This window comes from Castanea sativa, chromosome 5 (genome assembly GCF_040712315.1).
Source record: "Castanea sativa cultivar Marrone di Chiusa Pesio chromosome 5, ASM4071231v1".
Classification (NCBI taxonomy): Eukaryota; Viridiplantae; Streptophyta; class Magnoliopsida; order Fagales; family Fagaceae; genus Castanea; species Castanea sativa.
In genome coordinates, this window is record NC_134017.1 from 31,737,952 (window position 1) to 31,801,397 (window position 63,446).

The 63,446-nt window shown below is 38.7% G+C and overlaps 2 protein-coding genes across 2 annotated transcripts; one reads left to right on the plus strand and one right to left on the minus strand.

Annotated features, from left to right (window-relative positions):
* Window positions 1-4,087: 4,087 nt before the first annotated feature.
* LOC142636211 (Golgi SNAP receptor complex member 1-1) lies at window positions 4,088-17,941 on the minus strand. The gene is made up of 5 exons (XM_075810342.1): window positions 17,696-17,941; window positions 14,251-14,490; window positions 12,453-12,620; window positions 4,877-4,990; window positions 4,088-4,406 (listed from the first exon to the last, which is right to left on the minus strand). Exons 1-5 carry the CDS (start codon window positions 17,732-17,734, stop codon window positions 4,293-4,295), a joined length of 675 nt encoding a protein of 224 aa, XP_075666457.1. The 5' UTR covers window positions 17,735-17,941; the 3' UTR covers window positions 4,088-4,292.
* An 11,099-nt stretch (window positions 17,942-29,040) lies between these two features.
* Window positions 29,041-29,526, plus strand: LOC142635070 (uncharacterized). Its single transcript, XM_075809284.1, has one exon. It carries the CDS (start codon window positions 29,041-29,043, stop codon window positions 29,524-29,526), a length of 486 nt encoding a protein of 161 aa, XP_075665399.1.
* Window positions 29,527-63,446: the final 33,920 nt, after the last annotated feature.

The following is a 63,446-nucleotide window of genomic DNA, read 5'->3' on the forward strand; positions in this document are numbered from 1 at the left end:
TAAACTCTGGAACTGCATCTTCCTTAGCCTTTGAAAGAAGGGCGCCTAACTCGTCGTTCTTCTTCTAGAGGAGCTCAAGACAAGCGTCCTTCTCTTTGACGTCTGTCTTCAACTCCTCGTCATTGCTTTTCAGCTTCTTTGCATCCTTCTTAGCCTTGGCAGCCACTTCAGCCCACCTCTTAGACTCGTCCTTCCCCTTTTAGACCGTCCTCTCCAACAGAATCCTTGTCTTGTCTAATTCAGTTGCCTGCCTGGACGCGGCAATAAACTTCGACATTGCCTACACAAATTAAAATTTCATTATAATATGCATGTATCCGTAGCTGACAAGACAAGGCATACATATATGAAGAAGGCATACATATATGAAGAAGGCATACCTTAAAAAGGTCATGAATGGCAGAACGTTCAAAATCCTTAAAAGACATGTCATAGTATGCCGTTACATCCTCGTCCGTCACAACCTTCTCAAACCTTTCCCAAGCCAAGTCCTCATTGGAAAGAAGGTTTTGAGGCACTTGTTGAGAAGGCTAAGACAACGAAGAAGGGGCAACTTTGGACAAAATTTGCACGGACGAGGGATCCTTAGGTTCAGAGTCAACATCCAAAATTTGGATGGAATGACCTTGGGGGACGAGGAAAGGATTGGGTTGATCATTCTGGGTTTGGGCGTCCTTAGCCTTGGACAACTTACGGTTAGCCCTTTTATCCTTGTGTCTTCTTGGAAGATTCTCCAAGTCAACTCCAAGAGACAAGCTCTTCCTTTTATCACTAGTGGATGGACGAGGCTGGGATTCTACCCCTTGTCCAGCTGCGTCGTCCACCACTTCCTTATCCTTGTTCTCCTTCATCATCGCCATTCCTGAAAAGAAAGACGTTAGCCCCCCCCCCCAAAAAAAAAAAAAACTTACGTCTACGAACGATGAGTTCGTGGGCAATAGCTTCAGCAGACGGCTCTGGACCTAACCCCCAAGTGGCAAGACATTGAAGGCTCACCAAGGAATGGAATGTCCTATCAGTGTATAGACATGCTTTCTAAACTCGTTCAAGATAAAACCTGTTCAAATAAGGCTGTCTAGCACCTATAAAAAAAAAAAAGAGGAGAGTGATTAGATGACTACAATCAAAGGCAACAAAAAGTAAAGGGACAGCCACAGACGTACCTTCAAGACGAAGGTTCCCTAATTCTCCTGTGTAGGGAGGGAATGGATTCCTGTCAACCTCAATAGGGCGTCCAGCCCAAAAGTCAGAGATGAAAAAGAACTCCGTCTTCCATTTCCTATCTGAGGTGACTAAGGACTTTATCAACCTATAATCTCTCCATCTGGCTGTGAACTGATAAAAACCAAGGGATTGGTTAATCTCGGAGGGCTTGTAGGAAGAGGAACTCATCCACAATAAGAGGACGATCCCCCTCAAACACCTCCCTCCATAAAACTTGCATAGCGACAATAAGCCTCCATGCATTGGGGTTGAACTGACATATACCTAAACCTAATCTAGAAAGCAACTCCCTGGCAAAGGCATTATGGGGCAACCTCAAACCCCCCAAGAGGTAAGCCTCATAAATGCCAACACCAAAATGGGGTTGACAACACCACTCGTCACGCACAGGTATCCTGGGATTCAAGTCCTCAGGAATTTGGTACCAAGTCTTAAGAACGCCTAATTTTCTCTCGTATGTCTTAGAGGCAACCCCGACAGCACAACTATAAACTACCTCTTCCTCGTCTTGAGCAGAAGACGAGGGAGCACTTGTACCAGCCCTAGACTCGGACTCAGCCCTCGTCCTAAGACTTTCTTGAAGTACCTCTATGGGAACCCCAGGGACACCAGACGTATACTCGTCTGTAGTATTTCCCTCGCTACTGCTATTGCAATCACTACTGCTATCACTAGACCCACTAAAACTACTAGGGTCATGATACTCGTCTATGGCTTTGTCAACACTATTACTAGACGAAGAAAGGGCTACCTCAGACAGTCTTTAAGAAAGCTTAAAACCTAAAGACGAGTGTAAAGAAGATACTTGGCTCTAGACAATGGAAAACTAGGGACACTGGAAAACTTCTAGACGAGGCGCTAAGACGAGAATGTCAAAGAAGAAAATTTGAGAAAATGCAGAGGGTACGAGAGGAATTCCACTATTTATAGGTGTTGAAAAATGGTGTCTCGAATTAAGTGACCAACCAGAACACACCACGTGGCATTTCCCTCGAAAAATTAAAAAAAGTGACAAATTGCCAAAGAAGTTACAACATGTGGTGTACATAACAACTAACATAAAGACACGCGTCCAAGAGATGACATCATTTTATGTACTTCCTAGATGACCCATAGATAAGGGGGCAACTGATGGGGTGCAAACTCCAATATCGTCCATGGAGGTCGTCCAGGGCAAAACCAAGAAAGCAAAGGTTAAAAGAACCTCGTCCATAAAAAGCTCGTCCATGCAGGAAGCTGCTTGGACGAAGCTTTGCGTGGTCAAGTTTTACAAAACCACACCGTGCCGTCCAAGGGAACCATTAACCTCGGGAACCATTAACCTCGTCTTGGGAAGGTCGTCCATAAACTAGTCCAGGGTACCTCCGGACGAGGACCCCTGGATAAGCCCTTGACACTAGAAAATTCCTGAGTGTGTACAAAAACTCCGTATCACACGTATAACTTCCAGTGACCGTTATGTGAGAAAAATGTAATTTCTAAACAGTTGAGGAAGTTATCCCTGAACCCTCGCACCTCCTCAAATCCAAGGGAGATTACAAGTCTAATAACTATCCTTAGGATACTATATAAATGCTTATTCAGACCAAACAAAGGTACGTTTTGACATATCCTAATAAGTTGGAACTCTAAAATTTGAGAGAAAAATACTAACTTTGGCATCGGAGGGTTCTTGGCCGGCGACCTCGGTCACATTTGATTGCTTTTTTTCCTTTTTCAAGCCATCAAGACAGCCAGTAGTCCTTTCAAGTCCGAAGCATCCAGCCTACTAATTTTCTTCGCATCATCAATTTTATTATTTATTCCTAAAAACATTAATTAAAAAAATCCAAAAATTAAAAACAAAAACCTATTCAGTAAACCCACCCTCCCCGTAAAATCTTTAAAAAAAAAAAAACCATTCCCAATCTTTGCTAGTTAGAACCCATTAAGCACTATGAGATAGTAACATATTTAAGAATTCAATTCCATAAAAGGCTTCACCTTTGCTATCCCTTCACCAACGGCTTTCTTGTAGATAATGTCAGTGGAGTGGAACTCATTGCCAAACTCATCATCACAGGCAAGTTTCTAGACAATTTCATGAGTGGGAGCTTCACCATGGATCCTATGGTAGTTGTCGTTTATGGAGGAGTTATATAACTCAATCTCAATCTCGATCTACTTCTCACCCTTCTTCTCTCAATTTTCGAGCTAGGGTGTGATTTTGGGGGTGGGTTTTCTTCTTTTTTTTTTCTTTTTTTTTTTTTTTTACGTTGAGGGTGGGTTTACCGAATAGGTTTTTGTTTTTAATTTCTAAATTTTGTTAATTAATGTTTTCAGGAAATAAATAATAAATTAAAAATTAAATTTTTAATTAAGGGCAAAATGACGTAATTTTGGTAATTTAAAAACAGGAGTTGATGACAAGATATCAAAAGTCTAAATTGAAGTGTTTTGAAACTTAGAGAACTTCAATGACAGATGACAAACTTAGAGAACTGAAATGAAAGATAATAAAACTTAGAAGGCGAGTTTTGAAATTTAGCCCAAAAAAAAAAAAAAAAAATTTATAACAATACAATATTACAATTATTATCATTAAATTTTAGGTGGCTTCAGTTTGAGAGTACTGTTACATTATACGTGCTCAACCCATAGTCCATTTATCTTTTTTTAATAAATTGATAGCTAGGAGTGGGATGATTTGAACTTTGATGTTTCTATTAAAAATACCAAGATACTCATGATCTCCATTAGATCATGGTAATATGACGACAATCTCAATTTAAAATGAGCTATTATATTACAAACTTTCGATAGCATTTGCCAATATACCAAGTATAGTAACAGCAACATCAATTTTATTTTAGCTCCAAACTCGTAATGCAAGTGATTGTAGCCTGTGTAAGCTGCAAGGTTTGAACTTTACTATTCATTGCATTCTGTAACTGAGAGAATATAATGCACTATCCACAAAAAGAATGTCACCGTCAAAAACATAATACGGCCTCTTTACCCCGATGAAAAGCATCAAAATAAGTATACAACATTTTCACAAACGTCAGCCTGAAAAACAATATACATCCTCACTTGGTCAACCAGTAGATAAAAATGACAAACGTGCACACGGATGCAACGAGTGAAAGTATAATTGTATCCATAGACTTTTTCCTCTTTATTGCTGAGAGAATGGTATTAACCTGCACAATCAAGTCAACGTAGTATGTCAATCAACCAATCGAGTTCAAACAATTCAATTTTTTTCCATTGTTCTTTGTTCTATGTGATGTTGATCCGAAGCTGATGGAGAAGTTGAACATCCCATGGAAATGAAATTATCCCAAAATGTAACTCATTGTCCTTCAAAAGTATAATCCAGTTATATTTTAGATTTGTGAAATAAGTTTTTTATTTACTTCCGCTGCACATGATAAAAGCTTCCAGTCTCCAAGTCATTTATTAAGATTTAAGATCCATAGTGGAGGTTTTATTTTTTTGCAATTACCCAATCCTATGCATATTAACTTATTATTCATGGTTCATTGCACTACCTAAAGCACAACAATTAAATTTCATGAGCCACCTAGACCTCCTAGATGAGTTTTATGATTTTATTTCATGAATAGAAAATAATGGAGTATCAATAACCACATCAGGAAAATCTTTATACCGTTGGGAGGCGGCTGCTAACATTGCTGAGCTTTGAATTGATGCCACCAAAAGTTGAGCGTTGGAGGACTAGTGCACCTAGTGTTGCTTGAGCATGTGAAATCACAGAATCCATCTGCAACATGATAAGAAGAGCAGGTAAAGTCCTTTTCTTTTCTTCTCTCTTCTTTTTTTTTGGGGGGGGGGGAAGTTCCATTTTTGTAAAAATTAACAGATCTTGATATCTGTTAATTATCATAAATAAAAAAGATTCTATAGAGAAAGCTTCCTAAACATGTTGAATACATAATACACATAGAAGAAAAACATGAAAATGGATAGACAATCATCTGAGCATAGAAAACTGCTATAGATATTACCAAGTACTCCCGTTTCTGTTTTCTAGAAATGGCAAGGGTTCCATCTTTTCTTTCCAAATAGAAATCCAAATCAATTCGTCACCAGCAGGGTCTTCACCTCACTTCTGCCAAATGGGGTGGGTTTTTCCCAACCTAATGAAGGGACAGGTTGGAAAATTAGTGACCTGAGGACAAGGTGGGTTTTCCCAAATTGATGAAGGGACCAGTTATATTTACATAAATACCCTTAGGGTTTTGTTTTCCCTCCTATGTATATAGGTAAACACGGTTAGATTTTCTTGTAGGAAACACATCAGTCAGAGTCACATTTACAATGTCACTAATAATTTCATAACTACTTGAGTGCAGTGTAATGTTTACAGAAGTGACCTCCACTCAACTCAGAAAGGACTGGAAAACATTGAATCCTACCAACTTGGTTTTTATAAATATTTCTTCACCATCCAACTGTAAATACGGTCATATCCACTATTTAATAACAGGCTATCATGACATATTCCGCTGCCTCAACCTACTTTGTATATTTGCACTCCATTTTTTCCAGCAGAAAATATTTTCATTGGGAACCAGAAGACATCTTCTCGGAAATGAATTGTTTGGTTTTGACTCTAAGAATGATTACAAGAACATTTCTGTCATTTAGCTCACTATTTAGTCTATTTTATGTACGTGGTGGTAGCACCTGAGGTGGTTTGGCTTTGATGGTGGCACCATCACAGTATGATAAGAACACAATGCGGGTTGGTGTTCTTGAGGAGATTAAAGTGGAATCTTGATATGGAAAGATGGAAATTGAGGTTTTGAGGACCTTGGGGTTTCAGGTATGGCTTGGGATTGAGATGGAATTGGAGCTTGATGTAAGATTGTGGTAGGTTAAAGACTAGGGTTAGAGATTAGGACCCTTAGAGTTTCAAGTAGGACATGTATTTGTGTAATATGGGTGAATGGTGAGGTAATCCTTAAGAGAAAGGAACTCGGATGTGATGATTATGCAATTAGGGTTTTGGAAAGCAAGTAGGAGGTTGATGGAGGATGGATTCTAAGAATGGATGCATGAATAAGATGAGTGAATGTAACTTCTTCGCGAGAGTTACCTTCTCCATTTGAGACTACTTTGACAAAGACTCTATCTCCAAGCAAGACTAGTCACAAGTTTAAGCACACAAAAAAGTATTCTTCATTCCATGATCCAAGCAAGAGTTACAAGCACCTAATACACATAATTTGCCTTATTTTTATTGGCCTACATGGCTCATTATCATTGGCTTACTAATTTAACATGTGCTCATAAGAATTTACACATGATTAATGTGATAAATGTGCTTCTCAACCCTAGTAACTAACTAACCTAATCATGTGCAACTCTTGTAATCACATCCATCTGGGCTCTTGCCTGCCAAATCATGGGCATAAGAGAGAGCTGCCAACAGCAGTTCTGTATCATTCTGCCTAGGGAGTGCTAATCAGCAATCTATTCAGTGAGGGAGGTAGTGATTGGCTCCCTTGGAGCATCAATCGGGACTTCCCCTAATTTTATGGTATTATCTTCTTCTTTTTTTATTTCTTGTGCGTTCCTAACACAGTAATGGTGGTGGTCGTGGTGGCACTGGCAATAATGGTTGTAGCAGCAACATTTGTGGCAGTGGAGACTGCACAAAAGAATACAAGGGGTGAGGACACAAAGGAATGTTCCACCTCTCTTGGGTTATTTTCTGCTGACGAAGGTTTTCCACCACATCAAACACCAAAAAAGGTGAAAAGCATTCTCTGTAAACAACCATTGAATCAAACAGAGGCTTAACTGAAATTCTATATTAGTCCTCCACCAGCTTCATATAGCTAGTACAATAATTCAACTGAAACTTGACATCTACAGTAGTTGTTCCATTATAATAAAATTTCCTACCATCACACTAGGTGGGCCACCAAATCTCTCCTTATCTCTATTTACAACAGAGAATGAGAAAAATGTAAATACACTCCTAAAACTTTGAGCCTTTAACCTTTTCTAATCACACCCTCTTTAAGTTTTAAATTGTTTTAACCTTGCCACCCATGCTTCAATATTTGTTTACACCCCTTCCGTCCACTATACCATTTATAATTGCTAACAGAATTTTGGCACGTCATTCTTAATGTTTCAATGAGTATATGACACAACTAGACAAAATTGTTTTATACATTTATCTTTTGTATCAAGAATAATTCAATATATGATTTTATTCTTAAATAGTTATTTTAGATACAGAAGATAATTCCATGTGTAGAATTTTTTTTTTTTTTCAATCACATGTCATGTTCATTGATATATAAGCTACCAAAACACTTTCTCTAGCAATTGGCTAAAGGCATATGAAACAAAGGGCAACATTAAATCATTTATAAAGTATAGGGAATATGATTTAAGCAATTGGAAATTGAGCGGTGTCATTAGAAATGAGTTGGAAGGGAATCCTTACATTGTACCCTATAAATAATGGAAGAAAGTCAGTACACTTTCTCAAATCTTTGATACTTTTGCCCTCTACAAAGATGAGTGACCCACGGAAACCATGGTTAATTTCCACCCATCTCAAATTATCTAAACCTAATCCCTGTAAAAAATAGTAAAAGCTCAACCTGTATCTATGAAATCCAATGAACAATTTGATCTTGATTCCAAGTGTCCATATCCTAAGGTCTCTACCACATTCCTTTTTAAAATTCTCTTTTGAGTTCATACTAGAGATTAAAAATTAGGTAATGCAGATTAATTTGACCCAAACAATAATCAATCCATTTATGCATCATTGATAAGTTCCCTTCACTATTTAAACTTAATGCCAATGTAACTAACCCCCCCCCCCCCCCACCCCCTTTTGCTTAGGTACAAAAAAAATATCCGAGATTATTAGTCTTCTAGTGGACTCTAATGATTGTTGTTTTCCTTGGAAAAGCATTTGGAAGCAAAGGATCCTTTCTCAAGTGGCTTTCTTTGTCTAGACTACTACTTTGGAGTAATGCTTGACGATTGAAAATTTACGAAAAATGAAGGTTTGGATATTAGATTGATGTTATACGTGCAAGTGTAATGGTGAATCAATTGGCCATTTTTTCCTTCATTGTCCAGTTGCTATGGATTTGTTGTATATGGTTTTGGGTTTATTTGGAGTAAGTTGGGGTTATGCCTAAGTCAGTTGTGGGGCTCCTTGCTTCCTGGCAAGGCCGATTTGGTCATCATCGAAATAGTCATATATGGATAATTGTTCCCCATTGTTTAACGTGGTGTCTTTGGAGGGAAAGAAACAATAAGTGTTTTAAAGATTCTGAGAGATCCATTCCTGACCTCAAGTTATTTTTCTTTATAACTTTTTTGGATTGGTTTATCTACCTTGCGAAACCAATCATTCTCTTCTATCTTTGATTTTCTTGATTCTTGTAATTTCTATATTTGACCCACGTACACTCCCTATGTACTAGGGTGAAATGTTACAACCTACAATACCAAGAAGAAACACACATCAAGAGAGCAAGAGAGACGGCTATCATCCATCTTACAAACTATATATTTCATCAAGATTTATATGAAAATGAATCAAATTTAAAATCTTCATTGGGCTTCAATAAGTCTAAGCTTACAAGGTTCACCAAATCAAGATCACTGCTCTAGTAAAAAATTGTCAAGTAGATGTCACTTACAAGAACTAATGTATAATATAGGCAAGAATGAAACCAAGTACACTATTTGAATCCACCCAAGGTTATCACCCATATATGTGTGTGTGGGTGTGCACGCAAGCATGTATGTGTGGATGGATGTGAAAATTAATCAAATTTAAAATCTTCATTGACTTCAATAAGTCTAAGGTTGCAAGGTCCTCCAGATCAAGATCAATGTTGTAAAATTTATCTAGAAAATGCTAAAGAATGTATATAGGAATGAAATTAAGAAACTATTTGAATCCACCCAAGGAAAAGAGCTAAAAACCCTTATAGGTACCGAAAGAGTATGAGAAAATACTATGATAATGTACTCATGCAGTACCCATCATAGCAGGTAATTAGAACCACATAGCACAGGCAATCCAAATTCATTGTAAAACCCATGTCAGTGTTAGGTCCCTAGTAATTGGCCATAATTTCTTTCCAAGGAAGTTGGTTTATTCCTTCCAAAGATACTAACCATTAATAGGGGGAGAGAAGAGGAGAGGGTTCTTTTGTGCGAATAAGTGTCTGTTGGGGTGAAGGGGGGGAGGGGGCATTTTAGGCAAATTGGAGGGGATACTGTGTCCCTCAAAGCCTCTTTCTTCAATTCCCTCAAATTAGAGCAATTTGAAGAGAAGAATAATTGTTGAACAAATTTTCTTATGCACTTCCCTTTTAACCCTTAAAATTTATTATCTTTTTAACAATTTATAAAGAAACTCTTATCAATTATCTCACTTTATTATCACTAATCTTATTATAATCCCCTCCCCTGATCCTCTCCTCACCTTCCAAACTCCCACACAGTCTTTGTAGAGCCTACATAACATCCACTCCAAATGTTAGTGATGACTCTTTAACAATTGATACTGTAATTTATTCTTCCCCTTATCATGAGGACACCAACACCACCATTGCAGGTGTGGATATGTTGTACAGTGCCACGACATACCAGAATCCGGCAGACAGTTAATTAGTCTCATGTCACACAAAATAAGCAGTAAGTGATAAACAGAGCTTGTGAAATAGGTCATTTCCCCAAAAAAGAAAAAGAAATAGTGTATCATATTGAGTTTGAACTGTTGTACCCTTCTCTTTAGTCATCCTTCAGCACATTAAATGAAGTGCAAGGTTTACATGTTGAAATGAAGACCGAAAACCATATGATTCACCCCCTCCCCCCCCTTCAAGATAAAAGCACATCACATAGAAACACACATTTATTTTACATTTTCAGATAAATTCACTTAGTCTTGTAGCTCACAGTTAGCACCTCCTGGTGTTTTCAATAGACATCCAGGGTTCAAATCCCCCACCCCCCGGCTATTGAATTATTAAAATAATAATAATAATAATAATAATAATAATAATAATAATAATAATATACAAAAGAAAAAAAGATGACTTCTCATACCCTTTATGTACCACTATAAAAGAGAGAGAGAGAGAGAGAGAGAGGTTTGAATATTGATGATTGCAAATCTCAGAAGCATGGAAACTTAAAAAGGGCAGAAGTACTCATGTCTGACACATCAGACATGGATATGGCTCAGACACAACCAGACACATGTTTGATACATGTCCATAAATTAAACGATAAAATAAGTTAGATAATTTGCAACACAATACGATACAGCCAGGACACAGCTAAGGTCAAAATAAAATCTTCTCGATAATAAATGGGGTTCTAAATGAAAATTTTATTGATGTTATTTTATGGATTTTTTTTTTATGAACTTATTCTATGGATTTTTATTTATAGTGTATTGAAGATATTTAATAAAACTAAACATAAATATAGTCACTTTTGAATATGTGCTTATTTTCTAACCATTATTGCTTGAATATTGGTTTAATATATATATATATAAACTTTTTTGGTGCTTACTGTTATATTTGAATTTTTTTTTTAAATTAATACATTATCATTAGGGATTCTTTTTTTCTTTTCGATGTTACTTTTTGATGTCTATGAATGTTAAACATTGAAGCTATACTATATTTTGTTGCTTTTAAATTCTTTTATCCTAGCTAAATTTTTTTGATAATTTGATAGTTGAGGGAGGGAGGATTTGAACCTGGATGTCTCCATTAAAAACACCAGGAGGAGCCAACCAATTGAGGTACAAGACTCTTGGCGTTTTTATGCTAGCTAATTATTTATAACAAACCTAAAATTAACATATACCTAATAACATATATGAATTAATTAGTGTATCACTCCTGTATTGCCACATCCATATCATATCATATACATTTCCCATGTTCATATTGAAGCATCCGAAGTACAAACACAAAGAAATACAAAATTAATTCAAAAGTAAAGTAGCAGGCATATTAATTCAAGGACTCATCCGCGCATACATAAGGTGCAACAAGAAGGTCTAAATAAACAGAAGAATATGAGGGAACCATCAGCCACCTTGCCAGACCTCTTCTGATGTCAAGAGCAGTTTAAAAAGTGCACTTTGACCGGAGCAAAGCTAATTTAATGAAGCACATCTCAGGAATGCTTTTCTAGTGTTTTTTTTTTTAAAAAGCACAAAGCATGCCTAGGCTCTTTTTTTTCTTCTTTTTTTTTTTTCCTTTTTTTGGCTAAAAAACGTGTCATTAAATTTATCCGTTCAATATTGGAATAAATCACATGGACCATCAATTTATTGAACAAATACTATTCTTTCTTTTTTTGAAGGAATACAAATACTATTCTTATGGCATTGTGCTACACGGACAATTTTTTATTTACATATCAATCGACAGATTCGACACAAACAAGGATAATTTATTATTTTTGTGCTTTTTGGTCTTTTCCTTTCAGATATACTTTGATTTAACCATATGTTTCATTACAATCATAGCTATTACATTTATATATTTTTATAAAGTACATAAGAATTACGTAAAATGTTATGTTTAACTTTATATGAATAGGTAATTATCATATTGTCCATTGATTGTTGTTTTCAAATTTACTACATAAAAATTTTTAGAAGTTAAAATAATTTTTGTAAAGTTACATGACATCTTCTAAAATCACATAATTCCAGAACTCCACCAAATTAGAAAAGAATTACCACTTAATGCAGCCATCGAATCATACATAGAAAAAAAGAATATCATTTTTAACTCCAAAGGTGATCATTCATTCCTTTAACATGCAGATGTTGCCTAAGAATGTCATTTGTAAAATCAGACCTTACAAACTTCGTGTAGTTGCACATTTACTTGAGCTAATAGGCAACATATAGGCCTATTTTAAGGTTATCAGCCTTTTTTTTATTATATATGTTATGAATCTTGCAATTAGAAAGTATTACACGTTATATTTGAAAAATGTGTGCTTCAATCAGCCACTCTGTTTTACACCTTGCACCTAGGCTCCAAAAGGTCTGCATGCTTGATGCTTTAACCAACAATGGTCAAGAGAAAAAGAAGAGGTACCATTGTACTAAACATACTTGTCCTGTAATTCGACACAGAGACACAAACACACAAGAAGAAGAAGAAGAAAAGGTACTATTGTACTCAACATACCTGTCCTGTACTTCGACTAACAGATGCATTCTCTTTTAGGAGGGCTTGCTCTGCAGAACCAACACCCTCTTCTAAGTCTAATCTTGTCCGATCAAATTCTCTAAAATCCTCAAGGAGTGAAGCATGTTCTTGCTTAGCTCTGAGGCTGGAGCGGAGACGATAAAACTCCTGCACTTCAATCATGTCTAACAAGAAATTGGTGTCTAATAGTTTCAATCTTAGTAACCAATACAACTTATAGAAATAATAATTTTTTGATTAGTCAACTTACAGAAATAAGAATGCAAAACTAACGAAGACCATTACACCAAAAATAAAACGAAAAGAATGATGATATAGAATAGCAGCATCAGAATCATTGCATTTTTAAAGATGTCCGTGGCTCAGTTAAAGTAATCTTTCATTAGATAATTATTTGAATGGTCTTGTATCTTGGGTCCTTCTGAAAGTCACTCCAATATAGATTTCATCGAGTCCCTTCTCATTTTGTTTGTAATTCTATTTTTTGTAATTCTTTAGGCTATCTTTTGTATACATAATGTGTATAAGATATTTCCTTTTTATTACTTATCCTCAAAAAAATCTGATACAAAAATCTTCTATTAAAAAAACTTCAGGATAAAATTTAAGAAGGTGCAAATGGTCATCCATATTCCATAGTTGAAAACTCAAAACAAAGAATTTTTTAGTTCTTCTCTTTCTTCTTTCATTCCTGAAATTGTTGTATGCAACTAATGTTAGAACAAATGAAGAGGATAGGATGATATGAGTGGCTCCTAAAACAAACGAATTCACAGTAGGTCATATTACAATGTGTTGAGGATAGTAGGCAAGGATAGTCTTTTCCCTAGCAGGGTCTGGCAAGTGAAAGATTATGAGTTTATGACAATTGACATTTTATGGAAGAGAAATATAACCATAGTAGATTAGTGTTGTTTGTGTAAAAACACAGGTAAGACTAAATTATATACTCCTACTTTCTAGTAATAGATCATTGGTTTTTTTTGTTTACTCTCTTTTTGGTGTCATGTAAGTAATGCCTTATCTGTAATAAATTTATCAGCTTGCTAGAGAGGTTGATTTAAGAAACACAAGAATGCTATGATCTGGAATGCTGTGCCATTGCCTCTTATGTGGTGTATTTGGCTTGAATGAAATTCTCCAACATTTGAAAGGTGAGAAATTGAAGTTCAAGACATCAAGTTTCTGTTTCTTAGAATGCTATCAAAGGATAGCTGCAACAAATTATTTTCCTTTTTTTCTATGTTGAATTATGTAAAGTTGTAAAGTTTAGATGTTAGCATATTTCTGTTTATCCTAAATACGTCTGATGTATTGCATTGGGTCACCCTTTTGTGCTCTTTTAATACATATTTATTGCTTTTTATATTAAATAAATGCCTAAGCAAATCCTCTTTTATTGTTAATTTTGGTGAGGAGGGAAGCTTTAAAGCCCTCTATTTACTCCCTGAGCTGATTCAAAAGAAAGCACTTAAAAGATAAAATAGAAAGAAAGATAATAACAGATCTTTGTTATTTGCATTGATTCTACTAAAAACATGGTCTTAACTTTTCAACCAAAAAAAAAAAAAAAGAAAGAGAAAAGAAAAGGGGGGAGAGGAGCAAGAGAGCTCATGAGACATGGGCAGCGTAGGCCTAACATGCTTGTATGCCTCTTTGAAGCAAGGCAACAAATTTTCAACACCCATTACTCAAGAGCAGAAGTCCCATACTATGAAGTGTGATTCAAATTCATTATGCACAATGCTGCTAAACATTAATTAAGAAGCCACAATACCTGAGTGAGATCTTGAAGAATCTCTTGATGCCTAGTCAAGGTATGAGAAACCATTTCTGATCCCCCTGATGACACCCAAGCTTGCATCTGTGAATTTACTTGCTGGAGCTGTTTTAACAGGCGGTCTATCCCTGATTCAAGATCATTCTCTGAAGTATCATTTTTCGTAGTGACCTTCGTAGAAACCACTCTACGGTATGAGTTCATCTGCTCATCCAATTGAGCTTCAAGTTTCCGAGCCTGCCATCATAGATATATATAAATTATTTATCAAAGGAAAGATATTTTCTAGCTAGCAAGAATTAAGTAAGAAAAGAAATTGTATGCAAAAAAAATCCATTAAGAATGCCCTTTTTAAGACATGCAAAGATATTAAATGCCATAAACTGTTAGAATGATGTGGTCAGACTATCTGACACCAAATCTAAAATACTAAATTACTATTTTTCAGGTATAAAATGATATAAGAGCTAAATCATTACACAAACACTCAGCCAAAGAGGTTCAGAGACATGAAATTCCACCAACAAATTCAAAATCTATACATTGATCTACCTTATTTTCTAAGATTTGGGACATAGTTAAAATTATTGTAAAATTAGAATTAGCGAACCAATCTAGGTTAATGAAAGGGCATCTTTTCGCAGGCCTTTCATATGTTTGATAAGTTGATACCAAAAAAATGCCCATCCCTCCATGGAGAAAAAATTCCAAGCTTCCAGGAAACTTGTGACAAAAAATAAAGGAATGGAAACGATCCTGAAGAAGGTTCATCATGATGGATATGCAACAAGTGTGCCTTCTTAGTAAAAACATTGTTCATGAATCAGTTACTCACACTTTATGGCTCAATTTTCTTACAAGAGTGAAGAGTTTGGCCAATCTACCCACCAACCACCCTCTTTCTAAACATTTGGCTGGAATGCAGCCATGTTGTCTTGATGCTCTTTGCTGAAGAGCACCTAAGGCCAAAGAAAAGAACGCCCATTTAGTCCATTTTGTCTAGCATGTAGCTATTACAAGACTAGTCTTTTATTTCACTAACTCTGAGTCATGTTTTATTTATTATTATGTAAGGTCATGTGACTAGCATGTGATTTTTTATGAAATTAGATGGTTAGAAATTAATTGTTATGTGTAAAATGAATGGTTAGGATTTTGGGGTTACTAAAGGCTAGGATTCTAGGGTAAATAACATTTTACTTGTTATATGTAAAATAAATAGCATTTGAGTTTTTTCCCCCCCTAATAAGTTGTATTAATGAAAAGAATCTACATCAATTATATTGGAAGTATTCACGAAGTATCCCTAAAAAGTAGAAAGAAAGATATTTACAAACAAAAAGAAAGAAAATCAATGAATTCTACAACTAAATTCATCTCGCTAGTACCCAGCACACAGCTCAGCACATGAAACCATTCAAGTGATGATCTTATGAAAAAGACTTCAGCCAAACAACAAAAGCTTATACATTTTGAAAAGTTCAATGATTCCTCTCTCCACAATGTCCATAAAAGGCACATATGGAGTTAAATTCCAAACAAAGGAAGTGTTTACCAGAAAAATTCCTCCTTCCACATAATAGATCATGCTCTTGGTAAAACCCCCAATGAATCCCAAGTACAGAGAAAATGGAAGACCATTTCATACGCTATGTCACAATGCAAAAACAAATGGTCCATGGTCTCAACACTTCCTACACATGCAACACCAAGTCACCAATATACCATAGTAATTACCCTCCTCATGGCCAATGAGCTCTAGCTCAACTAGAGGCTCCTCCCCTTGTAAATCCTAGGTAGAGGATGAGCAAGTGAGGTCATGGGTTCAAGACCCACCAGGTGCGTGTGTAATTTACCAATAAAAAAAAATAATTACCATCCTCATGAAATTATGACATGTTAAAATCTTCCCCAAGTGGTTGTCTACACAAAGAATGCAACTCTTTTTAGAGCCTTAGTGCACCAAACACTATTCCAAGGCCAAGTCACATCATTAGGGCCTCTCAATGCCTTCATAGAGGGGAAACTAAACTTAACATTGCAATTTGACTTCCATCTCATGCAATTAGAGCCCTTTCTAATGCTCCATGATCATGGCCTCCAGTTTGGCTTTCTAAATCAGAGTTAACTGAGGCCTCTTTATCAGCGGCAGTTGAGTACAGCTTTGGGTATATCCATTTCAAAGTTTGGTGACTTATCATGCCAAAATCTCACATGATTAACATCCTCCCACTTCATATTTCACATAGCCTCTTTTGAGCTGTCGTAGTAGTCTTTTCTTATCTTTATGAAATTTTAGATCTGAATATTCCTTGAGCTCTGTGAGCCTAAAATGTAAAAATTAACATTTTATTGTTCCAAGTTCAATTGATTATCTTCACTTTACTATAATCTTGTTTTGGGCTGTGTTCTTTTTAATAAAAAAAATTTATGTTACTAATCAAAAAAAAAAAATCTAGCATTTCGTTTCTGCCAAATACACCAACACAGAGAATGTGGCACAAACCTCCTGAGGCCGACTTACCTGGCCAGCAATTGAACATCTCAATAACCTTATGCAGCATAACCCAATGAATAGCAAACAAACCAAAAACCATGGACCACAGACTCCCCACACCTTTTGCGCAGCACATATAATTGGTCTATTCTGAAGATTGTCTCTAGTGAGGATCCTATCTAAGGAAGCAGACCAAGAAAAAAAAAATGCTACTAAGGGCAAGCATGGCATGTGTAAGCAAAGCTATGAATATGTATATGTAGATCACTTGTTACTCTATTGCATATGAATGATATTGGCTGTATGGTGTTAGGGTGAGGCGTTTTGGCCTTGATGGGATGGAGCGTTGGACAGTGGAAATGTGGATATTTGGGGAATTATATATGTGGAGAGGAGAGAGCGTAATGTAATAATCGCCCTCCCTCAGAAGTCTGATCTGATCTGCTCTGATCGGATCGGATCGGATCAGATGGCTGTTCTGTTCTACTTCTAAGTGGCCATTCTACTTCTTTTTTTGCTAGAATTCTAACAACACTTGCTGTGTATAGTTAGTGTGTGTGTATACTGGATGTTTCTCAATTAATTACTGGCACTGCTTCCACAAAACAAATGCATTTCCTAAGTTGTGTGATAAAGATTGCTTTTAAATCCATACACCAATTATTCCCAACTCTACCTCTACTCTACTACACCAAAATATATATATATATATATATATATATATATATATATATATATATATATATGCGCATGCATCAATCTCAGCAAATTATTATTATTATTATTATTATTATTAATAACATACAGATTTCTTTTCAAAAACAACACAAATCCGTTTATCAACCAAAATGATCTATATCTAACAACGGATTTCTCATCCCGATTCCCAGACTTTTCTCCGCAAACAAACAGAAATCAAAGGAGGGGAAGAATAAGAACAAGAACCTGTTTTCGAAGGGCGTCCCATGAGCTCGGCACTTCCATCGTTCTTCAAACAATCTGGAACTTCCTTGTTCAGAGAGATTTCGATTTGGAATTGCTTTCTTGTTTGTTTGGCGACGAGGACAGATAGTCTACTTTCCTCAACGGCAATTTGGCCAACTCGTTTTGGGCCTATTTTTTTTGTTATTTATTATTCTGGCTTTTTACCAAATTGCGATTGCGTGCTCTTTAATACATTTCAGGGAGAGCGCGTGATTGGATGCGATTCTTATCTTTTCAGCTTGCCAACACACGCTTCTTTGTTGTTGTACTTTTCTATGCTCCAAGGTGCGTTTGGTCGAAGGATTGGAGGACGTAAAATATTTTACTTTCTCTTCTTTTTATTTGGTTGGTTTATTTGGTTGGTTGGGAGTAAAAAAGTAAAGGATGAAAATTTTGAGTTTGTGCAAATTTACTTGTATACTCTTATTAAAAATGATGCCCCACCTAAAAAAAATGACAAAAAAAAAATTCAATCACCCAAATTTATTAAAAAATAAAAATCACATCTAAACACCAAAAAAAAAAAGCACACAAAAGAAAACAAAATAAAAAATAAAAAGAGAAAAGCAATGTTGGACAAAACCTGCCCCCAAGAGAAAAAAAAAAAAGTTGACGTCCAAGAAAAAAGAAAAGAAGGAAGAAGCCAACGTCCAAACTTAACCAAAAAAAAAAAAAGCAACGTATTGGACTAAGCTCATGTGCAAATGTAAATGAGCATTTTTGTCATATATCTATCAAACTCTCTCCTCCTCCCACTTAGTTTTCTCCCCATTTTAGAGAAAAAACTTTTTGGTGAGCTTGGAGAAAAAAAACACGGATCCCACCATTATTTTCCTCTCTCCCTCTCTCAACCAAACACTCTCCAAAAAGATTTTTCTCCTCATTTTCTCTCTTTTTTTTCCATCCTCCCTAAAGTCCACTCTACCAACACACATCCTTAATGTGTGATGTGTCCAACTAGTTTTGGTGTAGCTATCCAACACAACCAAGAACGAGAACCCAACCCACTCGAAGGACTTGCCCCGACCGAAGCCGAAACCGAACTAGCCTTCAAAACCCAATTCCAACTGGTTGAGTCTCGGTTTCTCCCCTTCAAAATATGATCAAACCAACCCAACCAATTACCTAAACAAGTGGCAACTAAATCTCGCTAGATCCTGCAAAATCTCAACCAAATTAGGTGAAAACTCACTCAAAACTAACTTGACTCGTTGGTGTTGGTGATCGGCGGCAGGTCTCTCCGCCTGCCACCTTGTGTGGGCGAGTAGGGTTCAGGTTGAATACCAAAACCAAACCAACCTGGCCTATGGACACTCCTAAGTTTTGGGATATAATGTACAATAAAATTGTGAATCCACAACTAATAGCTTCTTCTGTGTTAAGCATTAAGATTTATTTCTTTTACAACACTGAATCATTTTCATTTTGAGAGTTTGTCTCCAAACTCCACAAGTAAAATCATTTCCATTCAAACCAAAACATTTTACATGGTAATATTTTCAAAGTTTGGTTTGACATAAAATTTTTAATTGAAATTAAACACTAAAATTGATGCCTCCTAGCCACCATCAATGGCTCCAGCCACCAAATCGACTGTCTAGTCCACCATTTCAACTGCCCAATCCTCCAAATTAGTGACCTTAACCATTAGATGGGGGGAGAGCCATTCTATGTGTTTTGTGAAATATTTTACCAATTTTTGTTGGTTACTAATTTTTACAAATGGAAAATATTTCAAGTTGACTGTGTTCTACAATGAAACAAACACAGTAAAATACTGAAAATATTTTCAAAACATTTTATAACGGAACAAATGGAGCATAACTTTATTATTTGGCAAATAAAATATATTTATATAAAATAAATAAATAATAAACAAACAAACATAGTAACTAGTAAGACATATGGTTGAACACATAATTATTGGTGAGCAACAACCTACTCAACCTTAACCAGCCCGATTCAACCTAAAAATTTAATATAGATCAAAATTTATTATATTAAAAATGTAATATAATCATAATTTTTTTAGTTTTAGATAGCTCTAATAATAATAAAATAAAATAAAAAGAGTTTTAAATGTTTCCATAGCGTTATAGAAAATATAATGACAGTGAATGCAAAAAACAACCTTAATATATATGGGGGATCAAAACTCAAACACTATAGCTAGCTACAATGACTAAGTAACTGACTTGCACAATTTATTTATTAGAAAAACAAGGTAAAATTTTCACAATGGGAGATCTAAACAACTAATTAAGAACAAATGAAGGATGATAAGATTATCCTTTGAAATACAAACTGCTCTCTTGAGATACAAAGAGTGGCATAGAAAGCTAAAAAATCATATCTCTCTTCAACTTGAGCAATTCTTTCCCTCTCTCTCTCTCTCTCTTCCCTAGACTTTTCTCGTAATATTTCTCAATCACCTCTCTATTACACCCTCCTCCCCTTTTATAGGCATTTTTCATTCTCTCAACTCCCCAGCTAACCTGCTTCTAGCTGGATTTTTGAGATACTTGTCACATCACCTCTCTGTAAAATTTCCACAATGGGAGATATAAACAACTAATTAAGAAGAAAGGAAGGATGATAAGACTATCCTTTGATATATAGACTGCTCTCCTAAGATACAAAGAGCGGCATAGAAAGCTAAAAAATATTATCTCTCTTCCACTTGAGCAATTATGTCTCTCTCTCTCTCTCTCTCTTCCCTAGACTTTTCTCTTAATATTTCTCAACCATCTCTTTGTTGCACCTTCCTCCCCTTTAATAAGAATTTTTCCTTCTTTTATCTCCCCAGCTGACCTGCTTCCAAATGGATTTTAGGGATACTTGTCACATCACTCCTCTGTTCTGCCCTCTTTCATCATGAAATAGGACTTTTGGGAGTGTTCGCACTGTTCAAACTGACTTATATGCCTTTAATGTGGAAGATATTAGGTAGAGAACCTCTCATTAATGTAGAGGTTACTGCCTTTGTGATTCTTATCCTTTCAAGGTATTTCCCAAGACAAATCTGATAGAGGTGGCATCTCGGATCAAAAAAGGAACGGTTGCCCACGATTCCTTTCGTATCCACTGAAGGATCAGCCATGCTTGTTACCTCAAATAAGAGTTTCAGTATTGATGGCTAACTCAGATCTCCACAGGATCTATTCTAGGGAGTTACCCTTTATTCTTCAGGTGCTCTTGCTCCTACCCACATTGATTGGCCGAGCCCATCTTTTAAAGTCAAAAGAAACAGGATAACAATACAAATTGTTAGGTCAACCCAACAGCGATGGATTGACATCCTAGATGCTAGATCAGTTGAAACAAAGAGGGCAGGGATTTACTATGAACTTGGTTTGCAGCAGCTCTTGCAAACTAAGCATGTGTCAATCTATGATATTGACACTTGTCCAAGATGATTTTAATGAAACTTCTGTTAACTCACTTAACCCTAACGTCTCTCTCTTTTCTCATACGCTCTCTCTATCACAGGTGGCAAACCAAATAAACCCACAACAAAATCTCTCTCTCTCTCTCTCTCTCTCTCTCTCTCTCTCTCTCTCTCTCTCTCGGTATTTCAAACTTCAAAACTAATGGGGTATGATAAAATACACCAACTCTAATATCGTCCATGATGGTCGTCCAAGACAAGGACGGGAAAGCGAATGTTGTAAAAAGCTCGTCCGTGCAGGAAGATACTTGCCTACAGAAGATGCAGCCCACGTAGGAAGGTCGTCCATGTAAGGATGACCGTCCGTGAGAAGGTCGTCCATAGAAGAACAACCTTCCATGGGAGCAAGGTATGCTTGCCAGGAAGACTCCTGGACAAGCCCCTAACACTTAGGAAATTCCCAAGCAAGAACTTGCCTACATGCTAGTGTTCCAAGACATAAGTAAAATCCAAGTTCAGTACTACAACTCCTTATCGTATGCATAACTTCCAGTGACAGTTATATGAAAAAAAAATGTAACTCCTAAACGGTTGTGGAAGTTATCCTCAAACCCTTAAAACTCCTCAAATATAAGGGAAGTTACAAGCCTAATAACCGTTCCTAGGGTGCACTATATAAACGTTCATTCAAACCAGACAAAGGTACGTTTTTACAATTCTTGAAAAGTTGGAGCTCCAGAATTTAAAGGAGAAAACTAACTTTGGCATCAAAAGGTTCTTGGCCAGCAACCTCGGTCACCTTTGATCAACCATTTTTTCTGTTTCAAGCCATCAAGGTGGTCACTAGTACTTTGAAATTCGAAGCATCCAACCTACTGATTTTCTTCGCATCATCTGAAACAAAAATCAATCTCTCACTTTCTAGCCTCAAAGCCCCCATCGGCACCGCCACATGCTCTGGCCGCCAAATCTTCTCTCTCTATCGCAAACCAAAGACACCCAAAGAGAAATCCCTCAGACATCAATAAGCTTCTCAGATTACCCACCTTTAAACCCATCAAAAAACCACCACCACCACCACATGCTCCGGTCGTCAAATCCACTTGAACGTGTCTCCGTCAACCCCACTGATCCACCCCATATCTTTGCAATTCCATTGATTCACCCTTTTCCTTCTCTGCTGGTTCCACCCCCTTCCCCCTCTCACTCCGTCGATGCCACCCCAACCCTTTTATCTCTCCTTGCCAAGCCCATCCCTCACCCACCTCTTCACTGCCAAGGACCACCGCTCCCACCGCCCCTTCTTTTCACAGCATTCTTCCTGACAGTGGCAAAGACAAAAACTCCCAATTATTCCAAGTTTGAAAAAAAAACAATTTTTAAAGCTAATTATTTCCTCAAATGTTTTTCTGTTTCTGCTTCTGTTTACGATTATTTTTCAAGTTTAAGAAAATTGAAGCACCAACAATTGGCATGAAATTTGATGGTGATGATAGTGAATATGATTTTTATGAACAACTCAACTTGGATATAACCATATCTAAAGAGTCCTATTACTTCTTTCTACTACACCATTTTGTTGTGGTGTTCCAGGTGTAGTCAACTAGGATATAATCTCATTTTTAGTTAAGTAATCCTTGAAATCCCCAAGAAGGTATTTGCCACCTTGATCAATCGTATGGCCTTTATGCGTTTACCTAATTGATTCTCAACTTCAGCCCTAAACCCTTTGAACTTTTCAAAATTTTCGGACTTCCGTTTCATTCAGTACACATAACCAAATCTAAAGTAATCATCAGTGAAAGTAATGAAATACTCATAGCCACCTCTTGCTTGGATCGACATAGGACCACATACATTTGAACATATGGTTAGGGGGTCATCTAGGGACTTTTCAAGGGGTCTTCCAGGGACTTTTCAGACGGACAACCCCTGCTCCCATGGACAACCATCCTAAGAGGGACAACCACCCAATGTTAGGACGGTCATTCTGCTATGGACGACTTCTGTGGACGAATTGAAGTTCAACACCCCTGACCCTTAGAAAATCTCCAAATGTGGATATCTTTACCAAAATCTGTGAATCGGACCATGTGGTACAATCTTGGAGCATTAGCAAGATCTTTGTTCATCTCTTTGACTTTCTACTTAACTTCCCGAGGCAGTTATAGAGGATGAGACTAAATATTCCAACTCTTATGGCAGCTAACAGAAGTTAAGCTTCCACAAATATTGGGGAAGTTACAAATAAATAATTGCCCTGAGACTTACTATATAAGGACTCATCTGCATTGAATGAGGGTAAGTTTTCTAACGACTCCTTTAAAGTTGGAACTCTAGAATTTGAGAGAGAAACTAACTTTGGCATTGGAGGGTTCTTGGCCGATCCACCTCGGTCACTTTTGATCGTGTGTTCTTCTTTTCAGGCCTTCCAATCAATCACTAGCCCTTTGAAGCCCGAAGCATCCAACCTACTGATTTTCCTTGCATCATTAGTTGGCGTCGTCTGTGGGAACGATTAGTTGTGTTTTGCAATTTATCTTTCCTCAACGAAAGGCTACATGATTCGGACAAGATCAAGGGCCACTAGCACAGGCCACTAAGAGAGTAGGGATGCTTCAAGTAATCCCTACTGTGACTGTCAGTCAGCACCGGTCGTGCAGTTGCCTTCCATCTAGCATATACAGTCCATGGTAACCGCCATGGCAGAACTAACCCGTCAAAACCGAGAATTGACCAGGGAGATTAGTTTAAGAAGGCAACACCATGAAAGACACGCGGGAGGACAATCCAAAGTCAAGAAGATAGAAGAGAAAATGTTGAGCCCGAGAACCAGTCAAGGGGAACCACTTCACGAAGGGTGCCACACTTGGAGTGGGAGATAGACCAAATGAGGAAGGCTATGGACAAGATGAGGGAGAATATTAGAAGGGCAAATCCTGTAGATGATTTAGTTCATCGAACAGACTCCCCTTTCACCGCTTCTATCAACAGTCACCCCTTGCCCATCAAGTTCAAAATGCCCTCCTTGGACTCATATGATAGGACACGTGACCCGTGTAATCATATCACCACCTTCAGGACTACCATGCACCTTTAAGGGGTTCCAGACGAGATTATGTGTAGGGCTTTCCCTACCACCCCTAAGGGGCCAGCGCGAATATGGTTCAGCAATATACCTCCAAACACTGTGGACTCGTTCGAAGAATTGAGTAAATTGTTCATCAACAATTTTATTAGATGACAAAGGCACAAATGTTCCTCGTCCAACCTGTTAACTATAGAACAAAGGGATAATGAAAGCTTGTGGTCTTTCATTACCCAGTTCAATTGGGAAGCCCTCACGGTGGATGAGATGGACCACAAGTTGTTATTAATAGCCTTCCATAATGGAGTTAATTCAGATTTATTCATCCATAAGCTCTATGAACAAGAGCCTCAAACTATGGCTGAACTCATCCATTCAGCCTAGACTTCATGAATGCAGAGGATGAAATCATAACCAAGAAAAGGAAGAGAGTAGAGAGCATGGAAGCAGATCTTCCGTGCCATTTTGAGCAGGCTCCTCGACCAAAGAAGGCCTGGGTAGGAGAGAAGAAAGACAAGGATAACAAAAAGGCAAATTCTTCAGTAAGGAGTCAGCAATACACGCCTTTGAATATGCCATTTAAACAAGTGCTTATGCAAATCAAGGATGACCCATCCTTGAAGTGGCCTGAGAAAATGAAAGGAGATCCCAATAAGCGCAATAGGAACAAGTATTGCCGCTTCCATAAAGACCATGGGCATGAAACAGACGAGTGCTTTGAAGGCGAGATAACAAGGACAAGAAGTTGAAGGCGAAGGTAGAAGAGTCATCACGCCCTCCACTTGGAGAAATAAGAGTGATAATAGGAGGAATCTCGATAGGTCAATATTCCAAGTCAAGGAAGACTTACCTAAAGGTGGTCCAAAACATCCAACTGTCTGGACGATCTCCAAGGACGAGAGGAGCAGACAAGCAAGCCATCACATTCACAGACGAGGATGCCGAAAGAGTCCACCAACCACACAACGACGTGATCATTATCACCTTGCTTATTGCTGATTATACGACTAGAAGGGTGTTGGTAGACAATGGGAGTTTAGCGGACATCTTGTATTACCCCGCCTTCGAACAAATGAAGCTTGGACACGGCAGCTTCATCTAGTAAATTCGTCCTTGGTAGGATTTGGAGGGATGAAAGTGCAACCCGTGGGTACTGTTACGTTACTAGTGGTGGTAGGAGCATATCCCCAATAGATAACCAAAGAAGTAAACTTCCTTATTGTTGATTTTTTGTCGTTGTACAATGCTATCATTGGGAGACCAACTTTAAACAGTTGGAAGACGGTAACTTCTACTTACCATTTGTCTGTTAAGTTCCCAACAGAATACGGAGTAGGTCAAGTGCAAGGAGACCAATTGGCCGCTAGAGAATGCTATCTAGCCATGTTGGCCATGGACGAGCATGTATAGACGATGAGTATAGACTAGAGAAGGATTGTTGTGAAGCTCACAAAAGTGTTGGAAGACGTTCCTTTGGATGAGGATAACCTCGAAAAGTTTACTAGAATTGGGGCAAGCATGCAAAATAAGACAAAGCAGGACCTTGTCCAATTTTTAAAGAAGAGTATTGATGTGTTCGCCTGGAGTCACGACGATATGCCAGGTATTAACCCAAGCGTCATTACCCATCGTCTGAACATATATCCTTCTACCAAGCTTGTATGATAGAAGAAAAGAGTTTTTGCCCCTGAGGGGGATAACGCAATCAAAGAAGAAGTCCAGAAGTTGACCATGGTGAAGTTTATCCAGGAAGTTTATTACCCTGACTGGTTGCCTAACATGGTAATGGTTAAGAAGACTAATGGCAAATGGAGGATGTGTGTGGACTTTACCAGTTTGAATAAGGCCTACCCCAAGGATAGCTATCCATTGCCACGTATCGACCAACTGGTGGATTCGACTACGGGTCATAAATTGCTAAGTTTCATGGACGCCTTCCTGGGTTACAATTAGATAAGGATGGACGAGGTGGATCAAGAGAAGACATCCTTCATTACTAGTCAATGCTTGTTTTGCTACGAGGTAATGTCCTTTGGTTTGAAAAACGCGGGGGCAACTTATCAAAGGCTGGTCAACCATATGTTTCGTCCGCAAATTGGGTGAAATGTGGAAGTTTATGTAGCTGACATGCTGGTAAAGAGCTTGGAAGAGAAAAAGCATCTGGACGACCTTCAAGAGACCTTTGATACGCTCAGACAGTATAACATGAAGTTAAATCTAAGTAAGTGTGTTTTTGGAGTTTCGTCAGGTAAGTTTCTTGGGTTAATGGATTCGCATAGGGGAATTTAAGCAAATTCCGATAAAATCCAAGCAATACTGAATATGGAGCCACCAAGGAATATCAAACAAGTCCAATTTCTCACCGGGCGAGTTGCCGCCCTTAACAGGTTCGTCTCAAAAGCTACGAACAAGTGTTTACCATTTTTTAAAATTCTAAAAAATGCATTTGAATGGACGGACGAGTGCCAAAAGGCCTTCCAAGACCTACCTCGCTACTCCTCCTCTATTAAGCCCGTCCATACCAGGTGAAGAATTATACTTGCATTTAGCGGTGTTCCCACATGTAGTGAGCTCGGCATTAATTAGAGAAGAACGGAAGATACAGATTCCGGTTTACTATACAAGCCGGGAGCTAAGAGGGGCAGAAACACGATATCCAATGATGGAAAAGTTAGTCTTTGCTTTGGTAACGACATTTAGAAAGTTAAGGCATTACTTCCAGGCTCATGTTATCAATGTCTCGATAGATCATTCACTAAATAAGGCGATGAACAAGTTGGAAGCCGCGAGACGATTAATCCAATGGGTCGTAGAACTTAGTGAGTTTGATGTCAGATACCAACCAAGAAGCGTAATAAAAGCACAAGCATTGGCAAATTTCATTACGGAGTTCACTCCCAGCCAGGACGAGCTAAACGAAGGGGATAGAGTACAGAGATGGGTCATCAATGTAGACGGCTCGTCCACGTTATATGCAGGAGGGATTGGAGTTATACTCAAGTCCCCGAAAGGAGATTGATAGAAATATGACATGTTTGTATCACATACAAAACATACGCAGCGGAAAAATAACGGATCTACTTCATTCATAAAAGTTAACATGTACTATATAAGTTTCATAATTTGAGAACAAGAGAGTGTGCCTTGGAGCGGTGAATTTCAAAACCGAAGATCAAAAGCACTTGGGAACACTTTCAATCTTCACTCTAATTCCACTAACACCCAAGATGTGTGGTCTCTCAATCAGTTTACAAAAGAAGAATGTCAAAGTGTCTAACACTCACATACACTACTTCACAATAGTGTTCTTACAATTCTCTACAAAAAATTCTGTATGTTTTTCCCTTTGTGTCTAACTGTTTATCTAATTGGGCTGGCCTTTTGGGCCTTTCCAATTGGTCTTAAGTGTGTGGCTTGGAGTGGAACCAAAAGGGACTAATAAGACACTAGCTCCAATGGACCTTGGGCTTTTCTGTCAACTCTTGACAAGTCCAAAGTCACCATTAACTATATTTAATACCACTATATAAATATAGTTGCACTCTAGGCCTTATTTATAAATTATATCCAAAAACTTTATTGTACATGCAACCCCTTCATAAAATATTCGTAGTAATACAAAGTCATGAAAGTAGACTGCCACTTTGTAGATTACTACATCTTAATTCTTAAGTAGCCGATTTAATCCTTTAAAGTTATTCATCATATATTTATGAAATCCAATTTCATAAATATATACTCTAGTAACTATTTACTAACGTAGTTAGGCCTAACATTCTGAATAACAAACCCATTAAACTTATCTCAAGTGAATATTGTGTATCTCCTTTAAGAGACTATGAATTCCATCTTGAGAATATATGTTCCATCAACATTAAATGTGGTTGCCCAACATACTGAGGTTTTGACCATAACTCTAGATCTCACTCCTGATATATCAAAGCAACCTACACCTCATGATCAAGTCCATTATTCTCTCAGGATTAAGAGTTCATGCAAATATAAGTCGTGAATTTATTATTCATTTGACAGTCATTAGGAGAATAATAAATCTCACAGCAGTCCAGTTCAATATGTCTTAACCCTTAAAACATATCAACATACCAACTAGAAATCTCCATTTCTATGATCAAGACAAATCATCTTAGCTGATATGTTATAGTCTTCGCAGATGAAATGCCCAATTTCATCACTGACTACAAACTAAAATTCTGAGTTTATAAAGAACTTGTAATTTATATCATCTGTGACTTTTCACATAAATCATATATTATGCATCTCATGGACTATATGATAATGTCTCAATATTATGTTACCATTATTTTAGATAATAATAAAACAACTTTATTAATCACAACATTAAATCATACGTAATGTCATACATAATAAAATACATAGTATCATACAATAGTATTTAAGGGCACTAATCCTAACAGAGATAAGTTGAAATACGCAGCCCGTCTACAATGCCAAACTACTAACAATGAAGTCGAATACGAAGCTCTCCTCAAAGGATTAGAATTGGCTAAATCCTTGGGGGCAGAGTCAGTAGTCGTTCAAGGAGATTCTCAGTTGATCATCAATCAAGTGAATGGAATGTGTGAAGCTAAGAAAGACTAGATGAAGAAGTACCTCAACAAAGTAAAACCACTTGTCAAAAGATTCAAAAAAGTCATTTTTGTTCAACTCATAAGGAAGGAGACCATGGAAGCAGATGTTTTGGCAAAAGCAGCTTCAGCGGGGGGAACAATGGACAACCATGACCAAGTCCAATATATGTCGAGCATAGATCTTCCAAAGGTACAACAAATTGAAGGAGAAGGAAATTAGATGACTCCAATAATAGTTTATCTCAAAGATAGAAGGCTTTCGGAAGACAAGGACGAGGCTAGGAAGTTGAGGATCAGAGCTGCCAAGTATGTCCTCATAGACGAGGTACTGTATAAACAAGGCTTCTCTCAGCCTTACTTAAGGGGCTTAGCTCCGGACGAGTCGAATTATGTGTTGAGGGAAGTTTATAAAGGAGCATGCACAAATCACTCGGGAACAAGAGCATTAGTCCATAAGATCGTTCGTGCAGGCTACTACTGGCTAATTATTCAAGCAGATGCTAAGGCTTATGTCAAAGTGTGTGACCATTGCCAGCGCTTCAGCAATGTCCCTAGACAATCATCAGAGTATTTGACCCCAATGATGGGCCCATGGCCCTTTGCACAATGGGGACTGGATATTTTAGGTCCCTTCCCACTTGGGACCAAGCAGAGGAAGTTTTTGGTAGTGGAGATCGAGTACTTCACTAAGTGTTGTAGAAGCTGAACCTTTAGCAAAAATCAAACAACAAAATGTCAAGAACTTCGTTTGGAAAAGCATTGTATGCAAGTTTGGGGTACCTAGGGTGCTAGTGTCTGACAACGGACGATAGTTTGATAACACACATTTCAGAGACTTTTGCGAGCAGTTTGGAATCAAGAATCATTATTCCTCCCCCTCCCACCCACAGGTGAATGGGCAAGCAGAAGTTATAAACTGATCCCTGTTGAAAATCATCAAGACTCGGCTTGAGGGGGCAAATGGAGTATGGCTAGATGAGCTACCGGTTGTTCTATGAGCTTATAAGACGACTGTAAGGACCCCTACAGGGGAAACCCCTTTCAAACTAGCCTATGGAAGTGAAGCAATCATACCGACAGAAGTATACATGGCCAACCATAAGTAATGCAATATCAACACAAGGAGAATGAAGAATAACTTCGTCTTAACCCCGATCTCATTAACGAGGTGAGGATGGATGCGGAGCAGAGGACAACAAGATATAAAAATCTTATGGCTAGGCAATATAATGCAATGGTGAAACTCAGACGCTTCAACATTGGGGACCTTGTCTTAAAGAGGGTCTCTTTGGCGACTAGAAACCTGACCTACGGGAAATTGGGACTAATTGGGAAGGACCTTACAGGGTAATTAATTGCAAAAGGCAGGGATCATATTACCGGGAAGCCTTAGATGGACAGAAGCTGGAGCACCCTTGGAACGTCGAGCATCTGAAAAGGTACTATCAATGAAGGGTCAGCCTAAACGAGCTGCATTATGGACGAAGTTGAAGGGTTTCCCTCGTATTTACCCTACCTATTTTTATTACTACTACTGCGTGTTTTAAATATTTTAATTTCCTAAAAAGTGCATTAGACTCTAACTTATGCACCGTTTAAAGACGAGTTTGTGATGGACGAAGTTATGTACTTAGTCTTTGTATAAGTTATGTACATGTCATAGCACGCCGCCACATTCTCTTCAGTCACAGACTTTTGCAACCTCTCCTAGGCTAAGTCCTTATTCTCAATAATGTTCACAGGAACTCTTGGAGGAGGCTGAGACGAGGCAAGAGTAGTGGACTTGGACGAGGTAACACCAGCTGGTTCAGGCACGTCCACATCAAGAACTTGGAAGGATGATAGTTGGGAGGTAGGAGGAACGGTGCCTGGCTTGACAACTTCGGGCCTAGACAGCCCATGCTTCGCCTTCTTAGGCCTTCGACGGTTGGGGAGGTTTCCCAAGTCTAGCGTCTTGGACAAGCTTTTCCTTTTGTCTCCAGCGGAAGGACGAGGCTGAGACTAAGCTTCTGGCCTGATGACTTCGGCCACTACCTCTTTTCCCTTATTTTCTTTCATAGTAGCCATCCCTAAGAAGAAAAAAGAAAGAAAAATGTTAGAATCATTTAAAAGATGATATCAAAACAAATTTTTTCTAAATATGAACTTACATCTATGGATTGTAAGTTCGTGGGCTATAGCTTTAGGGGAGGGCTCAAGACCAAGTCCCCTCATTGCAAGACGTTGAAGGGTGACCAATGAATGGAAACTCCAATCGGTGTATAGACGAGCTTTTTGGACATGATTAAGATAAAATTTGCTTTAAGACGATTGTCTAACAGCTGCAAAGGAAAAGAAAAGAGAAGGGTTAGATGATTATAAACAAATGACAACATTCTATAAAAAAAAATACCTTCAGGACGAAGGTTCCCTAACTCTCCTGTGTAGGGGACAAATGTATCCCTACCAACCTCCATAGGGCTCCCAGATCAGAAACCAGAGACGAAGAAAAACTCCGTCTTTCAATTTCTATCAGACATCACAAGTGACTTTATTAACCTATAATCTCTTCCCCTTGCCGTAAATTGGTAAAAGTCAAGGGACTCATTAATTTATGAGGGTTTGTAATAAAAGAGGACCTCATCCACAGTGAGAGGACGATCTCCTTCAAATACTTCCCTCAACAAAACTTGCATAGAAACAACCAGTCTTTATGCATTGGGGTTGAACTGACACACACCTAAACCTAATCTAGTGAGCAGTTCCCTAGCAAAAACATTAAGGGTAACCTAAGTCCTCCAGAAGGTAAGCTTCATAGACACCTATTCAAAAATGAGGGTTACAACACCACTCCCCAAGGACAGCTAACCTAGGGTTAAGGTCGTCTGGAATCTGGTACCAACTCCTAAGTGAAGTAAGCCTCTTCTCATCTGTTTTGGAAGGAATGCCTACAGCATAACTGTACACGGTCTCTACCTCGTCTAAAGGAGTAGATGGCGGAACACTCGTTGAGGTACTAGCTTGAGACCCAGAAGCTGCCCTCATACTAAGGTGTTCCTGAAAAACCTCTAAATGAACTCCAGGAACACCAGATGTGTATTCCTCGTCCGTGTTTCCCCCACTACTGCCTGACACGAGTTTTTGCTAGTTAGGGTTGTACCTTAATGGGTTTGGGTTATAAATGGGTCGATCCGAAAGCGACACAATAAAAAACGTGTCATAAGTGGGTCAACCCGCAATAAACACGTTTGACACGTCAATTTATTTATGTCAACCCAAAATGACCCGCGTAACACAACCTGTTTAACTCATATAACAAATAATATTCATTTTATTTTAGATTTGTCAAATACCTTTTATATTCAACATATATTTTACATTTAAAAAGAAAAGTGAGTAATTACAAAAACTTACAAGGGATATAATTAGAAATTGAAAATTTACAAACCCTAGATCTCTAAACCCTATAACCCCTAAATCTCTAAACCTTCTTATAAATATCTTATTTTATTTTATTTTTTAATTTCAGCTGTACTACTCACTCTACTATCTTATAGTCTCATGCCCAATTCTCAAACTCAAAGTCTCAAACCAGTTATTGCTCTCTCTCTCTCTCTCTCTATGGATGATAATCGTAGTCATAGTCAGGTTTAGTCTAATATTTGCTCCAATTCTTTCAATATTAATACTTAGCATTTGGCGAGTTCCAAGGATAGAATATTTTTGTTGAACTATGTTATTTTTGTTAAACTATGTTATTTTGAATTTGGGTTGAAGTGTATGCACTTTCTTTTAGAGTGTAAAGAACTTATTTCTAGATATATGTTATATTTTTGTTGAACTATATTATTTTGAATGTGGGTTGAAGACTTAAAGTGTATGCACTACTTTTGGGATGTAAAAAAAAATATTTCTCGATGGATGTTACATTAAATATTTTGTAGGTTGAAATGGGTTGTGTTACATTTGTGTCAATCCAACACGACTCGTTTATTAAGCGTGTCAAATGGGTTGGGTCAGGTCAACCCACCGTATTAATAGGTTGAGTTAGGGTTGAAGGATCATGACACGATTATTAAATGGGTCGGGTTAGGGTTGAGTCATTTAGTCGAATGCCCCTACCTCGACACGACACGAACCCGACACGCTAACCATAATTAACACCCCTACTATTACTACTACCACTACTAGAACCACTATAACTAGTGGAGTCATGATACTCATCTATAGCCTTTTCAATACTATTACTGGACAAAGAAACAATTTCAGACATTTTGAAATCTAAAGGGAAACCTAAGAACGACGATAAAGAGAGTACCTGGCTCTAGACAAAGGAGGACTAAGGACGTGGAAATACTTCTAAGACGAGGCTCTAGACGATGAATTTCAAGGAGGAAAATTTAAGAAATGTAAAGGGTAGGAGGGGAATTCCACTATTTATAGGCGGCAAAATTTGGCATCTGAAACGACGCAACAAACTAAAAGACACCACATGACATTTTCCTCAAAAAAACAAATCAAAGCGACAAGCCTCCAATGAGATCATGACACGTGGCACAATCTGGACCACATAAGACTAACCAAAGAAATAGTGACACGTGGCACAACGTCTAACTTCCAACATTAAGGCACGTGTCCAAGAACAACAAATGATTCTACAATGCATTGGACGACCTTTGGACAAGGGGGTAACTAATGGTGGGCAAAAATAGTTGAACTTCAATTCATCCACAGAAGTCGTCCATAGCATAATGACCGTCCCAACATTAGGTGGTCGTCCCTCTTAAGACAGTCGTCCGTGGGAGTAGGGGTCGTCTATTTGAAAAGTCCCTAGACGACCCCCTGAAAGTCCCTGGACGACCCCCTGACCCTTAGAAAATCTCCAAATGTGGATTTCTTTACCAAATCTTGTGAATCAGACCATGTGGTACAATCTTGGAGCATTAGCAAGATCTTTGTTCATCTCTCTGACTTCCTACTTAACTTCCCAAGGTAGTTATAGAGGACGAGACTAAATATTCCAATTCCTATGGCAGTTAACAGAAGTTAAGCTTCCAAAAATATTGGGGAAGTTACAAAATAAATAACGGCCCTAAGATTTACTATATAAGGACTCATCTGCATTGAATAAGGGTAAGTTTTCTAACGACTCCTCTAAAGTTGGAACTCTAGAATTTGAGAGAGAAACTAACTTTGGCATCGAAGGGTTCTTGACTGGTTCACCCCGGTCACCTTTGATCGTGTGTTCGTCTTTTTAGGCCTTCCAATCGATCATTAGCCCTTTGAAGCCCGAAGCATCTAACCTACTAATTTTCCTTGCATCATCAGTGAGATTTACTATTCATTTGATAGTCGTTAGGAGAATAATAAATCTCATAGCAGTTTAGTTCAATATGTTGTAACTATTAAAACATATCAACTAAAAGTCTCCACTTCCATGATCAAGACAAATCATCTTTGTTGATATGTTATAGTCTTTGCAGATGAAATGCCCAATTTCATCACTGACTACGAACTAAAATTCTGAGTTTACAAAGAACTTGTGATTTATATCTTCTGTGACTAAATCACATAAATCACATACTATGCATCTCATGGACTAAGATAATGTCCCATCAGTTCATTTATAAATAGTCTCATATAATTAAACAATTTAATTATTTATGACAGGTCGATAAATTGGATTTTAGGGCATAAACCCCAACACTGTGAAAGAGAAGGAATGGTATGAGAATTGAGAAAGGAAAAAATGATAATAAAAAAAGGTAGTTTCTGTAACACACAATGTGTTACACATACACTATTACACACATATTTTTTGAATTAAAATAGTTAGTTGAACACAATTTCAATTTTGAAATCATGTATACAACTTATGATTTCAGTTTAAAAAATAAGTGTATAATAATGTGTGTATAACAGGGTGTGTGTAACTTTTTTTTATTATTTTAAAAAAATGAAGTAGAACTACAAAGTGGCATAGAATTGTAAAGGGGCATGTATCACGTGGGAGGGTAGACTTTGGCAAAAATGAACTTTCTTGAGATTTGTTTATATTATAATGTCATTACACACTTTTTTATTTACAAACATACCTTTTGTTTTTAGGTAAAAAGTTGGAAATTTGGAGGGCAAATTTGGCTAATGTGTAGGGGGCAATCTTTGCTCTTGTGGGGGTAGGTCTTAAATAAATTGAAGTGTATTGCATTTTGCACCTATTGTTAGAGGGTATTTAAAAATATTTAGAAGGGCCATGGCCCCCAACATATAATGTGGCTCTGCCCCTGTGAAGGTAGAACATCACCTCCTAATCCATCAATTCATGTCTTAACAAGACATTCACAATCCATTGTTAAGTAGAACCATTGTTTAAATCAGAAGTATGAATGTCATGCCCCAAACCCAAGTAAGAGCTAGGCACGTGACAACAGCCATACACTTATAAAGTTTACACCCTACAAGTGTGTAAGACCCTCTTAACAATAAAAGAGTTATCCTCAAAGAAAACTTCATCAATAAATTTTAAAATATCCTCAATAATGCAATTCTCAAAATATCTCCAAATAATAATCTTCTAACATCAAAATGAAATAACTAAATCCTTTAAATCTAAAGGTCTACACAAAAAGGTAATTTTAAATATAAAAGTTCAAATCTTATTCCATTGATTTCCTAAACTTCACACATGCACACATTCCAGCGGAACCCCAAACATATGCTACTCTTCTGGATCAAAATCTGAAAGGAGAAAGAGGGGGGGTGAGTTGACAACTCAATAAGTAACCAAAATCCTAATAAGTTCTATCCAGAAATAAATCTGTAAAATAATAAGATGTAATATGAATCTTCAAAAGTTATAATATGCTATGGGTTTTCAAAAATAACTAAAGAAATTTCATAATCTTAAAATATACGTTGCAAATAGATCACATACTTTAATCCTACAATTATATCATAGATGGTTTAGAAGGTAGTTAGTTTTCGATATATCAAAACTTATAACTTACAATAAGTTCCAAAAATATATAAGCAGTTTTAATGACTCAAAATAGTTAAATATTCAACGTAATTCATATACTTAACAATCTTATGACTATGGTCATGTTATATCCTCATGACTGGGCATCAGAATACCAATGAATAATCCCTATTGGCTGGGTATCAGAGTACCAATGAATAACCCCCATTGGTTTGGGTATCAGAATACCAATGAATAACCCCTATTGACTGGGTATTAGAGTACCAATGAATAACCCCCATTAGTTTAGGTATCAAAATCAATTCATAGTCAGACTGTCCATAATCATATATATGAAATCATAATTTCTAACAAAATATATTTTATTCAAATGCATATACATATAATCATATATTCTATATTTCAATACATTTGTGTTATTTCTATATTCCTTACTTTAAATCAATATAGCTAAAAAACAATTAAATAAAATAAATCTTATATTCAATGCTCATATATATTTGTGGAAATGATTTATTCTTTACTTTGAATCAGTATAACTAAAAACAGTTAAACAAAACACATCATATATTCAGTAATCAGATATATTTGTGATAATTCTTTACTTGAAATTAGTGATACAATAGAAATAAAATTTTTAACGATTATAAACAAATTTTGAGTAGTTAAAAATACATTAATATAAGCAAAATAAAACCCAATTACGATAAGGTTATTTACCTCAGCTAGCTCACCACAAAAAACTTCTACCTAACACTTTCTCTAAAATCCTTAGATATCACCTAACAATTTTAAAGCACCATTTACTTAATAATCAAATAATAAGAATAACTTGCAAGATATTTGACCAAAGGAGAAACTTCTAAAGTACCCAATAATTTCTCACTATTAACTCTCCTACGGTTTCTCTATGGCTTTATTTCACATTCTATCATTTGCACTGACTTGTTTAAAATTTGTTTCACGCAAAAAAAAAAAAAAATCCAAAGCACTGTGAAATATAAGACTCTCCTCACACGATCATTTGGGCTGAAAAGTCAAAGCATATATACAAGTATTGAATGCTCTGTAAATCTGAGTTCAAACTTTAACAAAAAGTCTCTACCTCTTATCTCCATAAACTCTAAAGTCTAATAGGCTATTGGACTATTGGTGGTCTAACCTATAGTCCACTGTTTCTTATAATAAATGTTTACAAAAAGTAGTATGCACCCAGCGCAATTCCATGACCAACAAAGCACCCGAATTAAGGATATTACAGAGAAAGACATGTAGTGAAAAAAAAAGGATTTATCGCCCAAATTCCAACCCTTCTCCGTTCACACTTACGTATAAATTTTTTGATAATTTCACTACTGTCCAAAATACCAACATAAAATATATTCTAATTCCGAGTAACACTTAGATTTGACAAGAGAGAGATTCTTAGGCTCTTACCTCAATTATGCAGTCAAACCTACTCTACTTGAGTATTTTGGCTAGTCTCCTCCCTCAAAACATCTGTCAATATACGCTGACTTAAATTAGACTATATATAAAACTAGGGTTTCAACCTTATTTTCCAAAAACCCCTTAGTAATTTTAATTATAACAATTGACCCCAAAAACAAATTTACTTAAATACCCCTCATTTTAATTCTTTTTTTTTCTTTCGGGTATTACATTCTCCCCCCCTTAAAAGAAGTTTAGTCCTCTAAACTTGACATACCTAAGTCCTCAAAAAGATATGGATATTTCTCCTCTAACTCCCATGTAGCCTCTCTCACAGACTGGTTCCTCCATTGAACATTGACATAATGTATGGTACGATGCTTCAACTCTTGCTCCTTCTTGTCCACAATTTTAACTGGTTGCTCTTCATAAGTTAAATCATCTCTTAATTTTAGAGGTTCATAATCCACTACATGGCTAGGCTCTGGAACATATTTCCTCAACATTGAGACATGGAAAACATTATGTACCCCTGATAAAGAAGGTGGCAAGGTGAGCTTCATAAGCAACTTTACTCATCCTCTCCAAGTCTTCAAAAGGTCCTACAAAACGAGGGCTCAACTTACCTCGAAAACCAAATCTCATAACTCCTTTAGTAGGTGAAATCTTCAAGAACACATGATCACCCACTTGGAACTCTAATTTCCTTCTTCTAAGGTCTACATAACTCTTTTGCCTACTCTGAGCAGTTTGGAGCCGCTCTTTAATCACTTGAATTTCATCTACTGTTTGCTGTACAATCTCAGGACCCAACAATCTTCTTTCTCCAACATCATCCCAACATATAGGAGACCTACACTTCCTACCATACAAAGCCTCATATGGTGCTACTTTAACACTTGCTTGGTAGCTGTTATTATATGCAAACTCCACCAAAGGTAGATGTTCATCCTATGAACCTTTGAAATCAATTACACAAGCTCTCAGCATATCTTCCAATGTTTGCATAGTTCTTTCTAAAGTCCATCTGTTTGAGGGTGAAAGGTTGTGCTGAACTTTAAGTTAGTACCCATTGCCTTATGCACGCTCTCCCAAAATTGAGACACAAATCTTCGGTCTCTATCAGACACAATGGCATAGGAGCACCATGCAATCTCACTATTTCATTGATATACAATCTAGCTAATCTTTCGAGTGTGAAATCCACCTTAATGGCCAAAAAGTGTGCAGATCTTGTCAACCGATCCACAATCACCCAAATTGCATCCTTACCAGTAGGGGTTCTAGGCAGCCCCGTCACAAAGTCCATAGTAATTTCCTTCCACTTTCGTTCTGGAATGGGAAAAGGTTGCAAAAATCAAGCTGGTCTTTGATGCTCCATCTTGACTTGTTGACAGACTAGACATTGGGCAACATATTAAGCAATCTCCCTCTTCATGTTATTCCACCAAAAAGCCTCCCTTAAATCCCGATACATCTTAGTGCCTCCTGGATGTATCGTGTAACTCATGCTATGAGCCTCCTTTAGAATTTCTACCTTAAGGTCGGGATCATTTGGTACACAAAGTCGATTACCAAACCTCAAGGATCCATCCTCATGAATGCAAAACTCAGATTGAGAGCTTAGATTTATCAAATCTCTTATCTTCTGCAACTGTGGATCATTACTTTGTGCAGTCTTTATCCTTTCAATCAAGGTAGGCTGAACTCTAAGGTTTGCCAGATGTGCCTCTGCTTCATGAAACCGTACTTCTATCCTCATCTTCCTCAAATCTTCCAGGATGTGTTTTTATGTAGTCAACAATGCTGCCAAATTTCCTGTAGACTTCCTACTTAAAGCATCAGCTACCACATTGGCTTTTCCAAGATGGTAACTAATAGTCAAGTCATAGTCCTTTAATAGCTCCAACCATCTTCTTTGTCTCATATTCAACTCTTTTTGAGTAAAGAGGTACTTGAGGCTCTTGTGGTCAGTGAATATCTCACACTGTTCTCCATACAAATAGTGCCTCCAAATTTTTAGTGCAAAAACCATCGCAACTAACTCCAAGTCATGCGTAGGATAATTTTGCTCATAAGGCTTCAACTGTCTCGAGGCATATGCCATTACCTTCCTATGTTGCATAAGAATACACCCCAAGCCTTTCCTAGAGGCATCACTATAAATGGTGAAACCTGCACCTCCTGAAGGTATGGTGAGAATGGGTGCTAACACCAACCTTCTCTTCAATTCCTGAAAGCTTTCTTCACACTTTCCGGTCCACTCAAACTTAGCTCCCTTTTGGGTCAAGCGAGTCAAACGCATGGCTAAGTGAGAAAATCCTTCAACAAACCTCCTATAATAACCAGCCAATCCCAAAAAGCTATGAACCTCTGTCACACTGTTCGGTCTATTCCATTCTACTACTACTTCCACTTTCTTAGGGTCAACAACAATCCCATCTTTAGATACAACATGCCCAAGGAATGCAACACTGTCTAGCCAAAATTCACATTTTTTAAGCTTTGCATACAACTTCTTCTCATGCAATAGTTGTAGTACAAGCCTCAAATGTTTCTCATGCTGCTCCACACTCTTAGAGTATATCAAAATATCATCAATAAAAACCACAAAAAATTTATCTAAGAAGGGTTTAAACACCCTATTCATCAAGTCCATAAAGGCCGCTGGTGCATTGGTTAAGCCAAAAGGCATCACCAAAAATTTATAATGGCCATATCTTGTACGGAAGGCTGTCTTGGGCACATTAGTAGTCATAATCTTCAATTGATGGTAACCGGAACGAAGATCAATCTTAGAGAAAACCTGTGCTTCTTGGAGTTGATCAAACAAATCCTCTATCCTTGGTAAAGGGTACTTATTTCGCACTGTCACCCTATTCAGCTCTCTATAATCAATGCAAAGTCGCATGCTCCCATCCTTTTTCTTTACAAACAATACAAGTGCACCCCATGGGGAAACATTAGGCCTGATGAAGCCTTTTCAAGCAATTCTTGCAGTTGTTCTTTTAATTCCCTTAACTCAACAGGTGCCATTCGGTATGGGGCTTTAGAAATTGGACTAGAACCTGGTAATAGGTCAATAGAAAACTCTATCTCCCTATCTGGCGGTAACCTTGACAAGTCTTTTGGAAACACTTATGGAAACTCTCTCACTACAGGAATGTCCTCCAGCTTCAATTCACCTTGTTGTGTGTCTTTCACGGTGGCCAAATATCCCTTACACCCTTTCCTCATCATTCGTCTAACTTGTAAAGCTGAAATCGCCCGTGGAGAAGTATATGCCCCACTTCCTACAAAACAGAACTCAATCTCACCAGGTACTTGGAAAATTACCTTCTTCCTATGACAATCAACTATGGCATAATGGGCAGCCAACCAATCCATCCCAAAGATTATGTCAAAATCCCGCATCTCCAACAATGTTAGATCTACAAGTAACTCTCTATCTGCTATTTCGACAACACAAGACTTGCAAACACTATTAGTAGCTACTACACCCCAACTAGGGTATCCACACATAATTCAGACTCCATAGGCTCAAATTTAAAATTATGTTTCTTTGCAAAATTAGTAGATATGAAGGAGTGAGTGGCACCGGGATCAAACAATGCATAAGCATAAGTTGTGGAAACCGGAATAATACTTGTTACCACAGCATTAGAAGTATTAGCATCTTGTTGAATGAGTGCATAAACCCTTCCTTGGATCTTGGGCCTTTGGCTTGCTCCCTGATTTTGTCCTGTTGTTGGTCTTGGAATGGTCTGACCCTCCTCCATTGGGGACACTCAACAACCTTGTGACCCCTTTGTCCACATGAAACATGCTCCAGTATTCCAGTGGCAATTCTTATCTACATGAGGCCTACCACATCGAGAGCACTTTGGCAGTGCCTTGGTATCAGCACGTTTCCTTGTTTCTTGGCTTGAAAGCTAGAGCTTTGCTCTCCTTGCCTAGGCCTCTTTTTCTAGTTGTTATCTCTTTCTGTTTGAGCCTCATTAAGCCCCATCTCCACTAACAAAGCCTTACTCACCACTGCCCTAAAGGTAGTCAACTCAAAGGGCACAACTCCTTGCTTAATTTGGAACCTTAATCCATCTTCAAACCTTCGGGCCTTAGTTTCTTCATCCACCACCATTGTTGGAGCAAATTTGGCTAAACTTGAAAATTATGCTTCATACTGAGCAACTGTCATGTTACCTTATGTCAGCTTGATAAACTCTTTTTCCTTCTGAAAACGGATGCTCTTAGGAAAATATTTCTCATAGAATACAGACTTAAATAGCTTCCAAGTCCAAGGCTCAGTCTCTTGGCAACGTTTGTCTTCTTCCAGCCGCCACCAATCATAAGCATCTCCACGCAACATATAGGCTACATAAGTCACTTTCTCACCCTCAGAGCATTCAAGAACTCTGAATACTTTCTCCATCTTAATGATCCATTTTTCTACTTCCATAGGCTCAGTAGTTCCCTCAAAAGTTGGAGGAGACAACCTCTTGAATTCAATCATCCCACCATGATGACCTCGGTGTTGCTCCATCAGCCTAGCCAGGTTATCTCCAGTAGTGACCTGTTGTTGGACTACTCCAACCAAGGTCTGCATCATCTGAATCATCTTTGGTGGCTGGCCTTGGTCATGCCTAAACTCTCGGTTCCCATCTTGCTAATTCCTACCATTGCCAGAGTTGTTGGAAGTGTTCCCAGTGTTTTTGCTACGAGGTGGCATCCTAACCTCTGTTCATTATGCACATGACAAACCAACATGTTATCAAATTTCTAATAAAAAAGAAAACAAGTCTAAAACTCATTTAGTGTATATATCATACAACGTATCCCCAAATGCCTAATTTCTACCCCTTTCACCATTTAGTTTCATAAATCAATGCCTAAGGATCCAACCTAGAGCTATGATACCATAAATATTGTCACGCCCCAAACCCAAGGAAGAGCTAGGCACGTGACAACAACCACACACTTATAAAGTTTACACTCTACAAGTGTGCAAGGCCCTCTTAACAATAAAAGAGTTATCCTCAAAGAAAATTTCATCAATAAATTTTAAAATATCCTCAATAATGCAATTCTCAAAAGATCTCCAAATAATAATCTTCCAATGTCAAAATGAAATAACTAAATCCTTTAAATCTAAAGGTCTACAAAAAAAGGTAATCTTAAATATAAAAGTTCAAATCTTATTCCATTGATTTCCTAAACTTCACTCATGCGCACATCCCAGCGGAAGCCCAAACATATGCTACTTTTCTTGATCAAAATCTGAAAGGAGAAAGAGGGGGGTGAGTTGACAACTCAATAAGTAACCAAAATCCTAATAAGTTTTATCCAGCAATATATTTTTAAAATAATAAGATGTAATATGAATCTTCAAAAATTATAATATGCTATGGGTTTTCAAAAATAACTAAAGAAATTTCATAATCTTAAAATATACGTTGCAAATAGATAACATATTTTAATCTTACAATTATATCATAGATGGTTTAGAAGGAAGTTAGTTTTCCATATATCAAAAGCTATAACTTACAATAAGTTCCAAAAATATATAAGCAGTTTTAATGACTCAAAATAGTTAAATATTCAACGTAATTCATATACTTAACAATCTTATGACTATGGTCATGCTATATCCCTGTGACTGGGCATCAGAATACCAATGAATAATCCCCATTGGCTGGGTATCAGAGTACCAATGAATAATCCTCATTGGTTGGGTATCAGAGTACCAATGAATAACCTCATTGGTTTAGGTATTAGAGTACCAATGAATAACCGCCATTGGTTTGGGTATCAAAATTAATTCATAGTCAGACTGTCCATAATCATATATATGAAATCATAATTTCTAACAAAATATATTTTATTCAAATGCATATACATATAATCATATATTCAATATTTCAATACATTTGTGATATTTCTATACTTTAAATCAATATAGCTAAAAAACAATTAAATAAAATAAATCTTATATTCAATGCTCATATATATTTGTGGAAATTATTTATTCTTTACTTTGAATCAGTATAGCTAAAAACAATTAAATGAAACACATCATATATTCAGTAATAAGATATATTTGTGATAATTCTTTACTTGAAATTAGTGATACAATAGAAAAAAAAAATTTAACGATTATAAACAAATTTTGAGTAGTTAAAAATACATTAATATAAGAAAAATAAAACCCAATTATGATAAGGTTACTTACCTCAGCTAGCTCACCACAAAGAACTTCTCCCTAACACTTTCTCTAAAATCCTTAGATATCACCTAACAATTTTAAAGAACCAATCACTTAATAATCAAATAATAAGAATAACTTGCAAGATATTTGACCAAAGGAAAAACTTCTAAAGTACCCAATAATTTCTCACTATTAACTCTCCTACGGTTTCTTTATGGCTATATTCCACATTCTATCATTTACACTGACTTGTTTAAAATTTGTTTCACGCAAAAAAAAAAATCCAAAGCACTATGAAATATGAGACTCTCCTCACACGATCATTTGGGCTAAAAAGTCAAAGCATATATATAAGTATTGAATGCTCTGTAAAGATGAGTTTAAACTTTAACAAAAAGTCTCTACCTCTTATCTCCATAAACTCTAAAGTCTAATAGGCTATTGGACTATTGGTGGTCTAACCTATAGTCCACTGTTTCTTATAATAAATGTTTACAAAAAGTAGTATGCACCCAGAGCAATTCCATGACCAACAAAGCACCCAAATTAAGGATATTACAGAGAAAGACGTGTAGTGAAAAAAAAAAAATTTATCGCCCAAATTCCAACCCTTCTCCGTTCACACTTACGTATAAATTTTTTGATAATTTCACTACTGTCCAAAATACCAACATAAAATATATTCTAATTCCAAGTAACACTTAGATTTGACAAGAGAGAGATTCTTAGGCTCTTACCTCAATTGTGCAGTCAAACCTTCTCTACTTGAGTATTTTGGCTAGTCTCCTCTCTCAAAACATCTGTCAGTATACGCTGACTTAAATTAGACTATATAAAACTAGGGTTTCAACCTTATTTTCTAAAAACCCCTTAGTAGTTTTAATTATAACAATTGACCCCATAAACAAATTTACTTAAATACCCCTCCTTTTAATTCTTTTTTTTTTCTTTCTTTGGGGTATTACAATGAACAACTAGAGAAGACCCATGCCAAACAGAGAATCCTAATTTGGAAAATAATGGAGTTAGGTTTTTTTTTAATTATTATTTTTAGGATATAGTGTTAGGTTGTTGTTGTTGTTTTGTTGTAATAAATTACAAGGATTAATGGAGGTTCAAGTATCGTTGTGCACCCTTGGCGTGATGGTCATTCTAAATATGTTCTTGTAAGGTAGGGTAAGAGCCGGGGTTCAAACCTGCAAGAGGAAACTTCATACATATATACACTTAAATAAAGCTAAAGTAGGTTATAATTGTATTTTAAACGATGTCTCATATCAGATTTAACCCCTCCTCTCCCTCCTCGTTATCCATGACCTGAGGAAACATTTTTCAATTCACTCTCTTATGAATAAAGAGAAGGAATTCCTATGTAGTTCCAATACCTCTCCTATTTATAGAAAGATTATGAATTTTTGTTCCAAGGGCTGACTGGTTGTGCATTTGATGATAATATATGATATTTATTTTCATACAAAATTAGGAAAAAAGTATTTTAAAAAATCAATTTTTTGTTAAAACAAAATTACAAGACATAAACTAGAGTGCCAATTGGCACAAAGGTTGCCCAGACACTCTTGTCACTATAGAAGTCTTGATTTGGCATGTAGATTCCACTTTCAATGTTTTTGCAATTTTATTCTAATTATTTGATTTTTTTTTTTTAGATATATAGAATTGTTTGGTAATGCAATTTTTGAAGGATTCTATGATGGGTAGATTCTTGTTGAGCACCGTAGAATGAGATGATTGACTATTTGGATCACTTGGCGTATGCATTATTCCGCGACAAACTAAACCCTTTTCGTGAAAATTTTTCTCCTAAGGTGAGTTGGCTAGTGTCGGCCCAATACATTTTGAGACCTAAAGTAATAAATTTAAGTGAGTTTTTATTTTTATTTTTAATATTCATTATTTAATTATATATATATATATATATATATATATATTGGTTTAAAAATTGTTTGTTTGTTTTTTGAGATACAATATTATTAATTAAGTTTTTGTATTTAGGTTTTATTAACAATTCTTTTACAAATGACAATAGCTAATCCACTAAAAAATCATAATATGATAATAATTAAACAATTTTTAAAGTAGAGAATAATTAATCTAATTTATTAAAGACAGTATTGCAACTTCACTTAATAATTTAATCTACCATGTGGGAGATTGATTTTAAAAAATGGTATGTTTTTTGAACTATTTTCCCCCTTATTTTCTGTTTCCAAATACAATATTCTATTTTTAAGACTAAAAAAACTTGTTTGATAATCCAAAATGGACAAAAAACAAAAACTGTTCTCAAAACTCAATTTGTGAAGGAAACTAAAAACACGTAAAAGGCTGTTTTCAGTTTCTAATTTTCAAAAGTCAATAAAAATATGCATTTAATTTAATGAATCTATCTCATTTAATAAGTTAACATTAGACTTCAAATTTTAGTAACAACATATTTTAGTATTTTTTTTCTTCAAAAACTTATCTTTTTAATTTCAACTAACCAAAATTCATGGTTTGTTAGGAATCCCACTATATTATTAGGCAAACACATAGCAAGTCTATTTAGTGAAACTATTTAAGGTTTCAATTGGATTATATTGACTCTACATTTTGAGGGTCTTTTTGGAGGTAGGGGAAAAGAATGCAAAATCCACCTAATAGGGTCCTTATGAGTTACGACCCTTTTTTTAATACGTGTTTGGAGCAAAAAGGGCTTAGGCCTAGGCCTTTAGTTAGCATTAGGTTGGCTAAAATTACTTTGGTGGTTAAATGAGCATGTCGTTAGTTAGTTATTTATTTATTTTTTCTTCTATAAATATTTTTTTTAGAAAGGTAATGAAGAGTATCTAAGTATCTTCTTAGTATTTTTTCACATACCTTGTTGGTGTGTATACGACTCCCTCGTATACATTTTTAGGCCTAAATCATCCCATGAATTCAAGCATTTCAAAGATTATCACGCTTGTCACCTTGGTTAACTAACTAGGGGTTTCACACTTTTACTGGCGGCTCTAAAGTGAAGCATGCTCCATCACATTTAATATAATATGAGGTAATCAGAGTGCAACAGATGTTGAGGCGGGTGACTTGTCAAGGGGCCGATTATGCTTCTTTTTTTGTGAATGTAGTTTCAGTTCGGCCTTACAATTGTATTGGTAATTTTCCCTAAGCGATACTTGTGGGCGGCTTACCTGTTTGAACATATGCCCTTAGCTTCAATTGTAGATGGTCGATCATAAAGTCCTAAATTCATGGGTTGTTAGTGATGATGTCGAAAATATCACCAATAAGTTGCGAGCACTCTCCAACTTGAATCAAACCTGCAAACAGAAAACAAAGAGACCTAAAAGAGAGCACCGGTGTGGTGCCGGCCAAAAACCCTCCGAAGGTCAAGTTAGAATTTCTTTTCAACCCTAAAATGCTAGAGTTGAGTCAAATGTGCGTACCTTGCTTTGTGAGGGTTTTGGAGTATATATAGTAGCGTAGGGCCGAGATTCTCGCCTTGGTCAAGTAATCTTTTCCTTCTAGGAGAGTGACTCGTGAAATTCTGTATCTCTTAGAGTTCTTTTCCTTATATGAATTTTCAATCAAGGCTTAACGTGTAGCGCAAGAGTTCTTCATATACACGTTGGCGTGAATCACAATCAAGGCCACGTCAGCCCTAATCATATAGTATGATTTGAGGTAGCCCGGAGTAGGACGGGGGAAATTATGTGCATCCATTCTGCACCCGTCCAGTCCTGGCATCCGTCCTCCTTGATCATATCACCCGTCACCCTATCACAACGATTTTTACATGTGGTGGTACCGTCATGTTTGTTTTATCCCCCATCAGTTGCCCCCTCATTCCATGATACCGTCATCTCGCCCAAGCGGTCTCATGGAATGACGGTTACAATTTCTGACGGACATGCTGGAATGCTGTCATAAATGCTCAGGGACACGTGGGGGAATTTTAATGGTTGTTTGCTGGAATCGAGGCGTCCCTTCGTTTACCGCACCGTTCCCCCTATATATATACCACCCACCGTATTCACTTTTACACTTTTTAGAAAATTTTCTGATCAGAGCACAACCGTCAACCCTTTTCAGAGAGTAACCGTCTCCTTTGGAAGCCGGAAAACAACGTGGTGATAACTTCTCCGTCGTGCGCGTCTCGCCGTCTACTTGTAAGTTTTTCTCACCGTCTGCTTGTAAGCTGCTCTTATACAACGTTTCATTCCTTATTTCCCTTGTTGGTCTCGTCGTCGGTATAAATCTAGAGCCTTAGGCTTCCTTTACCCATCATATGTAGGTGTCAGATGTCTAGTGAGGCGTCAAGTAGTCAATCTTATGCCCGCGAGGGAGCGGGTTACGAAGAGGTGTTCCCGTCAGGTCAAGCAGACCAAGACACCTCCAGCGGGGAGAGGGAACCGTCGGCTAGCTCTCTTTCCCATAGGGAAGATGAAGGGCAAGATATGGACGGGTCAGAGTATGACTCGACTGACGACCTGGACGGTGTCGACCCCCCGGTCCAATCCGTCATTGGTCCTGACGGCTTCAGGGAGTTCGTCCTACTCCCTTTGTGGACGGTGAATGACTTTGTGTCAACCATCAAGCCAGCGCACTTCAACACGCTGAGGCAAAAATACCAAATACCCGACACCATATCCATTCGTCTACCATTCAAATCAGAAAAATGCTATTACTACGGTCTTGAAGATGTCGGTGTCTATGAGCAGATGCTAAAAGCGGGTCTCCGATTTCCCCTAAGTGCATTGCACCGTCGTCTCCTCCAGTACCTGGGTCTGGCCGTCACCCAGATATCTCCGAATGCATGGAGGGTTTTCCTGAGCGTCGAGGTACTGTACGGCGTTATGTCTGACGGAGCTAGACGGTTGACAGTGGAAGAATTCTTTCATTGTTACCGTCCGTCCGAAATTACAAAGTCAAGGGGGATGTACAGCTTTGTGCCGAGGAGTCCGGTACTTAGGCTAGTATCCGAGACCCCAGACTCCAACCGTAACTGGAAGGGTCGTTACTTCTTCCTTCGAGGAGATAACTGGATGTGTCATCCAGGCGACGACGACTACATGCCGGTTGATAAAACCTGGGGTATAATGCCCCCGTCTGGTACGAGTCCGTCTACTCATTAACCGTCATTCATTTTCTCGGATTCTCTCTTAACCTTTTTTTTTTTTTTTTTTTTTTTTTTTTTTTTTTTTTACAGCGAGGGACCGTCCACCTATTTCAACCGAACAGTTCGGTTTTCTGGAGAAAATTTTCCAAAAGACAAAGTTGTCTGAACGGACCTGGTCGAAGCTCGTCACATTGGATACATTACATTGGTATTGTGACAGTCCTGAACCTACATCCGTCGCCAGACAATACGACGCAGGTGTACACAAACGTAAGTTCTGGAATCCTTCCGTCAATAATCTGTCTTTATGTTATCCCTTTGTTGACCATCTTCTTTTGTAGAAATGGATGACACTACGAGACGGGCTATCATCAAACAGCAAGCAGCAAAAAAGAAGTAGGGGGCGATGCTTCAAAGGTGGATCCGTCACAAACGGCTCCTAAAAGGCCATCTTTTGAGAGGTGGGACCGTCACTCCAAGAAGCAAAAACTTATGACGGGTCTACCTGTCGGTCAGGGGTCCGGCATGGCAAAACCAGCTCCCAAGCTAGGAATTGGCAAGGGTAAGGGTTTGATGACCAACTCGGACCCCGTGAAGGAGAAGCCCCCCGTCCTGCTTCGTCAAGACCCCCAATACGCTCTCCGTCGTATTGGCTCCATCATAACCGATGAAGATTATGAAGACCTGGGGAACCATGCCACCGAGACCATGGGGGAGACATGTCTGTACAGCTTAGCCCAGGTTAGTTACCGTCATAGGCCCATTCCGTCATTTTAACTTCGTTTCGTTCTTATCCGTCCTGAATTTATTTCTATCCGAATCGTTGCAGGGTGTATTAATGGCCAAGGGCCTGTTAGACCGTTGCCTGGCCCAAGAAAGAGCCCTTGAACGGGTACGTGCTAAGGTAAAGGCGACGGCGGAAGAACTGGACAAGTTGAAGCTATGGAGGGTCCGTCATGAGAAGATGCTGGCGCTCTTCGAGCAGGCTCGCGAGAACTTAAAGAAGGAGGTGGAGCTGCTCAGGAAGACGGTGAAAGCCCATGACAACAATATTCTTCAAGCGAAAATTGATGCCGTTAGAGAGTACCGAGATTCCGACACCCTTCTGACGGAGCTTGGTTCCTCCTTTAGTGACGGGTTCGATGACTGCATCCGTCAGGTGAAGGCGTCATTCCCTGACTTGGACTTAGCTCACATAACCATAGATGCTGAGGCCCGAACCCCTGCTCACCCCGTCGACTCTGAAGGGACAGAGGAACTCTTTGGCGAGGTTCCAGGTGATGACGAGGTCGCTAAAGCTACAGAAGAAACGACCGTCACTGACTCTTTTCAGTCGTTGCTTGAAGGCACTGATGAACCCGTCACAATTAAAGATTAAAGTAATTTGTAGCGATAGGGAACAATTTCACTTTCTGTATTTGTTCAACTCTTTATTATTGAGCTGCACTGTATTATTGATACTTCTTGGATAATTCGTTTAGATTAATGTAACCCGTCATTTTATGCTTTGCCTGATATCTTCAGTATGTCTTGGACTATTCGTTCACTTTGATTGAATTTTGTTTTTTATTTTGCTTATTTATTTAGCTCTTCAGTGGATCCGTCCACTGTATGGACAGAAGGTTTTTGTCCTTCTGTATGACCCGTCCACTTTGTAGAATTTGTTGGTATGGTTCGTCCACTTTGTGGACTTGTATGTTTTTATTCTTTTAATTATCCGTCCACTTTTGTGGACGTAGGTTTGTCATCCTTTGGATGATTCATCCACTTTGTGGACCTGTAGGTTTTTCATCCTTTGGATGATCCGTCCACTTTGTGGACTTGTAGGTTTTTCATCCTTTGGATGATCCGTCCACTTTGTGGACCTGTAGGTTTTTTATCCTTTGGATGATCCGTCCACTTTGTGGACTTGTAGGTTTTTTATCCTTTGGGTGATCCGTCCACTTTGTGGACTTGTAGGTTTTCCATCCTTTGGATGATCCGTCCACTTTGTGGACTTGTAGGTTTCTCATCCTTTCTATGATCCGTCCACTTTGTGGACTTGTAGGTTTTTTATCCTTTGGATGATCCGTCCACTTTGTGGACTTGTAGGTTTTCCATCCTTTGGATGATCCGTCCACTTTGTGGACTTGTAGGTTTCTCATCCTTTGGATGATCCGTCCACTTTGTGGACTTGTAGGTTTCTTATCCTTTGGATGATCCGTCCACTTTGTGGACTTGTAGAATTTTCAACAGCATGCATTCCGTATTTTCTAAATAAAAATTCCTCTCATAAGTTCAACAAACCAAATTGTCAATGGAAACGAAAACTTGAGTTAAAAAGTAAAAGCTATGACTGTCTAAAAATTAAACTGAAAATAAGGTAGTAGGTATCGTCTTATGACTGCTGCACTACTGGTAGTACTTCTTCAGGTGCTCCATGTTCCAGGGATGACCCAACTTCCTTCCGTCTAATGTCTCTAGGTAGTACGTTCCTTTCCTGTGCCATGAGATGATTCTGTACGGGCCTTCCCAATTAGGACCCAGCTTTCCTAGGGATGTATCCTTCGTAGCGCCAAGCACTTTTCGTAACACTAGATCTCCAACCTTGAAGTCTTGGTGCCGGACCTTGGAGTTGTAGTGTTTCGCCATCATGTCTTGGTACCGCGCCAGTCTCTGGGCTGCTGCTGCCCTGACTTCATCGACAAGGTCAAGCTCTAGACGTAATGCTTCAATATTCTTGCTCTCGTCATAGCTTTCCACGCGGTAGCTCGTCAATCCCATTTCTGCCGGTATGAGGGCCTCAGCACCAAACGCCAATCGAAACGGTGTCTCTCTCGTTGGCGTTTGGTAGTTCGTCCGGCCATATGCCCTTTGCCCCCTCGAGCCGGGTCTTGATAATCTTTAACAAGGACCGGTTCGTGACTTCAACTTGTCCGTTGGCCTGTGGATGGGCGGGTGATGAGTAGTGATTCTTGATTCCCAGCTGAGAACAAAAATCTCGGAATGCATCGTTGTCGAATTGCTTCCCATTGTCTGAAAAGAGTACTCTCGGGATCCCATATCGGCAAATAATACTTCTCCACACAAAGTTGCGAATGTTTTTCTCTGTGATAGTAGCGAGAGCTTCTGCTTCCACCCACTTGGTGAAGTAGTCGATTCCAACCACCAAGAACTTCAGTTGTCTTGCCGCTATTGGAAATGGACCCATGATGTCTAACCCCCATTGCGCGAACGACAATGGGGCCGTCATGGGTGTGAGTTCCTCCGTTGGCTGTCTAATAAGATTGCCAAACCGTTGACACTTATCGTAGGCTCTAACGTACATATGGGCATCCTTCTGCATTGTCGGCCAGTAGTATCCTGCTGGGAGTAGCTTGTGCACCAGAGACCTTGATCCCGAGTGGTTTCCACAAATTCCTTCGTGAACTTCCCTCATCACGTAGTCTGCTTCGTCATGGCCAAGGCATCTTAGATACGGTCGGGAGAATCCTCTTTTGTAGAGGATGCCTTTAATCAGTATGAATCGAGCAGCCCTAACCTTCAATTTCCTTGCGTCTACCTTGCTTTCTGGCAGCTTGCTGTCCTTGAGGTACGCCACGATTGGAACCGTCCAATCGTCCTTAGTGCTTAATTCCTGCATTCGAACGTTATCTAATAGCGATGAACGTTGGACGAAGGACAATACCTGTTCTGGAGCGATCATGGGTTCGGCCGAAGCAGCCCTGGCGAGTCGGTCCGCCTCTTGATTCTCTTCTCTTGGGATCTGAGCTATCGTGAATTGGAGGTCGCTCGTTAGACCCTTCACTTCTCCGAGGTACCTTCTCATTCGTTCATTCCTGCAATCATAGCTCCCATTAACTTGGCTGGCTACGATTTGAGAATCGAAGTAGACTACTGCCTTCCTAGCCCCAGCCGCTATCGCAAGTTCCAATCCTACCACCAGGGCCTCATACTCCGCTTTGTTATTTGTAGTGGGGAATTCCAGACGGATCATGCATTCAACCTTATCTCCTTCCGGGGTGTGGAGTACAACTCCGACTCCTCCTGCATGCTTATTGGAGGATCCGTCTATGTGAATTCTCCATGTGGGCGTCTCTTCTATCCCCTGCTCGTCAGGTGTAGTGAATTCTGCGATGAAGTCTGCCAGTATTTGTCCTTTCACAGCTGTTCGTGGCTGGTATTGGATATCGTACTCACTCAGCTCGATAGCCCACAAAGCCATCCGTCCGGCAGTTTCAGGATTGTTCATTGCTCTCCGCAAGGGCTGATCCATCAGTACTATTATTGTATGTGCTTGAAAATAGGGCTTCAATTTTCGAGCTGCAGTTACGAGTGCGAAGGCGAGTTTCTCCATCCGTGGGTATCTCTCCTCTGCGCCTCTTAGCGCCCGGCTTACAAAGTACACGGGCTTTTGTATCTTCCCTTCCTCTCAGATGAGAGCTGCACTTACCGCTGCTGCGTGAGACGGCAAGGTACGGGAACAACTCCTCCCCGGCGTGGACGGACTAAAGCAATGGCGGGGCGGAGATATGCTTTTAACTCTTCAAATGCCCTTTGGCATTCGTCCATCCATTCGAAAGATCTCTTTAGTGTTTACGAAGAAAGGTAGACACTTGTCCGTTGCTCTTGATACGAACCCTTTAGTTGCTTTGCTATCTTTCCCTGTCAAGCTTTGCACTTCCTTCACCGTCCTCGGAGGAGATAGCTCCATAATTGCTTTCACTTTCTCGGGGTTGACTCTCAATGCCCCGTGAGACACCATGAATCCTAGGAATTTTCCAAGGATCACTCCGAATGCGCATTTTCTTGGATTCGGCTTCATTTTATACGTGCGAAGAGTGTTGAAAGTCTCTAGAGGTCCTCGGATGATCGACACCTTTGCGCTTTTCACCAACATATCATCTACGTAGACTTGGACGTTCGGCCAATTTGGTGCGCGAACATTTTGTTCATTAATCGGCTGTATGTGGCTCCTGCATTCTTGAGCCCGAATGGCATCACTTTGTAGCAAAAAAGCCCCTGGCTTGTCACAAATGATGTTTTCTCTTGATCTGTTTTCTCCAATTTAATCTGATTATACCCTGAGAAGGCATCCATGAAGCTCAACAACTCATGTCTTGCGGTGGAGTCCACTAAGGCGTCAATGCGTGGGAGCGGGTAACTGTCTTTAGGGCACACTCTATTCGAATCCGTGAAGTCAACGCACATTCTCCACTTCCCATTTGACTTTTTGACCATTACCACATTTGCCAGCCAGTCTGGGTAGTACACCTCACGTATGAAGTTCGCTTCCCGTAGCTTCTGCACTTCCTCTACTGTGGCTCGATCCCTTTCGGGGGCAAACACGCGCTTCTTTTGTCGAACTGGAGAGAATGAAGGTGACACGTTCAATTTATGGACTATCACTGACGGATCTATCCCTGGCATGTCGTCATGGCTCCATGCAAACACGTCTTGGTTCTCTTTGAGGAACAGTAGGAGCGCATGTCGAACCGTTTGGTCGACCGAGGTTCCTATCCTGGTGGTCCGGTCGAGCCTTGAATCGTCCAGTTGTACCTCTTCCAATTTCTCCTCGGGTTCTGCCACTGCTCTCTGTTCTTCGATGTTCATTGCCTGTACATGGTCATCCATCTCCATCATGGCCACGTAACATTCCCGTGCAGCCACCTGATTTCCGTGCAGTTCTCCAACTCCATGTTCAGTGGGAAACTTGATCATCATATGGTAGGTAGAAGTGACGGCCTTCCATGCGTTAAGAGTGGGTCGTCCGAGTATGGCATTATACGTTGAGGAGCAATCAACCACTAGAAAGGAAACATCCTTGGTTATTTGCTGCGGGTAATCTCCTACTGTCACCGCCAATGTGACGGATCCTAAAGGATGGACCCGGGTTCCCCCAAAGCCAACGAGGGGTGTGCATGCCGGGATCGAGGCGCTCTTTTTGCAATCCCCATGCGGAACGCGGGGTAGTAAAGGATGTCCGCCCGAGCTCCCGTTGTCCACTAGAACTCGGTGGACGTTGAAGTCTCCTACGTATACTAACCACAAGCGCGTCGTCACGGGGGTGGTGAAGGCGCCGGGCCTCTTCTTCGAGAAAACTCGATGCGGGTACATTCCGTCGTATTCTTTCTAGTGAAGAGCCGTCGACCGGACACTTTGCACCATCCCGTAAATAGGTCTTTCTGGCCTTTTAGACGACCCCGTTAAAAGTACTTGCCCCTATTATCATCCGTATGTACGCTGGTACGGGACGTTCGTTTTCCCGTTTAGGATTCTGCTCCTGGGGTTGATCCGTTCTCTCCTTCCTCACGAACCTCTGCAACCTTCCTTGCCTGATCAGGGCTTCGATCTGTTGCTTCAGGTCATAACAGTCCGTCATATCATGGCCGTGGTCACGATGAAAATGGCAGTATCTATCTCGTGGCCTCTTGTTTGGATCTCCCTTCAACTTGCCCGGGAACGTCAAGGTTCCTTCATCTTTGATTTGCATTAACACCTGGTCAATTGGGGCTGTGAGGGGGGTAAAACTTGTAAACCTCCCCGAAGGTGGTTTGGATCTCCGGTCTTCTCGTCGATCTCTGGTTCTTGCCATTTTTCTTCCATTATCTGGTTTCGTATCTTCCTGTCTTTCCCTTTTTCTTGGTTTATAGTCGTCTCTGGCCAACAAGGCATCCTCCGCGTTCATATACTTCGTCACCCTGTAATATACATCGGACATAGTCTTTGGGTCATTCTTGCATAGAGAGAACAAGAACTTACCCTCTCGTAGCCCGTTCGTGAATGCTGCCACAAGTATCTTGTCATCTGCTTCGTCTATTGAGAGGGATTCCTTGTTAAAGCGGGCTATATAAGACCTTAATGTCTCGTCTTCTCGTTGCTTAATGCCCAGTATACACGCAATACACCTCTTGTGTCGATGACTTCCAATAAAGTGTGATACGAACTGTGCGCGTAACGCCCCGGTTCTTAAAAGTGCCGGAGTAGAATTAGGCGTCGACTGTACCAATCCCTCGTAGGCCCCTTCAAGGTGGTGAGAAAAGCCCCGCACATGATTTCATACGGTACACCCCACGAAGATGCATTAGGGTTCTAAAAGACTCCAGGTGATCCAACGGGTCTTTGGATCCGTCGTAGTTTTCCACATGGGGCATGCGAAACTTTGGAGGAACGGGGCATGAATTTACCAACGCTGTGAAAGGCGAATCTGTTCTATGGACTAGGTCGTCCAGGTTGCTGGATACCCGTCCTCTAAGGGCGTTCATCATCACATCCATGCGTTCCCTCATCTCTTGCATCTCGGCTGTGATATGAGGTGGCAGGGAGTCCGAGGCAGATGGCGGGTTTGTCTCTGGTCTCTCCGGCCTTGTCGGTGCGGTGCTACCTTCAGGCCTGACGACATTCCTCCCCTCCGGGCTCGCGACTTCCTGGTCCTCCCCTGGTGCACTTGGTTGCGCAATCATCTGCCGTAGTTGCTCTTCTAAATCGTGATTCTGTTTAGTGAGGCGCTCAACAGCAGCAGCAAGCGTCTGAACTTGCCTTTCTAGCGCTGTAGCATGCGGTTCTTCGCCTTGATTGTTGACTGTCGCCATTGATCTGGTGAGTACCATGCAACTTTTTGTCCTTGGAATAGAGCAAAGTATGAATTAGTTTTCCCTTTACTCTCGAGTTCCCACAGACGGTGCCAACTGATGATGTCGAAAATATCACCAATAAGTTGCGAGCACTCTCCAACTTAAATCAAACCTGCAAACAGAAAACAAAGAGACCTAAAAGAGAGCACCGGTGTGGTGCCGGCCAAAAACCCTCCGAAGGTCAAGTTAGAATTTCTTTTCAACCCTAAAATGCTAGAGTTGAGTCAAATGTGCATACCTTGCTTTGTGAGGGTTTTGGAGTATATATAGTAGCGTAGGGCCGAGATTCTCGCCTTGGTCAAGTAATCCTTTCCTTCTAGGAGAGTGACTCGTGAAATTCTGTATCTCTTAGAGTTCTTTTCCTTATATGAATTTTCAATCAAGGCTTAACGTGTAGCGCAAGAGTTCTTCATATACACGTTGGCGTGAATCACAATCAAGGTCACGTCAGCCCTAATCATATAGTATGATTTGAGGTAGCCCGGAGTAGAAGGGGGGAAATTATGTGCATCCATTCTACCTGTTCGTCCACAACGCATCCGTCCTCCTTGATCATATCACCTGTCACCCTATCACAACGATTTTTACATGTGGTGGTACCGTCATGTTTGTTTTATCCCCCATCAGTTAGTAATCCCACTATATCCAAGTAGAATAAATAGGATTGAGTGAGTTAGAGATTAAAACATGTTAGTCAGAGTTTAACACATCGGGCGGCCAAAATGAGGTTTTACCATTTTCTCACAAACTTTCCAGCAAAATGCCCCCTATCTGAAACTCGAGTTCTAGATATATATATTTTTTTTTTTTTTTAAATTCAGTTCCCAATAACTTGATTGTCTAAAAATTGAGTTTTATATTGAAACTCGATTTTTAGAAACTCGAGTTTCAAAGCTGGGGTATTTCCCTAATTAGTTTCAGACAAGGAGCTTTTTACTAAAAAGTTTTGGCGAAAGGGGTAAATGTCCATTTTGGCCATCATGGGCAAATTACACATGTTGAATTAGTAGGCTTTGAATTATATATGTAAAGTTGTGTTTTTATAACTATTGTGTGTTGATTTTAATTCCGTGCCAAATTTGATAATATTTCTGTTCAATTTTAGGTACCCTGTATTTTATGTGGGATTTCTTTGTAAGGGTTGTGTGTGAGAGAAAGTGTGAAGACTCAAGGCAACATTGAAGACTAAAGAAGTTTTTGCGGGTAGGTCGCAAGTAGCTTTCCCACGAAGTAAAGCATGTGCTCAACACATGACTAGAATGTGAAGAGTCATGACAGATGGTGACAGCTGGTTTTCGCGAGTGTCTTGCGGGTAAAGCCTTCTCGCGAGATACCTGCGAAACATTCTGTTTTGCTATTTTGTCATATCTGCTCCACTACATCCTCACCCACACTATATATATCCTCATTACCCACATATTGAGAGGAGTACTTTTTAGAGAGAAAAACCCTAGCCACACAACCCTTGAGAGATAGAGATTGTCATACCCACAATCATTTACACAATCCATTGTGGTTTTCCTCAACTTCTATATCTCCATATCCATATCTTTGAGAGGTTAATAACCCAAACACTTACCACACCCATTTTGAGTGTCAAGTAAGGTTTTGGTGCTACTGGGAAGCATTGCAAGAAGCTCAGTTTTGGCAGATGCAATCGGGCGCATTGCGGGATCCAAAAAACTAGATAAGACACAGTTTCGAGAAGCCTTGTTGGAGTAGGAGCTTGGAGGGCTTAGGTGCACTGGGTAGATTAGGCTTGGAGGATTTCTTGCTATTCGTGTATCCCAACTTATTGTCTAGTGGATCGATATACTGCTTGGAGGGCGGCAGAGAGGTTTTTCACAGAGTTCTTCGGTTTCTTCTTCGATAACACATCGGCGTGTTATCTTGTGTTTGCATTTCTCTTCCCTACTCTTTTAGCTTTCATTTTACTGCTGTGATATGATGAATATGGCTTAGAGTAGCTTTATTGTTTGTCGCTTACATTTACTATATTCAGCACTTAGTTTAAGTTATAGTAAAATCAATCGAGCCGTAATTTTTTTTAAATTTGGGGTCTAAACAGCTCTTGTGTTTTTAACACAAATCCGAGCTTTCAATATAAATAGTTATATGTAATCTTAAAGTTGTTGCCTTAGTATGTTCTTTTAAAAAGTTTTAAACTTTAAACTTTACAATTAATGATACAAACTAAAAAGTTTCTACCTATAAAATTAAAATTTTTTTCTTACCTTAACTTCTTCGTCATACACTGTCCTATCACAGGTAATCATTTTCAAATAATCATTTCATTCAAACTCGCTTTTCTTATTACGAAGTAATGCAATTGTATTCCAATTGGTTTTGAGTGTTTTAAAGCGATGTTTCACATGCTTTGGGGTACATTCAGTCATAAATTTCTTAGTAATTGCTTCAGCTACTTTAACATATGATGCATGTTTAAATGTGTTGGATTGCTTATTTCTATTAAAAGCCTCGTCTACATGACTGCAAGTATCTCAAATAATAACTTTTGCATTGGTTGTGACCACCTGAAGTTGGTCTTGGTGTCCTTGACCTTCTAAGTATCCTTTTTATTTCCCATTGCAATTCTATTAAAATGGTATTCATAATAAAAATGAGACAAAATTAAAGAAGAATATAAATAATATTAAATACAAAATAATTATAACATAGAAATTGATGGGGTATGATAAAATGCAACTCCAACATCGTCTATAGAGGTCGTCCAAGACAAGACTAGGAAAGCAAATGTTGAAAGAACCTCGTCCTTGCAAGAGAATGCTTGGACGAGGTTCTCATGGTCAGATTTTACAAAACCTCACCATCTCGTCCATGGGAGCCATCAACCTTGTCCTTACAAGGTCGTCCATAGGGGAATGACCTTCCTAGAAAGCTAAATACACTTGACAGGAGGACCCCTGGACGAGCCTTTGGCACTTAGGAAAATTCCTGAGTGTGCACCACGACTCCTTATTACACACATAAATTCCAGTGACCGTTATGTGAGAAAAAGGTAACTCCTAAGCAGTTGTGGAAGTTATCCTTGAACCCTCATTCCTCCTCAAATCTAGGGGAGCTTACGAAATTGATAACTGTCTTTAGGACACTATATAAACGTTCATTCAGACCAAACAAAGGTACGCTTTTTACACATCCTAAAAAGTTGGAACTCCAAAATTTGAGAGAGAAAAACTAACTTTGCTATCGGAGGGTTCTTGGCCAGCAACCCCGGTCACCTTTGATTGCTTTTCTTCCTTTTTCAGGCCATCAAGATAGCCAGTAGTCCTTTCAAGTCCGAAGCATCCAGCCTACTGATTTTCTTCGCATCATCAATTGGCACCGTCTGTGGGGATAAGTTTTCTTTTCGTTCAATTGCTTATTTTCAACGATTAGTTTTTCCTAGACAAAAGGCTGAATGGTTCTAACAAGATCAAGGGCTACTAGCCCAGGCCACCAAGAGAGTAGGGATGCTTCTAGTAATCCCCTTTGCGATTTTCAGTCAGCGTCTGTCATGCAACCCCCTTCTGTTCAACATATACAGTCCATGGCTGCCGCTATGGCGGAATTGACCCATCAGAATCAGGAGTTGAACAGGGAGATTAATCTAAGGAGGCAGTGCCATGAAGGGCACACAGAAGGACGAGCCTAGAGTTAGGAAGGTGGAGGAGAAAATGTAGAGTCCGAAAATCAATCGAGGGGTACTGCTTCAAGAGGAGTGCCACACTTGGAGAAGGAGATGGACCAGATAAGAAAAGCCATGGATGAAATGAAGGAGAATATGAGGCAGGCAAACCCCGTGGATGATTTAGTTCACCGAACGGACTCCCCTTTCACAGCTTCCATCAACAGTCACCCCCTACCCCCGAAATTCAAAATGCCTTCCTTGGATTCATATGATGGAAACCGAGATCCCTGTGATCACATCGCTACTTTCAAGACCACCATGCACCTTTAGGGGGTTCCGGACGAGATTATGTGTAGAGCATTCCCTACCACACTTAAGGGACCAGCGCGGGTGTGGTTCAGCAAAATACCTCCAACCTTTGTGGGATCGTTTGAGGAGTTGAGTAAGTTGTTTGTCAATAATTTCATTGGAGGACAACGCCACAAGCGTTCCTCTTCCAGTTTGCTGACTATTGAGAAAAAGGAGAATGAGAGTTTACGGTCCTTCATTACCCGGTTCAACAAAGAAGCCTTGACGGTGGATAAGATGGACAACAAGTTGTTATTGGCCGCCTTCCATAATGGGGTTAACTCTGACTTGTTCATTCATAAGCTCTACGAGCAAGAACCATAGACTATGGCCGAACTCGTCTATTCGGCCGAAAATTTCATGAATGCTGAAGACGCTATTATAGCTAAGAAGAGAAAGAGGTCAGAACGCTCGGAAGCAGGTCACCAGTGGTATCCAGATCAGGGTCCTCGTCCAAAGAAGTCGCGGGTAGAAGAAAAAAAAGAAAAAGATGGTAAGAAGGCGAGTTCCTCAACGAGAAATTAGCAATACACACCCCTGAATACGCCACTAGAGCAAGTGCTTATGTAAATCAAGGATGATCCGTCCTTGAAGTGGCCAAAGAAAATGAAAGGCGATCCTAATAAGCGTAATAGGTGAAGGAAAAAATCTGGTTTTGTATCTCATACAAAACCCACAGCGGAAGCAACGAACTAGGATCTATTTCATTCATGATTGATAACGTGCACAATGTAAATTTCAGAATTTAAGAACAAGATAGCGTACCTTGGTGTGGAGAAATTCAAAACAAAGATTAGAAGCACTTGTGAACACTTTTAATCTTCACTCCAATTCCACTTTACGCCCAAGATGTGTGGTCTCTCAATCAGTTTTTCAAAGGGAGAATGAAAGTGTGTCTCACACTCTCTCACACACCGTTTCTTTTTCTTTTCTAATCTCTTCTAATAAAAATTCTGTATGTTTTTCCCTTTATAACTAACTGATTATCTAATTGGGCTGGCCTATTGGGCCTTTCCAATTGGGCTTTACTGTGTGGCTTGGAGTAGGACCAAAAGGGACCAATAAGACACTAGCTCCAATGGGCCTTGGGCTTTTCTGTCAACTCTTGACAAGTCCAAAGTTACCATTAATTATATTTAATACCACTATATAAATATAATTGCACTCTAGGCCTTATTAATAAATTATATCCCAAGACTTTATTATACACGTAACTCCTTCATAAAATATTCGTAGTAACACAAAGTCATAAATGTAGACTGCCACTTTGTAAATTACTACATCTTATCCTTGAGTACCCGGTTTAATTCTTTAAAGTTATTCATTATATATTTATGAAATCCAATTTCATAAATATATACTTTAGTAATTTCTTACTAAAGTGGTTAGGCCTAACTCTCTGAATAACGGAACCCATTAAACTTATCTCAAGGGAATATTTTATATCTTCATCAAGATACTATGAATTCCATCTTGAGAATATATGTTCCATCAACACTAAATGTGGCTGCCCAACATACTGAGATTTTGACCGTCACTTTAGATCTCACTCCTGATATATCAAAGCAACCTACACCTCATGATCAGGTCCATTATTCTCTCAGGATTAAGAGTTCATGCAAATAAAAGTCGTGAGATTTATTATTCATTTGACAGTCATTAGGAGAATAATAAATCTCACAGCGGTCCTGTTCAATATGTCTTAACTCTTAAAACATATCAACATATCAACTAGAAGTCTCCACTTCCATGATCAAGACAAATCATCTTAGTTGACACGTTATAGTCTTCGCAGATGAAATGCCCAATTTCATCACCGACTACGAACTATAAATTCTGAGTTTACAAAGAACTTATGATTTACATCTTCTGTAACTTTTCACATAAATCACATACAATGCATCTCATGGACTATATGATAATGTCCCATATTCATGTTACCATTATTTTGGATAATAATAAAATAACTTTATCAAACACAATATTAAGTCATACATCATGTCATACATAATGTCATACATAATATCATACATAGCATCATATAATAGGATTTAAGGGCACTAATCCTAACAATCTCCCACTTGCCCTAAAGACTATTGTGCACTAATCTAACTCCCATTCCCTCCAAATGTGACTCGAAATTCCTTTGAGGTAAGGCTTTGATAAAAGGATCTGCTAGATTATTTGCACTTTCAATCTTTGCTACCACAACATCTCTACGAGCAACAATGTCTCGAATGATGTGGTACTTCCTCTCAATGTGCTTTCCTTTCTTGTGATTCCTTGGATCTTTGGATTGTGCAACCACTCCACTATTGTCGCAAAACAATGTGATGGGAAGTTGCTCTATTCTTACAACACCAAGATCAGAAAGGAATTTCTTGAGCCAAACAGCCTCCTTTGCTGCTTCACAAGCAGCAACGTACTCGGCTTCCATGGTAGAGTCCGCAATACAAGATTACTTAACACTCCTCCAACTTATGGCTCCACCTCCCAAGGTGAAAACACATCCTGAAGTGGATTTTCTGAAATCTAGATCTGATTGAAAATCTGAATCTGTATAGCCAATGGGAATTAAATCCTCACTATGATAAACAAGCATATAATCTCTCGTTCTCCTAAGATACTTGAGAATATGCTTTACAGCTTGCCAATGTTTTGGTCCTGGATTTGATTGATATCGGCTGACCATGCCAACTGAATAACAAATATCTGGTCTAGTACAAAGCATGGCATACATGAGACTTCCCACTGTAGAAGCATAAGGAACTTGTCTTATCATATTTTCTTCCTCTTGAGTCTTAGGCCTTTGGTCATCAAACAGAGGAACTCCATGTCTAAAAGGAAGCAATCCTTTCTTGGAGTTTTGCATGCTAAACCGTTCTAGAACCTTATCTATATATCCATCTTGTGATAAGCCTAACATCTTATTCTTGCGATCTCGCCAAAACTTGATCCCTAGAATAAAGTTAGCCTCACCCAAGTCCTTCATATCAAATTGGCTTGACAACCAAACTTTAACCGATGACATTACCCCTACATCATTCCCAATGAGTAGAATATCATCTACATAAAGTACTAGGAACATTACTACTTTGTCTCGATGTTTTTTGTACACATATGGTTCATCAAGATTTTGTTCAAAACCAAATGACTTGATTGCTTGATCAAATCTAATGTTCCATGACCTAGATGCTTGTTTAAGTCCATAAATGGACCTATTCAACTTGCATACCATATGCTCTTGGTTCTTTACTATGAAACCTTCTGGTTGCAACATGTATATTTCTTCTTCAAGATTGCCATTAAGAAATGCAGTCT

What these genes read in the sequence shown, in the direction of transcription:
- LOC142635070 (XM_075809284.1), top strand. Translation starts at nt 29,041, where the DNA reads ATGACTCCAATAATAGTTTATCTCAAAGATAGAAGGCTTTCGGAAGAC.
- LOC142636211 (XM_075810342.1), bottom strand. Translation starts at nt 17,734, where the DNA reads ATGGAAGTGCCGAGCTCATGGGACGCCCTTCGAAAACAG. An exon ending in GGGACGCCCTTCGAAAACAG is followed by an intron (nt 14,491 to 17,695) that starts GTTCTTGTTCTT and finishes CTATGATGGCAG; the next exon opens with GCTCGGAAACTTGAAGCTCA. An exon ending in TTAGTCGAAGTACAGGACAG is followed by an intron (nt 4,991 to 12,452) that starts GTATGTTGAGTA and finishes ATCATGTTGCAG; the next exon opens with ATGGATTCTGTGATTTCACA.